The sequence below is a fragment of the Vicugna pacos genome, chromosome 2, assembly GCF_048564905.1.
Source record: "Vicugna pacos chromosome 2, VicPac4, whole genome shotgun sequence".
Taxonomy (NCBI): Eukaryota; Metazoa; Chordata; class Mammalia; order Artiodactyla; family Camelidae; genus Vicugna; species Vicugna pacos.
Window position 1 is genome coordinate 108,581,508 of NC_132988.1, and position 72,089 is coordinate 108,653,596.

The 72,089-nt window shown below is 35.7% G+C and overlaps 1 long non-coding RNA gene across 2 annotated transcripts; it reads left to right on the forward strand.

Moving 5' to 3' along the window:
- Nucleotides 1-17,211: 17,211 nt before the first annotated feature.
- LOC140700583 (uncharacterized) lies at nt 17,212-46,667 on the forward strand. 2 transcript variants are annotated; one of them, XR_012078993.1, is made up of 8 exons: nt 17,212-17,276; nt 18,280-18,381; nt 33,665-33,734; nt 35,496-35,701; nt 37,929-37,999; nt 42,219-42,269; nt 44,670-44,794; nt 46,565-46,667. It is a non-coding gene; the product is annotated as an uncharacterized lncRNA (long non-coding RNA). The 2 variants fall into 2 exon arrangements; XR_012078995.1 differs by lacking the exons at nt 37,929-37,999; nt 42,219-42,269; nt 44,670-44,794; nt 46,565-46,667 and adding an exon at nt 36,352-36,581.
- Nucleotides 46,668-72,089: the final 25,422 nt, after the last annotated feature.

Sequence of the window (72,089 nt, forward strand, 5' to 3'; positions counted from 1 at the left end):
TGCTGTCGAATAGCTTTGAATTTCGTTGCAAAAATCAAGGAAATGTGCTAACATGATTTTTGTACAAGTTTGTGATGCCAGTTTTTATTCATTCATTTACTCATTCATTCACTTATTCATTGATAAGTTCACCAGCTGGCACTGTGTTAACAATCTCCAGATTCACTCCTCATCAAAATAGGTGCTTATAGATAAGAATAGCAGTGTATATTAAGCTACTAGTATTCCTTGTAAGAAAGGTATTTTTATTATAGTAGGTGTCACTTGATGGTAGGTTAGTTATTGAAATATGTGCTTCACAGGAAAAAAAATGTCTTGGACTGATTTTCCATACATGTAGTGTTTCACAGGCTAAGCTTGTCACCTTGAAATTGCAGAGATATGGAATGTGGATCATTTTTCCCTTCCAGAAATAAAATCAGTAATTCAGCATTAATTCAGGGAAAATGAACTGAAATTTGCTTATTCTATTTCTGGGGAAATTGTAGCTTTTTTGAATCTTTACTCCTTTTGTTAAACCCGAAAGGATCTAATAGTCATTCTGAAATGAATGAATTGAACTGAACACAATTTTTACTGCCTGAGTTAACTGATCACATTGATGCCATCCCCATCCCCGAACCCCCCCACCCACCAACTCCCACTCCTTATTTGCCAAGTGGAACAAGCACATCAGAATTACATCTTCTCTGTGGTTTCCAGGAAATTGCTTGCATTTTAACTACTTTTTAATGTTAATAGTTGTGGGGGTTTTTTTTGGTTAAATTGATATTCATTATGTTTCCTTTGGAAAAATGTATTCAAATTTTTAAAAGTTCTGAATAACACCTTTAGCTGGTTTTATTTTCATTTTCAGCACTCACCTAGAGCCCATCTAACACAGTTCATACAAAAGCATTTGCTTTTTTGTGCTGATTCTAAAGAACAATAGTGTTTTTTAAAGAGAAAACTGCTTTTAACAATCTCAGCTGAGATTTTACCAACTCTTAAATAAATGAAAAATATAATGAGTGCTGAATATTTCAACAGACGTAAGATCTACTTTTCGTTCTTCTAATAAAGCTATATGAGAATAGAAAAGTCACCTACACTTACCGAGTTTTAATTTAAAATCCAGTAGTGTGGGAAGACAAAGATCTCTAGGGTCACTTCCATTTCTAACTCTGTACATTGGTGCATGCTTGACACTTTTATTTCATCTCCTTTTACCTATATTTGTGCAATGTATTTCTAACTAATCCTCTGTATTGAATCCCTTCTTTACCACCCACAAAACAGTTCTCTGCAGCCACTCATTTTTCAATGGCTTTATTAAGAGATAATTTGCATACTACAAAGTTTCCCCATTGTGATTGTACAGTTCACTGATTGTTAGCAACTTTATAGGGTTATTTAATAATCACCACAATTTAGAACATTTCTATAAACTCAAAAATCTCTCCTGTACCTGTTTACATCTAATCCTGACTCTCACTAGCAATGCCATGCATCAGCTGATCTGCTATCAGTGTTTATATAATTTACATTTTCCAGGCATTTAATAAACATTCAATTGTACAGTAGGTAGCCTTTCCTGTCTGGCTTCTCTCACTTTTCATAATGGTTTAAATTTCTGCCATATTATTGTGTGTACCAGTAGTTCATTTCTTTTTCTTGTTTAATAATGTTTAATATGTATATTATCACATCCTGTCTGTTTGTTTACAAGTTGGTGGGAATTCACATTGTTTCCAAATTCTGGCTATTATGAATAATGCTGTTGTGAACATCTGTATATATGTCATTTGAGGCACATGGGTTGTTTTTTTTTTTTATCTCTTGCGTATATTATTAGGATTGAAACAAGTTGGTCTTACGGGAAAATTAAATTTTTAAGAAATTGCCAAATGGTTTTCCAAAGAAGTCAGATTATTTTACATTTCAGTCAGCAATGTATGAAGAATTCGATTTTCCACATTTTGGCCAAACATTGGTATTGTATCTCTTTTTGATTGCAGGCATTCTAGTTGGTGTATAGTGATATCTCTTTGTGATTTTAATTTCCATCTCTCTAATGGTTAATATGGTTGAAGGCTTTTCATGTGCTTTATTAGCTTTTGATAGTAAAATCTTTAGTGAAATGTCTACTGAAAGGATTTGTCCATTTTAATTGTTTTTTTTTTTTGGTCTATTTATAATAAATCAAAAGAGTTCTTTATATATTATGGCTACAAATCTTTCTTTTTTAATTTGTATGTTTTTCTTTTTTTATTGAGTTATAGTCAGTTTGCAATGTTGTGTCAATTTCTGGTGTACAGCACAATTTTTCAGTCATACATGACTATATATATATTCATTTTCATATTCTTTTCCACCATGAGCTACTACAAGATCTTGAATATATTTCCTTGTGCTATACAGTATAATCTTGTTTATTTTATATATACCTATCAGTATCTACAAATCTTGAACTCCCAGTTTATCCCTTCCCGCCCCCCCTTCCTCCAGCAATCACAAGTTTGTATTCTATGTCTGTGAGTCGGTACAAGTCTTTTTCAGATGTTTGACGTGAATATTTTCTTAGTCTATGGATTTTCTAAATGATATTTTTGAGGCACAAAACTTTCAATTTTGATAAAATCCAATGTATTCATTTTTTCCCTTATGTTTATTGTCATTTCTTAGAATTTATTGCCCAACTTTAGATCACAAAGATTTTGTCCTACATTTGATTTAGAAGATTTATAGTTTTAACTCGTATATATAGGTATCTGATCAGTTCTGAATTAATTTTTTTATATAGTGTGAGTTAAAAGTCTAAGTTCCTCTCTTCCTCCTCCTCCTCTTCCTCTTTTTTTCTTCTTTATGCATAGGAATTTACAATTGTCTCGCCATTATTCAGACCCATAATTTTCTTCCATTAATCTATATACCTATCATTGTGCCAATTCACTAATCTTGATTGCTATGGCTTTATACCTTGCCTTGAAATCAAATACTGTGCATTCTCCAACTTTCTTCTTTTTCAAAAGTATGATGGATTTCTTGGTTTTTTGAACTTCCATATGAAGTTTAGAATCTACTTAATTTCTACAAGAGAGTATTGTAATTTTGAAAGAGACTTCATGGAATTTATAGATCTATCTGGGGAGAATTATCATTTAATGATATTGAGTCTTCAGTTTGTGAAAATGAAATGTCTTACCATTATTTTAGATCATCTTTAATTTCTCTCAGCTATGTTTTGTAGGTTTCAGTTTTAGAGTATTTCCATTTCTTTTTTCCTTCTTTTATATCTAAGTGTTTTATTATTATTGACGCTATTGAAATAAGAATTGTTTTCACAATTTTCTTTTCAGGTTTTTCATTGCTAGTAAATAGGAGGAAAATTGATTTTTTTACATTAATCTCCTGTCCTAGAATTTTTTACTTACTTATATGTCTAGTAACCATCCTCATCCCCACGAATTTTTTTTTAGGATTTTCATCATACAATTTTAAAATCATAAAGACATTTTATTCCTCTGTTTCCAAGTTGAATGCCCTGCCCCTCCATTACTGCCTTATACTAGTTAGAACCTACTGAACAATGTTGAGTAGAATTGGCAAAATTAGGCATTCTTACCTATTCCAACCCTTAGGGAAAACATATTGTCTTTCAACATTAACTTTGATGTTGCTCATAAACTTTTCAGAGATGATCTTACCAGGCTGAGTAAATATCCTTCTATTCCAATTTTGGGGGTAGTTTTTATCATGAATTGGTGTTGTGATATTTAAAATTCTTTGTCTACCTCTATTGAAATAATAATGTGTCTTTTTGTCCTTTATTTTACTATAGTATAGTATTAATTGATTTTTTGTTGTTAGACCAACTTTGCATTCCTGAGATGAGTCCCACTTGGCCATGGTATATAATCCTTTTATTCATTGCTGACTCAGTATGCTAATATCATTGCAGATTTTTTTGTCCATAAATTCATCTTGGATATTGGTATGTAATATTCTTGTGAAATTTTAGTCTTGTTTTGGTATCAGGGTAACACTGGACTCATAGTTTGGGGTGGATAGCGTGTCCCGCTCTTCTAAATTATGTAAAGCTTTGTGAAGGACTGGTATTATTTATTCTTTAAATATTTGATTGTCAGATGCAATGTCTCTGCACATGGCCCAGCCAGCTGAAGGGTCAGGCACAGCTGTTTCGCACCAAGAACTCTGATCTAAAGGACCAGGTGCGAGTCCTTTGCACACAGCATCCTGTGAGCAAGTGAAACTAGACCAAGAAAAAGAAAAAAAAAGATATTTCAAGAAACACTCGTTCTGAGCTGGGCCAAGATGGCAGAGTAGAAGGACGACTAGCTTACCCTCTCCCACAAATACAGCAAAAACCACAGCTGTATATGGAGTAAATCACACAGAATACCTACTGAACTTTGGCAGAATATCTCTTACATCAGAAAAACAAGGAAATCCTCACAAAACCAGATAAACAACAAGTTTTTTCTGTATAGCACAGGCAACTGTATTCAACATCTTGTAGTAACCTATAATGAAAAAGAATATGAAAATGAATATAGATGTATACGTATGACTGAAACATTATGCTTTACACCAGAAATTGACACAACATTATAAATTGATTATACTTCAATAAATATATCTATGAGAGAATTTTCCAGCGCAACCATCTGGGCCGGGGCTTCTCTTATAAGATAGATTTTTAATTAGTTATTCAGTTTGCTGTGGAGTCCCACTAACAAATTTCAGTTTCAGTTACTGTACCTTTCCACTCTTAAATTTCAATTTAGTTCTTAATTTTAATTTAGAAATTTTAGCATATCTAGTTTTGATTTATTGTCGTTATGCTTTCCTTTAGCTCTTTGAACATAGTTATAGTAGCTTTGAAGTCTATCTGCTAAATGTAACACCTGAGACCCTTCAGAAATAGTCTGCACTGACTGTTTTTTCATAAGTTGAATCACACTTGTTCCTTCACATATCTCAAAAATGTTTTGTTGAAAACAGAACATTTTAGATAAACTAGTTGTAGCAACTCTGGACTCTGATTTCTGCCCCATGATGATGGTTTGTGGTTTTTGTTTATTTCATTTATTTATTTATTATTTTTCATTTAATGATTGTTAGGGCTTAATCTATGAACTCTGTCTTGCTTTCAGTGTGCTGCTACTGATGTTTTTGCTCAGTTCCTTTTTTTATTATTCTTTTTTTTTAATTATTTTTAAGAGGTTACTCAATGTTTATATACCTTAGTCATCAACTAATAATTAAGGTTATGCTCATCCCTCCCAAGATCATAAGGTTTTTATGCTCTGCATATGAGCTGTATCTGCATGTGTAAGAAAGTGCATTCAAATTTAGATTGTTCTCATATCTACTCCAGATTTTACTTTCCACTGAGCCATTTTTAGTTTTCTGTGTGCATGTGAGCATCCTCAGATTTGGTCAGGAGTGTGTGGTTGGCTTAGGTCCTCTATGTCTTAGCCTCAATCAAGCCTCAAAGATATTCCTGTAGGTAATAACTATTGCATCAGGCTAATAGAGCCATTGGTCCTTCTTGCCACTGAGAGTGGGCATCGCCATTCCTACAAAGTGAGGGAGCCCCCTTTGATGACAGCAGAAGCTGCTGTTCTTTATGCCTTTCCCTACTCTGGCAGAACTTTCATGTGTACTAACTTATGGGGATGTGACTGTGTTAAGAAACAGCCTTCAGTCAGAATGTCACAGATTTCCACTCTTCTAATGTACACTCTTTTAAGTTCAGCAGGACTTTTTGTAGCAAAAATGCTTCTCATATCATTTTATGCCTTTGGTTTTATTAATTTACAAATCACTGAAAAGATATTTGGGGCTTTACATGATTTTGTGTGTGTGTGAGTTGGTTTGGTTTATTTTTTGCATTTTTCCCCCAGGTTTATGGGAAAAGGATCTTCCTACTTTCTCACCTGACCACAATCTGCAGCCACTTATTTTTGTGCTATATGTCTGATCAGGTTTCTCTGCATAAAACATATTTGTAGCTTCCATTTTTTCTTAAAATAAAAACTTTCACAATACTAATGCTTAATACCTCATCTAATGCATCTCTGTAGCAGTATTACACCCCGTGCTTCCTCTTTCTCCCTGTGGTCTAGCACACTGGTCTTATTTGATCCCCTGTGTCCTCTCCCACCACAATACCTGCACAGTTGTTTTCTGCCAGAAATGCCTTCTCCCTCTCTCCCCTATTCCATGATTAACTCTTCTTTTTCTTCCTATCTTTCCTCAATCATAACTTTCTGATCTTTCCAACTAGATTAATTGTCCTGTTAAATATTCCGGAGCAATAGATAATTCTACATCTTAACATTTACCACATTTTTCCTTTATTTATTACAGGCTAAGAAATAATCTCTTTTGCTTTTCATCATATTCTCCATGCCTGACAGGGTGCCTGGCACTCATTAGACTAAACAGCTGAGGGATCATTTTCTTAAACATTTGTTAAATATGGGGTCTGATTATCACGAGCTGGTAAATAAAGTTTGACATATAATTTCTTTACATCTGCTATGAACCAGGCACCTTTGCAGGTCTTGGAAGATACAAAGATAAATTAAATGCATTAATGTCATTTTTACACATATTAATGCAAATAGGCATTTTCCACATTAACATTATTACAGTCAAAACACTATCCCTGAACTGGGCCAGATAATACTTCTTCCACAATTTAACTTGACATAGTTGAGATAGTTTATGCAAAAACTTATCACCGGGCACAATAAATTAATGTTTAAAGTTAAATGTTAATATTTTGCAGTTTTGTTGTATTTAATGTATAAATTTATTTTTCTTTCCTGCTTGTAAAAGAGATATAAGCACAAGAAAATTATGCTGGTTTTATTCTGTAAATATTTAAATACTAACATTATGATAAAAATAATTCAATGGCAGGAATCCACAGGTATAATTTCCCTGTAAAATTGTATTTTACATCACTCACATTTGAGCAATATTGAAACAGGGTGTTTTTACAAATATTTTGCTGTCAGAAGAAAAAGGAGTAGAAATGGAGGAAGAGGTAAAAGGGAAATGGAAATAAAAAGGGGCCAAGAGAAATAATTGTTATATAAACAGATGCTGAGTGTAAATTCCCAATTATCTGCTCCCCTTTCTCTGTTAGAGCCTCAGTCCTCCCTGTTCATCACCCTTTGGTTTTCAGCGCTTTCCGAGGGAACAGTATAGTCCTTTGCCCCACTGGCAGCCCTGGCCAAATGACCTGCTTGGCTGGTGGACTGTAATTGAAATTGTGTACCCATAGCATGTTTTTGCCGGTTCTCTTGCTTTTCTCTTTTGCTACCAGAGCAGTATGTCCCGAGAAGGGGCCCTTCATTTAGCCTGAATCTTGAAATGAGAGCGCATGAGGTTCAGAGTCCCTTGAAACCCATCACCACTAGTGGGAGTGAGAAATAACCAGTGTTGTTGAAAGCCACACAGAGTTTGAGGTGAGGGCAGCCTTATCTAGAAACTGAGGACTGAAATCAGCATTATACATTATTGAGAGTTTTGTGAGGAAGAAACACAGATATTACTGTGTCCCTGCTTTTTAAATGTCATTTTATTTCAGTGAAAATAAAGCATGTTAACCTGGTGCATATTTCCATCTCTTTGTGCTCCCTGGATGCTGTATATATGTCACACAAAACTATAAAACAAGAATAGTGAAGCGAGTTAAATCAACAGCCACCCCAAAGAATCAATTATCTTTTTCCCCAGAAGCCACTGAAGGAAGTTAGTTTCCCAAAGTCACTTTGATGAAAGAGTGGGACTCCACAGGCATCACCCCAGGCTTGTACTTGAGCTTCCTGCATTGCAGTTTCCAAAATGTGAAGGGCAACAGTGTCTGAACTTCAAAGATTGAAAGAAGAGACTGATTCTGGGAGCTCACTGCAAACTAGATACCCAAAGGCCATTGAATTGGGGTTTTAGGATTCCTTTCTTCAAACTACTTACTGCAAATCTAAGAGCAAGACATAACCTTACTTAACCTCACATCTTGCCTGAGAGTCTTTTATTTCCTTAATTAAAATTGTTTTGCATATATACTTTTTTATCGAAGTATAGTCAGTTTACAACGTTGTGTCAGTTTCTGGTGTGCAGCATAATGCTTCAGTCATACATGAACATACATGCATTGGTTTTCATATTCTTCTTCACCATAGGTTACTACAAGATATTGAATGTAATTCCCTGTGCTATACAGTATGAACTTGTTATCTGCTTTATATATATTAGTATCTGCAAATCTGAGAGTCTTACTTTACTAGTTTCACACATTGTAGTTTAATTTTCGGGGAAGCTGCTTCTCAGTTTTTAATAATGAAAGGGCACGGTCTGAGACGTTGTCATGATCCATGACGTCTACTTCCATGAATTCTTTTTCCCAAATGAGGGATGTCAAAGGAGAAGGTATCCAGGCCTTCATGTATTTCCACTCATGAAGGACATTTATCAGGAAAATGGTGATAGAATGAGAAGAGAGAACCAAAGCCATGAAAGCCAGGTTGAGTTTCATTCCTGACCACTGCAGAAAGTAGAATTTTCACAAAATATTTGGGAAGAGGCCAAATACGGGTGAATACATGTGCACTTGGCGTATGTGTGAATATGCAGGGCTTTCCTGGACTGAGAATTACCTGCCAGTTAAGTGTTTTCATTGTACATAATTTCTACTCTCATCTGAGACCTCCTTTCAGGGGTGATTGTCCTTCTCCCAATCCTCTTGAACTTCAAATAGAAGTTTTCTGAGGACAGAAGTTGCCTTTGTCACTTAGCCATTTACTCAACACTGTGTTTTGGGTTTGTTTTTCCTGATTTTTTCTTTCTTGTAAATCTGTTCTGAATTTTAAAAAAGGGAGTTCATCATCTAATTAAAAGACGTTCAGTAAATACAAAATTATAATAAAATGTAGAAAGTGCTTTGACAGCAGTGGGATGCAGAAGAGGTGTGCTGTTCAGCCTGTGCACAGGGTAAGAATTCAAAATGTGAGCTAATCTTTTAAGACAACTGAAATATGTAGGTGATGAAGGGGGAAGAAATTTCCTTCTTCCCAGTAATAAAGCTACGAGAGAGCAAAGGACTAGATGAGAAACTGTAAGTTACTCCACTGAACCAAAAGCTAGCACTTTGATTTTGCTCTCTTATTTTTGGCATATGATTCAAATCCTTCACTCATTAAGCTACTTAACAATTTTCATTAAGGTGTGTTTCAGTAAAGGTACTTCATTTCTTTCATTCATTTAATATAAAAATGATTCCTTGAGTTAGGTGAATTGGTGGTGTGAACGAAAAATACTGCAAACCACATCAGTAAACAAAGAATGCAGAAGTCATCAGCCACTGCCGCCAACCACCAGTGAGGACAAGCCTGCAGCCCACCCTCTGCAGCCACTCACCATGGTGCACTCTGAGGGGACTCAGAATAAGAAAGGACAGGATACTGGCCCTAGATAGCTAGGGGCTTGTCAAAGGAATGAATTCAATGAGCCCAAATATCTGCTTCCTCCCAGACATAGAAAATCACAAATTCTTTAACTTGAGATGCATGATTTTCTTTAGTTAACAAGTAATCTTTTAATGTTCCAACTACCTGGTCTTTGTTGTAAAGCTCCTATATATGCTGGCTCCTCCCCTACCCCTTCAGAGCAGTCCTTCAGAGCCATCTGAGAGGCTGTCATCTCGGGCTCGAAGGGGTTCAAGACCTCAGAAACGTCCGCCAAATAAAACATAACTCTCAACTTTTAGGCTGTGCATTTATTTCAGTCAACAGTAGTTAAATTCGCAAACAGGTGCACACCTTTTCTGTTTTACTGTCATTGGACAGTTATTTTGTTTGGTTATTAAGTAGTCCTGAGAGTGGCTGAGATTCAATGTATATGTTTTCTGAAATTACACCACACTGACAATTCCTTCATTAAGTCTTCTGATAAATTATCTCCATCCCCTGCACCAAGACTTTAGCTTAGCTTAGCTTCCTACCTCATGACTTATTTTCAATCTTCTTCTCCCTGCTTACTTTTCTAGCTCCAGTCTCTCCATCAAGTTATTTAAAGCCAATTTTATCAAGTCACTTCCTTGCTCAAAGACTCTCCTGTGACTGACTATTTCTGGCTGGCCTCCCCCTTGGCTTTCAAGATCTCTTTAATCAAACTTTTTACTTATCTATTTCCTTTGTTCTCCGTTGTTTTTTTTTTTAAGACATACTCTTCCTGCTAGTCTCTGTCCTCTTGGCTTCTTTCATAAACTTTACCTTGACTTTTTCTTTTACATCTCTTTGCAGACAATTTTCATTCGTCTTTCAAAACTTTATTTAATTCATTCATCTTCTTAAAATCTTTATTGTCAAGATGGAGAGCAGGAAGCCTTGTTGTCTGAATTCTTATTGGACTTTCAATCAATTCCGTGAAACTCTCTGGTAAAAAATATCCTGTTTTCTATAGATCAATTCTGTCTTGTAAATGTAGGTATTGTCTTCTCAACTGGATGTGCTGTCCTCGGAGATGAGAACTGTGGCCCATGCTGTTCTACATTCCACACTATGCCTTACATTCTGCTGAAAGCGTAGTGAAAACTCAGCAAAGATTGGTTGTAACAAGAGCACTTTTCTTTTTTTTCCATCCCTAGCTCAACTTCAAAATGTCTGTTTTATGTAAGTTATGAAATGAATCACCTTTTAAAGCTGCATTTACTCTATTTGTTTTATATCTTATACAAACACAAAATAAACACATTTCATATTTAAGATTTACATTGTCTTGATCTTAAGAATTTGAATTTTAGTTTGGTCCTTTTAATAGCCACACATATTCCCATATTTTACTTTTTTATGTTTTTATGGCATTAGCAGTGGTCCATATAAAAAATTTAGATGTCTCTACCACATAATCGACAAGTCTATGTATTTGTGTCTTGTATTTTCTGAATATTGAGTATATCTGGCCTCACCAGTGTTACCAAGAACTAGCTGGAAAGAAAATGCTGAAATTGGAGCTGCTCCAAATTTTAACCCTTAGACTTGTTTGAACCATCATTATTATTAATTTCCTTAAATCTTGCAAAAATATAATATAATATCACAACTAGGATTTTGAAAGTCAAGATGGAAGAATATTTCCATTACTATAAGGATTCCTCGTATTGCTCTTTTAAAACCACACTCACTTTAGTTCCACACTTACATATACTTTAACTTCTGGCAACCACAAATCTGTTCTCCATTTCTAAATTTTGTGACTTCAAGGATAATATATTAATGGCATCACAGAGCAACTCTTTTGGATTGGCCTTTTTCACTCAGCATAATTATTTGTGGTTTCATCCAGTTTGTTGCATGTGGCAGTAGTTTGTTCCTTTTCATTGCTGAATAGTACTCTATGGTATGGATGTAGTTTAACTGTTCACTCACTGAAAAATATCTATGTTATTTCCAAGTTTTAGCCATTATGAAAAGAGGTACTGAATATTTGTGTAAAAATTTTCATGTGATCATGAGTTTTCATTTTTTCTGGAAAAATGCATAGGAGTTCAATTGCTAGGACATGTGGTAATCACATATTAAAATTTTTTAAGAAACCACTAAATTATTTTCCAGAGTGGCTGAGCCATTCAAATTTTTACCAGCAATGTAGGAGTGATGAAGATTCTCTACATCTTTCCTAGTATTTAGTTATTTCACTATTTTTGTATTTCAGCTACTTTAACAGATGTATAACGATATCTCATTGTGTTTTTAAGTTGCCTTCCAATGGGTGATGATGGTGAAAATATTTTCACGTGCTTATTTGCTAAGTGTATATCCTAGCCAATGAAATGTCTCTTATTTTTCAATCCTATTTCTAATTGAATGTTTTTATTTTATTTTTTAGTGTTGCATTTTGAGAATTCTTTGTATATCCGAGATACTCATCCTTTGTTGGATAGGTGCTTTGCAAGTATATTCTCCCAGACTCTAGCTCTCTTTTCATCCTCTTAACAGGGCTTTTCACAATAAGAAACTTTTAAATTTTGATTAAATATAATTTAGCAATTTTTATTGGATCATATTTTGCTATCAAATCTAAGAAATCTTTGCCTAATCCTAGATCCTAAAGATCGTCTATGTTTTCTGGTGAAGTTTTATAATTTTACATTTTATATTTAAGTCCAGGGGTGGGGAGGCTATAGCTTATTGGTAGAGTACATGGTTAGCATGTGCAGGGTCCTGGGTTCATTCTTGAGTACCTCCAGTTAAACAAACAAGAAACAAAGAAACAAACCTAATTATCTCATCCCCACCAAAAAATAAGTCCATAATTTGTTCTGGGTTAATTTTGTATAAGATATAAGAATTAGCTCAAATTCTTTATTTGTTTATTTATTTATCTTTACTCTTAAATGTCCATTTGCTACAGAGTCATTTGTTAAAAAGGTTAGAATTATTCCAGGGAATTGCTTTTGCATCTTTGTCAAATTTCAGTTGGGCATATTTGTGTAGATTTCTTTTTAGATTCTCAATTCTGTTCCAAGAAGCTATGTGTCTATTCCTTCAACAATACTATACTCTTGATTATGAGAGGTATATAATAAGTTTAAAATAAGATGGACTGAGTCCTCCCACTTTATTCTTCTTTTACAAAATTTTTTTTTAGATATCCTAGTTTCTTTGTCTAGTCATATAAAGTTTAGAATAATACTGTTTATATTTACAAAAAATTCTTGCTGGATTTTGATAAGAATTTTGTAAAATTTGTACATCAGTTTGAGGAGATTGTGGTCTTTGCTATGTCAATTTTCTAATCCATGAACATAATGGCTTTCTGTTTACTTGGGTCTTTTATTTCCTCCCTCAGTATTTTGTAGTTTTTGGCATAAAAAAGTCTTGCACATTGTTTGGTAGGTTTACATATAAGTATTTTATTTTTTGCACAATTGTATTGGTATTGTATGTTTTAATTTTGATGTCCTCAAGTTCATTGCTAGTATATAAAAATATTAATTTTTACATGTTTAATTTCTATTCTAAAGCCTTGCTAAACTCATTTGTTAACTCTAGGAGGGTTTTCTTTGTCTTATCTTGTTTGTTTGTAGGTAATTAGCAATTTTCTATGTGAAAAAGCATGTTATCTGCAAAAAGGGCAATAGTTATTTTTTTTCCTTTCTGATTTGTAATCCTTAATTTCCTTTTTCTTGCCCTTTTGCACTAGCAAGAACTTCTATCGTTGTGCTGAATAAAAGTATTGGGGGGAGACATCCTTGCTTATGCTTGATCTTACGTAGGAAACTTCAGTCTTTTACCATTAAGTACAATGTTTGCTGTAGGTTTTTGGAATATACTCTATCAAGTTGAAGAGTTTTCCTCTATTCCTATGTTCCTGAAAGTACTTTTTTTTAAATGTTGAGTGAATGTTGAATTTTGTCAAATGACTGCTCTACATAGATCAATATGGTCATGTAATCTGGTTTAGATTGATTGATTTTTAAATATTGAACCAGCTTTGACTTCCTGGAATAGACCTCACTTGATATTGGTGTTTAATGCTTTTTTATGTATTGCTGAGTTCTGTTTGTTAATAATTTGTTAAGGACTTTTGCATCTATATTCAAGAGAATATTGGTATAGCTTTTTTCTTTGTCTAATTTTGCTATCAAGGTAATACTAGCTTATTTTTGTAAAATGAACTGAGAAATATTCCTTCCTCCTCTATTTTCTATAAAGAGAATTGATGTTTGTTCTTTTTTTAAATATAGTAGAATTCTTCAGTGACATATTTGGACTGGATATTTTTCTTGAGTGGGAAGGAGGTTTCTAACTATGAATTCAATTTCTTTCAGAGTTACAGGGCTGTTCAAGTAATCTATTTTATATTATATGAATTGTGGTAGTTTGTGGGGTTTTTTTTAGATATTGGTTTATTTCAGCTAAGTTGTCAAATTTATGTGTACAGCTTTGTCCAACTGAAGAACAATGGCAACTTAAAGAGTAATAAAAGAATGATATTTTTTAATTGAGAAGGAGGTATAGGACATTTTTCTTTTAGTTGGGAATCAGATACAATGGAGACATGTGTATAAATAGCCAAGTAAGATTCAGAAAGTCAGTAAATTTCAGGTCTATATAAACATTAAAAGAAGACAGAGCTATGGACTTTAGTACCATGCATAGGTATTTAGCAGAGAATTGAAAGCATCTACATATTTAAATCCAGTTTCTAAAGATTCCATAGGTGAAGATTTGCTTGAAGTTTCTCAAAGGTTCTAGGCTGTGTGTTATGATAAAGTTTATTCATATTGTATATAACTTTTGCTGCATGCATAATCCCTATGAACTTATTTCTTGTATAGGCCTTCTTGAAAATGCACTATTCATGTAATACTATCTACTATGGTGACTGAAGACCAAAAAGGCATCTGGTTTTGTTCTGTCTACCAGGTGGTCCCACAAAACACACTGAGTGGCAGGAGCCATGGGAACCCAGCGTCTGTCCCACTGACCAGCTGCCATGATTTTGAAGATTAGATGTAAAATGGATAAACTATGTACGTAAAAGTCTACGTCTCAGAACATATTGAAATTGCATCCCCTGCTAATTAACCACTGATGGAAGTAACCACTTGGCTCCCATTGAGCAAATGGGGTAAACTGTCTGCTGGAATGAAATACAAATGTGGTCTTCTGGTTCCTTAACTTCTCCCACTGCAAAATTAACCTTCCATCCTATCTTTCATTTATAAGGTGGAAACGCATTACTTTTAAAAATTCAATGGAAACATACAAACCTCTTTGGGAATTACCTGACTCTTAAAAACTAAACCAAAATACATAGGTAATAAAATAAAGCCTTGTTGCTATAGAAAAATTGCTTGAATAAGAATTTTGTATTATTGTTTTTCAGCAAACCAATTATAGAGGCTAAAATTGGAACCTAAGTGAATAGCTATTTCATGTTGCTGTAAGTGAACTGCAGGAGTTCTCCATTTCAAAGTCACTTGACATAAAACTTACACATTCCAGACTTCTGAAACTTTCCACCTACTTATATCACTGCCACTTACACATATCGTTAATCCATCAATAACTCTCAGGGTTGCAACAGCTGAATGGAAAAATGGCTAAGGTTCCTCCATTTCATAAATCTCAAAGTGCTTGTGATTCTTAAAAATACTGTGCATATTTTTATTTGCAGTTTCAGAATGATTGAAATAATTTAGAAACAGATACTCTTCACTGGTGAGTGATTTAGTCTGGAGTTAGAATTAATATTCCACATTTTCTCATTTTTGGACAGAGAACGATTTACTAAGAGCATTTCAAGCAAGAGGAATTAATACACTTTTTATGTTGACTTTCCACCTTAATATTTAAAGGAGAGCATTTATTGGGGAAAATATGATTTCACATTTACTCTAGATAGTTTTGTATATTGAAAGTTTCACGGAGAAGAAAATATTGAAGTTTTAAAGTTATAGAGGTTTATTTTACACTAGTACATATTAAGTGGTTTTTATCACAAAGATTGAGCTATTAATTTATTCAGTAAACCTATCCCAAAATTTAAGATCCCAAAAGAGAAATAAAGCAAGTTCCTGTAGACTGACAGTATGAAAATAAAAATTTATTTGAGAATCAAAATTAATTTTAAATTGTACAAATTCATAGTTCTTGAAGGTGTACCATATAACATTATTTGATCATTTAAGAACAAATATTCTATGGCTGGAGGAAAGCATAGGGAAAGGGGGGAAAAAGATACTTTAAGTAAATTTGGAGAAAAACTACGTTTCTAAAGATAAGGGACTTTGATTTTCTTATCACTTTTTTGAGGAGATGAGCAAATAAATACAGAATTGAATAAAAAGCCTTTAGAGAGAAAAAAAAACAATGACAAAGCATGTCAATTGAAATGATTCCACTATAATTTGAAGAGGATAACGAATGGAAAGAAAGCAGAGCAACTCAGACGTCTAAGAAAGTATCTAATGTGGATTGCTATTTAAAGGGTGAAATAAGTACAAAAGAAAATAAATAAATGTGCCTCAGGCTGTGGCTTGCTAATAAAGGCATTTTCACCAGGGAAGTTTTGAGGAGTTCTTCTTCTAACTATAACTGTACTAATTACAAGCTTTTTCCCCATGTAATTGTCTCTAATTTCCTTAACTTTGCTGCAGCACTGAGATGCTTGTTCAGTGTTATTGTTTGGATTTCCAAGTATATATAAAAACCCTTTAGCTTGCTACACTTGAATATTTTAATATTTTCTTCTCCAGTGTCAATCATTGAACGATTTACCTGGCAAACATAAGATGTTAAAAAATTTCTCTCTGAAAATAAGTAAAAATTGTCAGGAACAAACTTACTAGGACCCTCTACATAGTGAGTTATTCAGAGGCTTTGTTCATAAAGGAGAAAATAATATATTCAAAAAATAAAGCACTAGAGTTATTTTTTTAATTAAGTAATTAATGTATTGGCATTGTCAAATTAGTCTGGCAATAAAATGTCTGTAGTTTTCAAACCATCTACTGTCCTGACTGACATTTGGAAATGCTTCCATTTGGCATTTCACTTATTTCTAAAAGAGTTCCTTTCACACACATACATTTTTGTAGTGGCTTTGATAATAAACCATATACAAGGCACATTTCCCATGTGATTCCTATAGACAATATCGAGCTGTGTTATGTATTTCAAACTCAACCTGAGAAATTTTTATGGGAGAGTTTTAACACATTCACACTTATCATCATCACATCAGATATAGCTGGTCTTAATTTTGTCATTTCATTTTAGTTTTTCTTATTTGCATTATGCTTCCTTTATGTCCTACCAATTTTTGTTACTTGTTCTTACTTTTTTCCCTTCAGAAATGTGAAATATGCAAATCCTATTTTCTTCTATGAAAATGCAATCCCTCAACTTTTTTCTGTTTGTATATATACTAAAATAGCTAATATATATTAAGCCCTCACTGCATGCTGGGTACTACAGTAAACAGCTCACAGCAAATTCTCTTCCCTAATCCTATGAAGTAGGTACATCTTCCACCTCTACTTTACAAATACAGAAGGAATTTATTTATTCATTAATTGATGCCCAAATTCAGAAAGACTTAGGAATGGAATTCAGATCCATTGGAATTAAGAGCTTCTGTTCTTAATATTATGATGCAATAGGTCTCTTTAAGCATCAATCTAGAGTGAATGCAAGGCTAGCAGAGAAGACTGAGAACACACAACTGGGGATGTAGAAGGAAATAGCCTGGTGGGTGAATACTGTCTTCTCTCTATTAGTTTAAAATAATATTTTATTGTGTATGTCTTTTGCATTTACATTTTAATGATTTCTCCCTTTATCATTTGTTTTACTTTACTTCATTGTTTTTCCTTCATTACAATTACAATAATTCTAAACCACTTAATTTGCAATTCAACTTTTGGTAACACTTTCAAATAATATTCTATACTACAGTATCTTTAAGTAATCACCTATAAATTATTTTTAATATTTATTTTTCCATTTTTAAATGAAATATTAAATATCCTTGGCATTTGCTTTACTGTATGATGTAAGATAAAGATTAACTTAAAATAAATCAGTATGTGATTCTTTTTTATAAAATATTTAGACTAATGAATAATACATTTGATATTATATATATATACACATATACATATAAATACCATGTATCTACTTTTTAAGTCTACGGATAGTTCTATTGATCTGTATGCAAATAATATATTTTATCATTCTAATTTTAATTATCTTAGTTTTATTATACCATTTAATAATGGTTTAAAAGTCTTCTTGTACTCCATTTCTAAAAATTTCCTGAAAATTCTAGATTATGTGCTATACCACATTCATTCTAAAACAGTAATTTGGAGAATGGCTTTAAAAATACTTTTACAAATAGAGTTTTTAGTGAAAATTTAGACATATTATTGTCAGAAGCATTAAAATAATTTGACATGTTAATAGGTATTATATCAAACCAAAAGATTAATTTAGAAAGAATATATGGCTGGGATCTTTTAATGAAAAATGTTATTTAATAACCGGAATCAATAAATATTATTTCTTCTCATTTGCACTATTGATATTATTTTCATGGTAAAATCAAACCTTCTTTATATTCATCAGTATAAAGCTGCATAGTTTTCTTTTAATGTACACATATCTTTGATTTAGCATCATGCTATTTAATATTTGCATCTGTATTTAACCTGTGATATCTAATTTTAATTTTTTTTCCTATTTGGAGAAGTTTCGTCACTGGTGTTATCAAGATTAAAAAATAAATTGAGACAAGTGCTATAAAGGAAACTGGAGAAACCTATGAGAAATTATAGCAGGAGCTCTGAAATAGGTGAGTTGGTGAACAATAAAAGACTGCCAAAGAGCGTATTTAAGACATGACTTGAAGAATGTATAGAACCTTTGCAGGCAAGAGATGGAGACTGTGAAAAAAACTCTTGCCCATCACCCCCCCCAAAAAGTCAGCATATGAAGCCAAATATGTTTCAAATTCAAAGACATGTGAATAGCCCAGCACTGTTGGAGTTCAGGAGATGAGGCCCTTTAGGACCACTCCAATTTAGAATCAGAAAGAGGAGCAGAATTATGAAAACTAGAATGTGGAGAAGTAGCTAAAGAGGAGGAATATCAGGGGATTGTCATAAAACCAATCTGACATGATGTTGAGAAGAGTATTTACAGGGACGTTTATCACCTTAGAGACGTTGGCTTAGACAATAAGAATGTATATTGGATTATACACCATGGTTGACTGATCCAGGATCTCAACAAGGTCATAAAGGCATGATTTTTCTACTTCCTCAGTCTGCTGTCCAGTGTAAATTTCATCTTAAGGCTGGCTTCCCTCTTGCTGGTGGAAAACAGAGTTATATGAGTTTGCATCCTTTAAAAGAGATCTTTCTCCTTTTCAGATCTTTCCCAGAAGTCTTTCACAAACACCTCCTTATATTTCATTAGCAACAATTAGGTCACCTGCTCATTTCTGCATTAGCAAGAGAAGTGGAAATATTTTTAGACTAATCATGATGGTGCTGAGAGTGGGATACAAATCTTGTAAGGCATGTGGCCAAGTGATGAAGTGTTATGTGCCTAGAATAGTTAAGATTCTGTTAGAAAGGAAGACAAGAATGAGAGATGCTTTCTAGACAATTGACAATGTTCACACAGAATTAATGTAAAATTGAAGACTAAAACGTGTATTTGATTCAGCAACTAGATCATCTGTGAACACAGCAAGTTTCAGTAGATAGGAAGCCAGACTGGAATGGGTGGAAGAGAGAATGGGAAGTGAGGAACTAGAGTTTGAGAATTAACAATATTATCAACACATTTGGTGAAGGATACAATAGTGAGGTAGAAGTAGAAGAAAGGTGGCATAGGAAGGGCAACTAATAATGCCAGAAAGACAGTTTGAGATGGGATCTAGACCAGACATGGAAGATTTGGCCACTGGCAGGACGCATGGACACCTTCTATTGCAATGTAGCAGTAAGCATATGGATTGAGACAGATGACTATTTTAAACCTGCGTGGAAACATGCAATTGTTTCTATGTGGTGCGAAAATGTTACCCTATGAAGTGTAAGATACATTCATTAGCAGAGAACGAAAAAGGCAAAAGAGGTCAGAGATTTGAGGAAGCAAAGAAAGGATCAAATGGTCAATGAGGAAGTAGAAAAAATGTCTTATCAAGAGAAACAGATGAGAAATCCAGCTGGTGCTGAATGCACAGTTGGGATTTTATGCTAAGGTTTTCCATTTTTTGAGTGGTTTCGGTTTTTTCTGTCTTTTCTTCTTTCAGTAAGTAGGAGTAGCATATTATCAAGAAAACATGTTGTGTGTGTGTGTGTGTGTGTAGGTGTGTGTTTTTAACAATTGTACACGTGTATATCATTGTGTGGTTTCTAAGCCCCAGAAAATCATTTTCATTTTCTTAGTAGGCTACACATACATATTTTTCTCCTCAAAATTTTCTTCTAAAAACTTTAGTTTGAAAAGTACAATTTTGAAACAGCATAGTTTAATTCTTTTGTAGGTATTTGTTTTGCTAATAAGTTAATATAACTTTTTGTTTTTCTAGTTACGCCTCTATTTGCTCATTTTATCTCACCTTTTCACTTTGATGATTTTTTCTTTAATTTGGGAAAGCTTTAATCTACCATATCTACTATATTTCAGTTTATTCTATTTTACCGATCATTAACATGACTTGCCTGATATGTGTTATAATGGAACTAGTTATGATAGATTGGAAATAAATGCAGTCATTAGACTGTATTTCAAGTTCCAACATTCTTCTTTATACGTGAGTGAAGTCCATGCCCTAAACCAGAGGTTCACAGAGTTTAGTATCTGTCACAATCACTTGGAGAATTCCTTAGAAGACAATGGCTGGACCCCATCCACGCTTTCTGATTCAGCAAGTTTCAGGTTGCGGCTGGGAGTTTATATTCTAATAGGCTCCCGGGGGCACTGATACTGCAGTTTTGGGGACCACACTTTGAGAACAAGTGCTCTAAATCATTAAATTGTCTTGCTGCTTCAAATTAGAGTAAAGTGATAAGGAGAGGAAGGCACTGTGTTGGCAGCATTAAAAAAATATACTGTGTAGGTTCCAGTGGATTTATTAATTTTTCTGCATTGGGTATGTGGTCATTTGAGGGAAGCTTTACAGAAGGGCTGAGATTTGAACTAAGCTTTGAGGCAGATGCATGGCTTCCTAACATTGCAGATTATTCAAGATAGGAATGGACCACTTTGGAAGGCAGGGAGATAACTCTCTATGGAGATGTGTAAGAAGAGATGTGATGAGCCACTAGTATAGATGTCATTGGCAGAGTATAACCAGGTATCAGATGCATTGAACCAAATATCACTTGGTGCGCTTTCAATGTAGCTATGTATTTGTTTGAAGAAACAAAAGAAACTAAGAGTTGAATAAATGTAGTGGAGTCAGATAGGTCAGAGTTCAAATCTCAGCTTCACAACTGATTGTCTCTGTAAGGTTGGGAAAATAATTTAATCACTTTCAATCTCCTTCTGTTACTTCGCTAAGGCTACCAATAACAAGGTACCACAAACTGGAAACTTGGAAGAGAGAAATGTATTGTCTCACAGTTCTGGAGGCTAGAATTCTGAGATCAAGGTGTTGGCAGGGCTCTGCTCCCTCTGAAGTAAGGGAAAATCTGTTCTAGGTTTCCTTCCTAGCTTCTGGTAGTTCCTTGGCTCATGGCAAGCAATGTGGTCTTCTCCTTGCCCATGTATTTATGTCCAAATTTCCCCAATCATAACTCTACCCAGTACAACCTCGTGTTAACTAATCACATCTGCAATGACCCTACTTTCAAATAAGTTTACATTCTGAAGTGCGGGTGGGTGTTAAGGATTTAACCTATTAATTTGGGGACACAATTTAACATATAACATTCCTTTTCCTCACCTGTGAAAGAGGATTAAAGTTATATAAATAACAGCATTATTGTGGAAAGTGAGAAAATGTGTGCAAAGTTTTATTTCAGTAGCTTTTCAGGTTTAATACTATTACTGTACTATCACTATTATTACTATAATATTGCTATACTACAATATTATTAATCTAAAATAGATCTCAAGGAGGTGGGTAGAGCTCAGTGCAAAGGGTGTGCTTAACATTCATGAGGTCCTGGGTTCAATTCCCAGTACCTCCACTAACAAATAAATAAAGAAATAAACGTAATTACCTATTCCTCCCCCAAAAAAAGTCCCCCAAAATAAAATATATCTCTTCTTGTGTAATATTCTTGAGGTTGTCACTTTTTTTCCTGCCTACCATCTGCATTAAAGTCACAAGTCATCTATAATTCCTCCTAATATGTTACAGATACAGAGGTTTCAAAAAGATATACTGGGGAAAAAAAAACTTTTGTTAATTTGTGATTTATTGTCTCCTGCTTGTGGAAAGCACTGGATACATGTGAGCCATTTCTGTTGAAGCAGCACACCGTTGCCTCGTGGTGGCTCCATTCAGAAAGAGCATCTCTGCGGAGAAGGGCTACTCTTTATACCAGACCAGCACTTGCTTCTTTTTCCTCCTTTTTAAAAAAATTTACTTATTTAATTTTTGTCCTGTTTGCTTCCCAAGGCGTCCCAGCTGATGAGGCCCTGCGCTGGGCCTGAGACCAGCGGGGACAGAATCAATGCGGAAGACACAGTCTCACGGTTGAACGGGCAGTTTGCAGGTGGTGATGACTTTCAGTCACAATCTGTGTGAGGCCCAGTGTCATGTCTCAGCCTGCTGGTCCGTTACCCACTTCCTCTCTTTCTCAGTCTATTACCAACTTAACTCCCCAAAGTTCCCTTTCATTCTCTCTTCCACTGTTGTTCTTACTTACTCAATTACAGTGGCTTTTGTCAGAGCCTGAATGGAAGTTTGGTGCAGCACAAGGTAAAATTAAGTTTCTCTCCCAATGCCACCTGCATCTGCAGGCATTAGAATTGGAAAGGGGTTTGGCCATTCTGTGGTCATTCTGTTTGACAATTTTTATCATATACGTGCAATATGTCGGTCAGTTTATTAAGGTACCCGGCCTTATATTTCCTACTCAACAAAGGAACAGGCAGAGAGATTGTATTAGGAACACTGGCTGTTTGTTTCTTGGAGTTGTTCTAAACGTCTCCTCCTTACCCACAAGTTTCATGAGAGGGGAAAAAGTGAGATGACCCCAAAGGGGGAAAAATATCTAAATCAAGATGAAGGCATGTTTTTACATACATACATTTTTATCATTGTTAGGGAAAAAATCAGTCTGAGAATTTATCTAGAAAATAATTACTACTTTAGCATCTGGAGTATAAGTACTAAAGTGCTAATCTTCTCTCCAAACACTGCAAGTTTGTGTATTATGCATAGTTCTCAGATAAGAAAGCAGAGGTTTAGTAAATTTAAGTTACCAACCCTCAGTTACATCACTGTTCAATAAAAGGGCTGAATTTTTATCTTGAACTCCAGCTGTGTTCCCTGGAACCTCTGCTCTCAGTAGAGCTTCCTGATACAACCCAACATCTGGCCACATTGCAGAACACATGGCATTTTCCATTTTCCATTTTACCTACTCACGGTGCTTTCTGGGCAGGGCAAAGATGCTATCAGTGAGGATCTACAGTGCTTTCCTCGGTATCTTCTTAACTCACTCTCTTGTCTGGACAAGGCAGGAAGGTAGGTCTATGTGAGATCACCGGATCCTGTGTCATTGTACAAACAAGTTAAGAGGCCAGCATCCATTACAGCTTCTATTTTTGTACTTCTAACAGAGCCCAGAATACACTAGTTAATTTTAACCTGTTTCCAGCTCAGCTACATTGTCTCCTACCACTCACAGTTAACTGGAACAAATTTAATTACATACACACATACACACACACATACACACATGTTTTATATATATATATATATAAATATATATATATATATATATGCCCCTGTATATAAATGTATATAAATGTAACAAAAGGTATTCATACATTTATATATTTTGTTATCTTGTTTCCATAATAAATTGATATTTCTGCCAACCAGACTTTCAGGTTCTATTCATACCGTTTTCCAAACCTGGATATTTTGGTGGACCCAATCCTTGACCATCCATTCCTTATATTTTACCTTGAAAAATGCTATCAAATAATTTTTATGATGGTATTTGATAGTGTCCTAGCCTCCTGTACTGTTTGTAGATATATCATGATTGAAATCATTGGCTAAATAATGATCTGGTGGTGAGCCGAAACAAGATGATCACAACTGTTCTTTTCCTTATGAAATTTAGCAGTTATATGCTTGTACAATTTATCCAATAGGAACTGAATTTACATAAACACTTTGACTCACATGACTCTGCTTTTTCATACTCATTCTGCTATTTGTTTTTACTAGTTGGTGGTGAAACAAGGCTAGATCAGTATCAAGGCTTTATATAGTATCAAGGTCCTTGGAATGATGAGGGACTGTTGGCAACAGTTGCATTTTGGTAGGACAGTGGGTAGAACAGTGGAGGTGGAGCATCTTAGAAAGGCTGAGACCATTAGGGACCCCAGTGACTGAGGAAACACCAACTGCATAGTTGCTTCCATCAGCCTATCAGGGGCTCCTCAAGAGAATCCGGCCCTGAAGCTCTATGAGGCGTCTTTTACCTAATGAATTTCCTTCTTTCCTATTCATTTACTATGATACTACTAAGAATCCTCTTTGAAGGAATTGAGATAATAGTCACTGGGGTCATTTTTCTGGATTGTGCAGTTTGAATGAAGGGTCCCAGATGAGGAGCTGAGGAAAGCTGTGCACAATTCATTACACTTTCACTTTCAAAAAATGTGGGAAAGAGGTCACTTGAGCACCATACACTGACCTACAGTTTAGGGCCAGGTGGAGAGTGGCACACATGAGAATTCATTTCTTCCAGTCTAAGCTACGTTTTTGAGATTCTCACTCCTAAGAAAGCTATTTGATAGGTCACTCCATTCCCCATAGGATCTTTATTCCCCTTAAAGAAATGCCCATAGAGATATATGGTCCTATAAGTTCGCCCCATGAAGAGGGTGCATCAGGCCCCATTGGTCACTGCCTGTGATGCTGGGCTTATATAATTGCAAGATAATATAACCAGATCTAAAAGGAAAAGGGAGCTTGCTAAGTAAGGATTTTACTGCTGAAAATTGTCATAAAATAACATTGACTGTAGTTTTCTGGAACTATAGATTAAGATGTGCCCAGAACGGTCTGTTTTAAAATGCTCTCTCATGCTGAGAAAAGGTCACAGTTGTGGTGGTTGTGGTTATTCCCTTCTTTGGTCTCAGTAAATCTACAGACTTTATTAGGTGAAGGGTGATAAATAATGAAACAGTAGAAACAATTGATCCAGATCTAGAGAAGCAAGGTAAAGTTTCAGTTCTAGTAACTAAATTGTCTTTATTTGCCATGTGATCCTGGACAAGGTCCTCAATTTCTTCAAGTCCTAGTTTTTCAGGCTATAAAATACTAACCCTCAATCTCATGGGTTATGGTGAAACTCAAGAGGTGAGATACCAACAAATCTTAAAGGATGCTCTAAAGACACAGTTGCAGAGTGCATCCAGATTTGCTGATTAAAGTAGGAAAATTTTCATTTATTTGTATTTTTGGGCTTAACAGACAATTTATCCATTTCTCATAACACCATCATAAACTAAGCAAAGGAACAGCACATGGCTTGCCTGAGGTCAGAAAACAAATACACAGCTGAGCCTGGACTCCTGTCTGCTTGATTCTCAAGCCCAATTTTTGTGGTCTCTACATTATATAATCTCTTAGATCTGCAATTTTTAAAACCCCTCCATTGATTTTACTTTTGCAAATTGTTTGCATCATAAAATAGACTTTAAGGGCCACCAATTGAAATATAGAATGAGGAATGAAGGCAGAATCTTGGAACCAGAAAGTTCTGTCAAAGTCGTCTTGGTGAACTCCTTACCTTATGTAAAGCTCACCAAACCACTCCAGACACGTTGTCAGGGATGGAATTAACTGCTCTGCTAACTCCTCCTCTGTTTAACCATGCATGCTACCCCCAGAGTTCCTCCTTACATCATTTGAATTCCCTCCAGCTGCAATTTCTGCCCTTCTTCTCTTGTTCTTGCCTCATCAGACAGGGAGAACAGCTGGTCACCATCCTCCATCTAATCATACTTGGGATAATGAAGGTGGTTATTGAGTCACTCTTCAACAATTCCAGTCCAGGTCTTGCTGCACAGACCTATTTACTGGGGATACTGACAAAGATGGCAAGGAAAAGAAATACATTTAAAACATAGTCACACCTAGTAAAATGCTGAATCGGAAAAATGTTTTAGGAGTGAGTATTTTTCCTCATTATTGTACCACAGCTCATGTTCTGCAATTGTTTTAAATCTGAAACTCATTCCATAATGGCTAATGATATGATTTTTCATACAATTTGGATCTTGGCTTTATCTGAGTTTGAGATAATTAACTCAGGAAATCGAAGGTGAAAAAAAAAAGTTTTGGGCAGCAGCCAGCAGGATATTTGATCCAAGGCACATGTGTCTGAAATTAAATTTGGGAGTTAGACTCTGCTGTCTTTAAATCACAACAGCAAATGAAGGGGAACCTTCTGTGTGCTAAGAAAGAGGGAACGTGTAGGCTGCTGCCTTACAGGAACTGCAGGGAACAGCGGTAATTCCAAGAAACTTCCCAGACTGACTGAACGGCCGTTTGGTACACCAGAGTGAGGGGGTGAGAATGGACGTCTCCCTATAATTACCTTGTCTGGGATCTGGATTTGGGCAGGTACAGCTGCTGGAATATGCAGGAAGTAAGGCGGTGCCTAAAGGGGTGGTTTTTAAGGTGAGCAAGCCCTTCAGTTAGACATCAGTTATAAGTATATTATTTCATTCATTATAGCTTTATTTTTTGATACTTTTAAAACTTTTCTACGTCTCCAACTCCCTTATCTGAGAAGTAATATTTTCCATTAGCAAGTCAGCTAATGGCATCCTGAAAGCATGATTTTCCAAGAATAGAAATGACACTCAGACTCCATTTGTGGCTCCAGATAAGGTGGGAGAATGATCAGAATTCTTTCACTCATTTATTCTTTTAGTCAATCATCCATCAGTAAAATGGGAATAAAGACAGCATCCACCTCAGAGGGGTGAGCATTAAATGACTTGGGAAATGAAGCATTTGCGATAGTACATGGTGCAAAATAACAGCTCAGTAAATGTTGCCTATTATTACTAAAGAGTGAGACTGTCATAGGCTATGAGGAGGGCTTCAAGGAACACACAAAACTAGTGTTTAATATGAGAAGTTCTTTAAGACAAAGTTCAGAAGCAGGAAACCTCTTAGTGATTAGGTTTTTAGAAAGAATAGGGGGTTTCAGAAAGAAGGTGATAATTATTTAGTGCTGGATAGAGTGTCCATTAGAAATACTTTGTTTTCCTAGACATAACACTTTAAAAAGAACATTGATTCATTTGATTGTATCTCTGGGAAGCAACCAAATAGAAAAAAAGGTTTTCAGACTAATTTGAGAGAATTTTATGTGCTCAATTTAGAGAGGCATTAGACTGAGATATGATTGCATTCTTGCATGACTGTCTATGGAATAGGAAATCTTTCCAGAAAATAGAATCAAGACCACACGGAGTAGGAAGTCTCAAGAAAAATTTCATCCATTAAATAAATTGTTTTTCTAACAATGGTATATGATCAAAATGTAATACTACTGTCTCAAGTAGTATACGGGTTACTAAAAGTATGGGGGACAGATATAAGTTGAGGGGTATATTTGGAGATTGGTGTATAAACCTCCTCAGGTCCATTTTGCATTCAAAATTGTATAAGTTGATTGAGAACTTTCCCAACCTTGGCATTACTAATTAACAGTGTCTCGAAGACCAAATGGACATTCACCAAAACAGTTTTTATGCAAGTGTATCTATCTGAGGGGAAGTAAAACATTTTACTCATACCACATTTTAAAAATACAAAAAAAATGATCTGTGAATATTTGTCTTTAGGAAAACAATTTTTCTTTAATTTAGCAATGGAGCTTCCAGACATTACACTATGCAGAGTCTTCCTAGCATTATAACCAGATATTAAAAGTCAGCTGTGAGGCCAAGGAAGGTCTACTTCCTGTAGAGGCATGTTGTTGACTGAGGTGGATGCCATAATCAAGGCTTGTATCTAAGGTTTCTGACTCAAGTCAGGAGTAGCTAGGACAACCTTGTGTAAAACAGCTATTTGCAAAGATACTAGATGCACTGCACAGGCTGCTCGTCTGTACCCAACATCCTTATGAAGAATTTAATTTATGACTATACAGTGTGATTTGATAAAATCTGAATTTATGATAATTATCTCTACGACCTTGAGCTTAACTATGTACATAGTCTCATCGCCTACTACTTTCTCTTCCATCATGTTCCAGACAGAATGACTTCCTGCTGTCTCTTGATCAAGCCAAGCTCATTACTTGCTGTGTTTGGACTGTTTTCTCTGTCTCATTTTACCCCAGATCTTTGCATTGCTGTTGCCTCATGATCATTCAAATCCCAACTTGATATTCTTCTCTGACCATGGATCTAAGTGTATTATGTTGATCCCTTCCATCCTTAATCAATACACTCAATCTTATTATCCCATTTTATTTTTTCACAGAATTTGTTAGATATCTTTTTTTTTAACTTCTGCAATAGAAGTACTAGAAGAGTGTCTGGCACATATATATACTCATTGCATATTGGTTTATCTCAAGTATATATTCATGTGTTTATTATCTTCCCTTTCCCCACCAAAATATTTATTTCATGGAGGCAGAGACCACTTTTTTCATGTTCACTGAGGATTTCCCAATGCTAGAACAGTGCTTGGAAGAAAGTGACACCTCTCTCTCTCTCTCTCTCTCTCTCTCTCTCTCTCTCTCTCTCTCTCTCTCTATATATATATATATATATATATATATATATATATTTTTTTTTTTTAAGGAGTGAATCTTGTTTGTGATGGCTGTTCACATGTGAAGAACTTAAAGTTATTTTAGGACGGTAGATGGTGTGATTTTCTTATGCTTAAGTGGTTTTGATTCTTATATATCTTAAGATGCAAAACCCTGAGCTTACAGAAACAGAAGTAGATGCATCATTGCTATGCTCATGATGGGGAACCAACTATGCAAGTCAGCCTTAACTACTCTGGCCCAGTTGCTGCCTTTCTTCCTTGAACTATTTCAGCACCACTACCGTGAACAAAGCTTGGTTCTCTGAAGGTAAAACTAGAAGCTATGTTTGAGGTCATTGCTAGCGGAGCAGTTAAAAATATCAAAAAGGTCCTGAAATACTAGGGGGGAGTCTCAAGAGGATGTGAGTAAGAAGAATAATGTTAGAGGCAAGTAAATGTCACTAGCAATGACTTTGGTGAGATATAATAGAATCCTGCCAAGACCTGAAGTTACAGGAAGAACTCAGAGAAGTAAGAGGAGAGAACAAACTGATTTTGGCAGAAAAGGGCTTCTGGAACATAATCCCTCTTGAAGATCCAGAAGCTGTTCACCAGTCCCTCTTTGTCTGTCTAAAAGGAGCCAGACATCTCTGACACACAGATTCTATCATCTAATTAGTTGTGGTCATTTATTTTATAAAAGTTACTCTTATGAGTATTAAATACATACAAAATCAGAGTCAAAATAGTTAAAGAAAATAAAAATTACATGTAGTATATGTATATTTAATTATTTATCTTTCATATTCTTGTCATAGTTTGCTATTATTTGGAAAACATTTCTTTCATACCAGTCTCTACTATTAGACTTTAATAAAGTTAGGGACATGTACTAATCCCCAGTTATTCTTTGATTCATTATTTAAAGTTAATGGAGCAAGTATTGATTGAGAATGTTCTGTGACAGAATCTTTGAGAGATCCTGGATAAGCATAGTCTCTGCCTCATGAAGTTTGTGTTCTAGTAAAAGGAGGCAGACATTATAATATGTAGGGTGATACTAGATTTTGGCAAGTGCCTCACAGAAAATAAAAAAAGCCCTGAAGTGGTAATGATTGGGGATAAGAGGATGATGTCATTCAAGAAAGGATTGAGGTTTGGCCTCAACAGAATTTAAGCTGAGATTTGAAGGCTGAAAAGAAACCAGAAAGAATGTTCCAATCGCAGAAACAACAATACAAAGACTACAAGGCACAAATAAGCTTGGCCTGGTCAAGAAATTACAAGGAGAACAACTGGGCTACAGACCAGTGAGCAAAGGAGAGAGCAGTAGCAGATGGTGTTGGAGAGGTGGCCAGAGAAAAACCATGCTAAATTTGTGGGCTACCATTAGGAACTTCAGACTGTATTCTAAGTCCCTCGGAAGCTTTTGAGCAGGGGAGAAATTTGATCTGATTGACATTTTTCAAAAGATTACTCTATTGAAAATAGAATAGACTATTGGAAGGCAAGATGGAAACCCCAGTCTCAGAGACCATCTTTGGAGGTGACCAGGTGAGCGGTGAGAGTGGTTTTAGCTATGGATATCCAGTGAAGACAGAGACAGTAATTGCAGAACATGTGGGGAGTTAAGATGCAGAGGATACAGAGAGAGTGTTACTACTACGTTTTGGCTCAAACAACTTGTTTGATGGTGACATCATTTATATTATATAGAACAGACTGGATTGAGTGAGAGAAATGTTAGAATGATGAGAGTAGTCAATAATACCACTCAATAAATTTCAGAGGTCACTTTAGACAGAAGATCTTCCATATGTGTATGAAACTTGGAGCAAGTTTGGGCCAAAAGTATATAATTAGGAGCCATAAACATATAGCTGATATTTTAAACCATTGACATGGAGGTGATCATCCAGAAAAGGTGTAGCAAGAGAGGAGAGAGTAAAATCTGTCACCAATCTTGGGAATATCAAATATTTAGAGGTCAGATAGGACTAAGGAATGTACAAAAAAAAAATCCTACCTGAAATTATTATTTGGATAAAGGAAAGCTATGAGAATGTGGAATCACAGAAACTGAGTGTTTCAATAAATGGAAGTATGTATTTTTGTTGAATAATGCCAAAATATGCTGAAAGACTGAGGACAGATATCCATGTACTTTAGGAGTTAGTTTGGAGGTCATTGTTGGCTTGATAAGCACATTTCAGTAGATCAGTGAACACCTAGACACGCCTGAATCAAAGTACTGAACACTGAAGACAAACAGACAATCTTAAAAGTGATCAGAAAGAAAGGATAGATTTACTTGTAAATGAAAGATGATTAATCATACGCACAGCTACATTTTCAAAAGCAGCATTAGAAGCCTGAATTTGAACAATAGTATCTACAAAGTTAGTAGAAAATGTAGAAAATCCCATTCTAGTTATGCTATCACTTCAGGATGAGGGCTAACCAGCTCACACCAATTAAGAAGGCTACTACAAAAAAAGGAAGGAAGGAAGGAAGAGAGAAAGAAAAGGAAAGAAAGATAGAAAGGGAGGGAGGGAGGGAAGAAAGAAAGAAAGAAAGAAAGAAAGAAAGAAAGAAAGAAAGAAAGAAAGAAAGAAAGAAAGAAAGAAAGAAAGAAAGAGAGAGAGAGAAAGAAAGAAAGAAAGGAAGGAAGGAAGGAAGGAAGGAAGGAAGGAAGGAAGGAAGGAAGGAAGGAAGGAAGGAAGGAAGAGAGAAAGAAAAGGAAAGAAAGATAGAAAGGGAGGGAGGGAGGGAAGAAAGAAAGAAAGAAAGAAAGAAAGAAAGAAAGAAAGAAAGAAAGAAAGAAAGAAAGAAAGAAAGAAAGAGAGAAAGAAAGAAAGGAAGGAAGGAAGGAAGGAAGGAAGGAAGGAAGGAAGGAAGAAAGAAAGAAAGAAAGAAAGAAAGAAAGAAAGGGAGGAAGGGAGGAAGGGAGGAAGGAAAGAAGGAAGGAAGGAAGGAAGGAAGGGAGGGAAGAGATAAGTTTTGGTGAAGATGTGGATAAATTGGAACATTTCTGCACTGTTGGTGGGAATGTAAAATTGTGCGGCCACTCAGGAAAACATGGTGGTTTCTCAAAAAATTAAAATTAGAAGTAACATGAGATCCATCAAATTCACTTCTGGGTATATACGCAAAAAAACTGAAAGCAAGACCTGGAATAGTATTTGTAAATCCATGTTCACAACAGCATTACCCTTATGTGTAATAATCAAAATGTGGAAGCGATCCAAGTTTCCATCAATAGATGGGTGGATAAATAAAATGCTGTATATACACACCACATTTGGTTTATCCATTCTGTTGTGGGTTTCTATTTTTTTTAAGCCACAATTAAAATTTTTAAAAATAGTTCTGACCTTTTTGAACGACAAAATTTCTCTGAGATACCCAGAAGTCTACAGGCCATACTTTGAGAACTTCCAGTATAAAGTCATCTTAATAAGACATATTGTGGACATAATGTTTACCCTGATAATTACGTAACACAGTCATGTGCAAAAGACTCTTCTATGGGTTTTCAACATACTATCTCCTTAAAACATCACAACAACCTGATAACGTACAAACCATTGTTCTTTCCACTCCCAATTTTACTGTCATAAACTCCTCATCTTCAAGGAGTAGCATTCATCCTGTGTGATGTAAAGTAGCTTGACTGACCACCTCAAAGTGAAAATGCGAGAACCTCACCTAAGCTTCTTGAGCTAACCAATCTCACAACCTTTCTTAATGGTTAACACATTATTTTTAGCAGTGCTTGAAATTTTAAGTTGCTTTCTTTCCCTTAGTTCTGCTGTAGTGCTGGTTCAGACTGATTTTGGCAGACCAGAGCCTTGCTGGCAGTGCTCCTCTTATGGCTCTGGGAACTCATTGCTTTGCTGCAACAGCACTGAGTCTTCACTTTTTCCCTGCTCACGTGTATTACTGCTCCAACAGTCACACTGGGAGAGGCTGAAGCAAACACTCACACATCACCTTTCCGTTAGGATGCCCGAAGAGTCACTTACTGCCCTTTTTTTGTTTTTTCTTAAACTGTAATGTTTACAATTTAGGGTAACATTAAATACCATGCCCTCTGTTGTAAGATGAATGTGAATGCTGCCATGTCTATTCTAGCTGGAAAACTAGCAAAATATATAAGCTAGGCATTTTATAAATACTTGAGGATGGAATCTTTGGGTAGTTTCAGTGCAATACCCTAGAAATGTGAAGATTCGATAGCATTAAGGAAACGAGGCTAAATACGTCAAAAAAATCTTTAGTCCATTGTGCTTAAGGTATTGGCTTCAACCTACTATATCAGAAACCCCTACATAAACTGCATCAATTTTTTCTCCCTTCAAATAGAAATTTCTAGACTGTAATTTGCCAGACATACAGATTAAATAGATTTGAGGTAGAGTTCATAAACTTGTATTTTTAAAAGTCTCTTCGTGTCATTCTTGGGTAAAAATTACTTTAAGTTCAACTGACCCAGAGGACAGCACCTCCTTTGTAGGTCATACTGATATATCATAATGATAAAGCGTGGCGTGCTATGCACCAGGCAATATTCTAAGAGTTTAAAAATGCCCTCTTGCCTGGTGGCAGACTCATCTGAATCCAGACAGGATACCTCCAGAGTCTGCTTTTAACCACTGTACCATATTTCCTCTAGCCTCATATGAAATGCCTAAATTGTCAGATACTTGCAATAGAATAAGCCAGAGCATTGAAATTTGTCGTCCTGCATTATCTTTTAGTATTTTGAGTCAAACTGTCTGCAAGATTCTCTGAGTTGAATTTCAAGCATTGAAATATACATTAATTAACCGATCACCTAGAATTGTGCCGGATCTTTCTAAATGATTTCCAAAATACTAGTTTCAGGGAAGCTTGACAGCAGAGAAGGGAAATCCCAAGAGCCATGCGGGAGAGTCAGTCTCACAAATATCAGTAGGAAGTGTTGCAACCTATCTGGTGACTTTGGAACCCAGGGGTGGGTTATTAATATTGGCTATGGTGAACCTTCCCAAATTTCCAGGGCTCCAATGGAGAGATGCATGAACCACTTCACTCCAGGGCTGAATTCAGGATAACAGAAACAGTGTTTTGTTTGTTTGTTTGTTTGTTTGTTTTCCAGGAAAGAACACTTTTTGCTGAAGTGAAAGCTTGCTGAAATGGTGAAAGGCTCTTGGGACTGTCAACTAAAGGTAAAATAATAAATTCAAAACATTTGTCAAATAAAATAACAGCAACTGCTTCCCTTGAGGTGCTGACATGTAAAATAAGGGATACCTATAAATATGATCCATCTCCACCCTTCTCCTTCCAGAGGCCTCCTGCCACTCTAACAGATTAATAGTAAAATTATAGTTGGCTGAAGAAACCTGATTATCTTAGGAGCCCTCACTCCCATTTTCTAACCCGTATCATATTCAAATATAGTAGCAAGTAATTGAGTTATGGGACGGAGGGCAGGCACAGATCACTGAAAAGCCTCTCCATGAGCATTCAGAAATTGATAGTCTTCAAACAGAATTCCATGATTATTCTATTAAACAATCAAAAGCATCCTTGTAGCCACAATTAAACATACAGCATTGCGGCTGTAACTGAAAATAGTAAGGGCAATGCCATTTGTACCAAAACTGCAATCTAATGCTAATGTATGCTGGAGCACAAATTCTGGAACCAGACCACCTTCATTTATATCCGGTCTCTACCACCTGTTAAACCTGTGGTCTTGAGGACATCACTTGACCTCCCTGTGTTTCACTTTCCTCCTCTGCAGAATGGACCTGATATATTGCTTACCTCATAGGGTTAAGGTGATGATTAAAGAATTGACACATATAAAACTCTTAAACAGTACTTGACATATAGCAAGAATTATACGTGCTAGTTACCGCTGTACTATTACTCATCAGAAAGATTCCCATCTAAGACCTAGGTTAAAAAATGGTACAGGCTGCATGTTCCCCAAGGCTTTAGAAGCAGAAGCAATCGCTGTAGGTCTCGGTAATAACGTTCTCCATGCTAAACTCTAGTATCTCCATCTTCAAAATGGAAATAGAAGCATCTGCCCTTCCAGCATTTTAGAGTTGCTGTGATAATTAAATAAAATAATATTTAGGAAGAGTTTCTGAAGAGCAATAGCGATGCAACTTAGCAGTGTGTATTATTATTATTTTGTAGGAAGCCTAAAGGAGAGGGCAGATTTTGAATGAGGAGCTAGGGAAAGAATTTCCTACCACTTCTGGGAAAAAAGTGCCCAAATAAAACCGAGTCATCTTTGCACTGTGTCAGTGAGCAAGCCAAAATTCACCTTTTTTTTAGTAATTCACTCTTTTTCGTAAATGATAAAAATCAGAGTGAGAGAGAGAGAACTCACACACCCAAATATGAATTAAAAATTCTTTTCACTTACTCTACTCCCACCATCCAGGATATGAAAGTGTCACCTTCTGGATTACTGAGCTGCCTGTCAAACCCCTTAGGACTGTGGGAGCTAGTCCTCCCTTTTATTAATAGCCTCTCAGTGTTACAGTGCAACAGGTTGTCCTTGTAATAATGAAGTCCTAGTCCCTGTATTCTTCCTTTCCCCAAATGTCTCAAACGCCAAAGGAAAACAGCATTTTAAAATAATTACCTCTAATTATATAAAGGAGAGAGATTGTGTACGTGTATGTATCTCACATGATACACAGTTTTCATCAATATCATGATCACTATCATCATAAAATTTTTCCTTTTCAGGAAAACTTAACTCCCATTGTGTTTTTGGTATAAGATTTTATTTGCCATAAAATATCTGCAGTTGGGTCTTGGGTTCCCTTATTTTCTGTTTTTTGCTATTTGGGTTTTTTTTTTAATGTCATCAAGTTTCTGGTTGAAGCATTAGATCGTTTTATTAAATAAAAACTGTTACAGATTTTAGGTTATTTAATTGAAAGCCCTTTCTGGTTTTGTAGATGACCCAATGAAACTGAGGAAGAGAAAGGAGTTGGTATGAAACTTCAGATGCAGACGGTTTTGAATTCAAATTTTTTACCTCTCCTGGTCCTGATTGACTGAGCTATCCACATAGGTGTGACTGAATACATTGTGTTTAATAACTTCAATGGCTATTTTAAAGAATGTTACCTTACTATTTTGAGAAGAAGGTTCAGAATGACATGTAGGTATCATTGTTTTCTGTTACTCTGTTCTGTACTCAATTTCTAAGCTGATTCATTAGAAAAGAAAGAAAGAAAGAAAGAAAGAAAGAAAGAAAGAAAGAAAGAAAGAAAGAAAGAAAGAAAGAAAGAAAGAAAGAAAGAAAGAAAAAGAAAGAAAGAAAGAAAGAAAGAAAGAAAGAAAGAAAGAAAGAAAGAAAGAAAGAAAGAAAGAAAGAAAGAAAGAAAGAAAGAAAGAAAGAAAGAAAGAAAGAAAGAAAGAAAGAAAGAAAGAAAGAAAGAAAGAAAGAAAGAAAGAAAGCTGTCGCACATTTTTAAGGCTTTTAACAATCTATTAGACAGGGATTCAAAGTTTCCCGGAGCAGAAACTATTCCACAGGTGTAGGCTGGATGCTTTAGTAGATAAAATTCACCACATTAACAGACTGTTTCGACAGTTTTGGATAGCAAACAGGCTTCCAAATCAGAAAAAAACTAAGTTTAATTCTGCATTAGTCTCTGTTCTCACTGAGCATGGTTTTCCTAATCTCTTAATCAGGGTGATAAAAGATTCTAACATCATAGAGTCATTTAGAGGTTAAATAAGGAAATATATGTCTTCTAAAATCTAAAATTGTGTAAAAGCAAAACTTTTTCTTCCTGGGTACAAAAGGAATCAGGAAAACTAACCACACCACTTCCAGAGACTGTGAAATTGTGTGTGGCGTTTCTCACATGGTGTGGCACTGTATGCCTACGCGTAATGGTGAAGAGCCTCATCTCTGGAGTTTTAGAAGACAGATACAGCACTTTGAGGGTTCCAGTTTTATGCCAGAATTTTAGAACCTCCAGCCGGTTCTGGAGCTCACTTACTCTCTAGGGTTTCTGCTTTTGCTTTACTTTTGTCTCTGATACTGGTTTTTCTAAAATGCCTGCTCAGTAATGCAGTAACTAAAATTTAAAATATATTTTATTTATAAACACTTCATTGGTTTTATTGGGATGGTCATTCGGGGTGTATAGACTGTCACGCGACTAGAAATGAAAGTCTGCCATTTAAGTCAGAATTCAATAACAGAATACCTGGTTGTGTAGAGATCTGTAAAAATTGACATCTATATAATTTTAAAGAAGGTCACTATTCCACCATCCAATGGCTGATAATTGGCTTTACTGAATGTCACACATGTTCAAGGAAATACACTTTCCCTTACTGTGTTACTCTTGTGCTCTGAATCATGAGCTCTGCTCTTTCTGAGTTTCCTTTACTCCTTTCTTCCAAAGTAACACCTTCAGGTCTTAAGCCTAAAATGTATTTATCTTCTAACTCTTCTCAAAAATCTGTTTATTTATTTTATCATAGACTATGCACAACTGGTTGAATAAAAACTGGGGGTGTGAAGAGGGGAGGGAGGGTTCAGTATGAGTTTGTTACATTTGGTTAAATCCTCATTATTGTTTTTCCTCTTTATATAGGCTACTTTGCTAAAAACAGGAATGACAATAAATTTTATGTTTTTGAGCATCTTTATGCATATTTTATCAGAATTTCATTATCTCTGCTTTAAATAATGGTACAAAAATGAATGCTATATTTTTTAAGTTTGTTTTATATTATAACTTAGGGTCAAAGTAAAATCTCAGAAAATTACATTTGCAAATGTTTGTAACTGATACTCAAAATAACATTAAATATTCAATTTGGAACATCTTTTAATAAGCCCATCACCTTTTAGCCAATAAAGTGAGGAATATTTTTATGGACTACCAAAAAAACTGCACCTTTTCATGTCATCCCTCACTTCCTGTCATGTCACTCACACAGAGAACCACAGCAGACACGCGCTAATCAAAAAACTCTGAAACACATTCACTCTTCTGTTTTACAATGAAATTAATGGACGCTGAATGACAATTTTCCATGTCCTTTATCTTTATCATGCCAAGAGTTAGCACATGTCATTGTCACTGTCGCTTTTTTGAATCCTTTTTTTTTTTTTTTTACTGGGCGGATATGTTGGCTGATGAGGGCAAGAAAAATGATTTCCGGTAAATGAAATGCCTGTTGGAGGGGGCGTAGATATGATGGACAGGCGGGTTCTGAGGGTCTCCCTGGCAAAGCTGTTAACTGACTTCCAAAATCATCTCTTCATTTTACAATTATTCAGCAAATCTCTTCTCACAGTAAAGAGATCCCCGTTGCCGCTTAAAAAGGCCACGGCATTGATTTCATTCCATTTCACGCAACAGGAGCAGCTTGCTGATTCGATGAAAAAGCAGTCAGCCCTGCAGCCGGTTGCTTTTCACCCGCCATTTATAAGGTGAATGAAAATTTCATAGTCATGCTCTCTGTGAATTTTTACTTTTAAGGTTTGTTGGGTAGCAACGTTTTTTTCTTTGCCCTCAAGGAAATCAATTTGGAGTACTTGTTTACTATACATCACATACACATGCTTTGTTTGAAATTTAAACAAGACCTCACTAGACTTTTCTTTTCTTTTTTTTTCTCCCCTCTTTGGTGGTTTGCCTACAATAAATGGCTTTCAGCTCCCCAGGGGATGTTTTTTCTAGTCTGCTACCGCTAGGGCTTTCTGTCTTCCGGAAGCGGTCAGGAAAATCCAAACTGGAAATTTTTATTTTGGACAAGCAGGACCTATTTCTGAACCAGGAGGATTTTTTTTTTCTTTCTCTGAATGTATGTGCAGGACTTCAACTCCATTTTGAATAGAAATCCAAGACCAAGCTTCTGAGAAAATTGGTGACACATCTTCCTGGTGGGAGAATTGATCGTTTGCCTTTAACTAGAAGTTTACTTCCAGATCTTTTTCAGATGGTATCTTGTCATACGGAAGCAGTCATGACAGTGTGTTAAAGAATACCGCCCCTAAACCAATAACTACTTGACACGGCTCATTCCTCTGCTGACCTGCTGTGGCTGCTAATAGCCTACCAGCAGCTATTGGTGTGAAAGATTAAACCATGAAGACAGGAAAAAAATCTAACACTCATGATCCCTTCATTTCAAAACTGTCAGGAACGGCATTAAACCAACTTTCCTAAGACTAACCAGCTGCTGTGTAAATAGAATTAACCTTGTTCACTTAAGGATTATATAATGTTATGTTATGTTGCATTTTGTAATATACAGGAATAATTGCTCTAAGATTAGTTCTGATTTGGACTTCCTTATTGTAAAACATATTTCCTCTTTATATTATATGCATCATACTAAATCAACTTAATAGAAAAAAATAGTTCAATGTCTGTCAAATACAAAAATAGGCTTGTTGTCTATGTTTTGTTTTCATACACATGTCTTTTTATAACCTCCAACAGAAGTAAAGGCAATTTGGTGTACAACAAAGTATTGCTAGTCATTCAAATCATAAAGTCTATGCTAAAAAATTAAGGAGTTGTATGAAACTAAAAACTTATACTGTTTTTCATAAATACTTTGACACTCTCCCAAATTATAGACTATGTTAGATCAGTTAAACATATTGGGTTACTGGAGTTCAATATTTTGAGGTATAACTTTGTGTGCCGTACCCTAAATTTGACTATGACTTTCTCTGTAGGGGACAATGCTTCTCTTTGCTTAGAATCTATTCATTATGTTTTTTGTTTGTTTGTTTGTTTTTGTTTTCTGCAAACCTGATTGGACACAAAGGGAAAATTAAGTGGTCACAATGAGTACAGATATTTTAAATTTATTATTCTACAATGGAGAAAAATGTATTGAATTTTAACAGTAATTAAACATTTTCATATATTTTAAAGCATTTTAAAATATTTCATTTATCTTAAAGCATTTTTCTGATCACATTTGTTGAAAACTTGAGGGAAAATTATCCTAAATGTTTAGAGTTACTATTAATTAAAATTTTCCAATCAGATATGTCATTCATTCTCAACTTCTTCCCCATAACTTATGGCCTCAAAGGAGAAATGCTGCCACTCTTACCGAATGAATGCTGCTGACAATGGTGTTTTCCTTTTCTACGCCGCTCCAAGAAAATTTCGAATGCAGATTCCTCCCCCAAAATCACTTTAACTTGGAGAGCACTCAGTGTGTCTGAAATGCCTATTTTGGTCCCTGCCAGGAGGATTCCATCAACTTTTATCTGTGTCACTTACTCTTCTGTTGACTTAGCATTTCCTGAAATACACTCTTCACTGACCTAGTCCTCCAGGAAGCACCACTTTAGCATGGCAAATTACCATTTTCACTGCTGCCTCAGCGTTTCCGGCAAAGACTTTTTTTTCCCCCTTAGTCCCTTCTGTCAGAGAGCTATGGTTTTGAGGTGGACTTAGAAGTTCAGGACTATTACAGAACATAATGACAGGATGCCCTCAAGTGGTAACACTGACTCTACCCAGAAAGCTCTAAGTGGTTTACAACATGAAGACAGAATTCATCCTATGGCCTCCTTAACAGAGGTGGAGAGCATTCCTGACAGCTCAATAAATGGGGAAGACTGTGAAAGCTGAATGGACGAGATCGAAAAGGTATTAAATGTACTTGAAAGGAGATAACGTGTATTTAACCAGAAGGATTTCTCTGCATGTCTCAAATTACCACTCCTTAAAATATTTCACGGAACTCTTCCTGTCAACCACTGAGTATTAACAGTATCCAACTGGCCGTGGATATTGTTTAGATATATTTACTAGGATCATTGACCTCAAAAATGGCATGTTTCACCAAGATCTAGGCTTTACTAATTAACTACTCTGAACTTTATTTTTCTCATCTATAAAATCTCAGTAGAATAGATGTGTCACATTAAAACAAATATATGAATATCATGTAGAATGGTGTCTGATACAAAAAAGGGACTTATGGAAGAATAATTTGAATCCCATTTCATTGCACACATTTCTCATCATCAGTGATATCACAGCCGGAAATTTGGCGCACAATTCAGATGAAAAAATGGTGTCTCTAAAGGGCCAGAAAGACTGAAATGATGGATCAACACTAATGTGATGAGACGTAATAAATCCCTGAGAACCACAAGCTGAACATTTTCCCAACTCAACTTGTTGTTTTTCTAGGTTCCAAATCTGTGCCTTTTATTCCAATAACTTTTGTATTTTATTCTGGTAAATTGACTATTCTGATTATTTATTTTCTTTATTTTGAGGGGAGTAATTAGCTTTATTTATTTATTTTATCTTTTTTTTTCTTTAGTGGAGGTACTGGGGATTGAACCTAGGACCTTGTGCATGCTAGGCATGCACTCTATCACTGAGCTACACCTTCCCCCAGTAGATCTATACTCTGTGTTAGTCTGCTAGAGCTGCCACAATAAAATGCCACAGACTTGGTGGCTTCAACAACAGAAATGTATTGTTTGCAATTCTGGAGGCTAGAAGTCCAAGATTAAGGTATCAGCAGAGCCATATTCCCTCTGAAGTTTCTAGGTAAGGAATTGATCCAGACCTCTCTTTTGGTTTTTGGTAGTTCTTTGACTTGTGGCAGTTTAATTCCAGTCTCCCTGTGTGTGTACCTGTGCCCATTTTTTTCACTTTTTATAAGATTAACAGTTGTATTGGATTAGGACTCACCTAAATGACCTTATTCTAACTTGGTTACCTTCACAGAGACTATTTCTAAATATGGTCACATTCTGAGATGCTGAGATTAGGACTCCAACATAGCTTTTTGGGGGAACACATTTTAACTCATAAAGTGATAAAAGGTTATTATGATGTGCTTAACTTAATCTCAAAAATTCAGAAATAAATATATATATACACATACATATGAGAGAAGGATAATAACAAAACAGAGAAAATGTAAACAATTACTGAATTTAAGGTATAGGGTAGTTTCCTATATCAATTTAAAATTGTACCAAAAGTTAGAAATGACAAATTATTAAACCTTTTATAACCCACTGGAAGTCCCACTAGACTTCCCTAAGAAGGCAAGAGGAGGGTTATGAAGTTTCAGGTTCTGTATGCTTCCTGGATGCAGCGTCCCTGCCTTTCCTGTAGTAGGAACCAATTTTCTCTTTTCAGAAATCTCAGCATCCTTGCAGCTTCAAGGACAAACAATTATTCTGAACAACAAACACTTAATAAGAACTAAATGAACACTTTGGGACTTAAGAACTGTCTATTGTCTTGCATCAATCTGTGAGCCTGGGTCCAGTCAGAGCTTGTCGCCTGGTACTAGAAACTGTTTGAGTCTCTTCCATCTTCCAAGTCCTTCTATGAATGAAATTCCATCTTCATATACTCATCCCTAAAAAGAAAGGAACCTGACCTTGAAGACCCATCTTAATAAATAAAGAAATTTGTTTTCACATTTCCCCAATATTCGTTATCTCTTTTAGCTAGCTAACGTCATAGTCAGCCTACTTCTAAGATTACTTATTCTGGTTTGAACGTACCTGATGCTCAGTATTTTACTGAGTTATACAGAAACAGAATTGGTCAATTTATGCTTGAAATACTATACCTTTATTTTACCACTTGAACTGAATGAATTCTTTGTGTCATTATATTTCTCTGGTATTTCTTTTATCTCAGCTTCTGAAGGTGGCCTCAGAACTTGGAAATTACCTCAGTAGTTGCACCCAGGTAAATTTCTCCCACATCTGTCTCCTAACCCCACTTTTCCTTTCATAAATCAATTCAGAGTAAAGTAGCACATAATAAACATAAGATGTCGCCCATGTTAATTTTTATTAAATGAGGCTATTCCTGCATACATAAAACATAGAGGGAAATTAATAAATGTGAAGAGCAAAGTAACATATGTTAAAAGGACACAGGGCATGGCACATAGTAGGTGGTCCAGAATGTATATTTAATGACTGTGGTGGAATTAACTGGATCTATGGTCAGGAAACCAATAGGCTTCCTCTTAAATAACCAAGTCATATTTGTTGATAGTGGTTGCTGGCAATATGGTGTTGGGAGGGATTCTATGCCTCTTAAGGGCTCAACTAAATGACTCAGTTAGTAACTCTGCCAGGAAGTAGGAGACCTGGTTGCACAGGTAGTGCATTGTTGCCTTTCCTATTCCAGCTTCTATTCAATACACAAAAATAATAGTAGGATGTCTTTGATTTAAGTGTGGACTAGATGACCACCAAGGTACCAGTCCTACTGTTGCATGTTTCTCTGTTTATCCGTGACACATGTTAAAGTGAAGAGTACAAGGGTTACCATTTATTGACACTTACTCTATGCCAGGCACTGTGTTAGACATATCAGTAGCTTTTATTTATATTTTTATAACATTCTTATAAATTATATTATTAAACCAATGACATATAGGAGATAATCAGGCACAGAAATGTTTAAAAAATTCTCTTCAGTCTTTAAAGCAATTAATGAATAAATTTGACCTTATATCAAAAGAGACCATCTTGCTTTTAACTCAAGGGGTGAGATGATTAATTCTGTGTCAACTCAGCTGGAATGTTATTCAGAATGTAAATGTGATTCTTGGATAAGATTTATATTTAAATAAGTATATTTTTAGTAAAGTGGGTTGCCCTCTAGAATGTGGATGGGCCTCATCCAATAAGTTAAAGATCTGACTGTTAAAGAACAAAAGGCTGACCTCCCCTGAACAAGAAGGAATTCTGTCAACAGACCATTTTTGGACTTTTCATCATCAGCTCTTCCTGGTTCACCAGTAGATTGTCTCTGGATTCAATCTGCAACTCTTTCTTGGATCTCCAGATCAACTCTCTCTCTCTCTCCTAGCCTCCACAGTTATGTGAGCCAATTGCTTAATATAAATGTATATATCTGTATCTATCTATACCCCTATCTATCTATCTGTTGATCTATCTATCTATCTATCTATCTACCTATCTATCTATCTACATACATATCCTATTGGTTCTTTTTTCTCTGCAGTACCCTGCATTAGTGAATACAGGTGAGTATTTTCTGGTTATTGTATGCTTAATGACTCTTTAACTCTACACTCATTTCAAACACTATGTGCAACCACGCATCATTAAATTTGAGATCCTATGAGGCAAAACAAAAACAAACAAGAATTACACTTGTTCTGGCCACCTATTGCTGTGCAACAACTCGTTAGAGTCTTGAAACAGCAGTCATCACTATGTTATGTTTCATGCTGTCTTGGATTCTGCGGGCTAGGAAATGGAGATGGACTGAGATCGGGAGTTCTGGTTTGGGTTTTCTCATGCAGTTACAGTCAGATTATGGCTGGAGCTGGAACATCAGGTGACTGGAACAACAGGGGCTTTCTGGGCCCGTGCAAGTGTGTGTGGGGTTGGCATGTGTGCATACATGCACGTGTGTGTGTCTGTGTGGTCTCAAAGCTCCTATATGTAATCTCTCCATGGGGCTGCTTTAACCTTCCTCTCAGTTTGACAACTGTGATAGTGTTCACATGGCATCTAAGGATTTCAAGTGTGATTATTCCAATGATCAAGGCTGAAGCTACACCACATTTTATGGTCTAGCTTCACATGTCACTAATATTATTTCCTTTTGAACTCTATTGGTTGAAACAGCCACAAATGTACATCCAGTTTTAAGGAGAGGGAACATAGATCCCTATTTCAGTGAAAGGAATGTCAAAAGAATTTGAAGACATATTTTAAAACATCCATGTTATTAATTGTATCCCTTCCTTCACCCCTTTCTTAAGAAGTGTAGCCAAGTTGTGTCTCTAAAGCCAGCAGGGAAACCGCAGCTCCTTAGCCAATCAGTGCTGGTTCCTGGATTGCTAGTATATACTAGTTACATTATGTGCTAATCAGGAAGCTATTGTGCTCTTAGCCCCTTGGAGGTGGTGCCGTGTAGAGAACAGGAAACAGTATAACACTGATTCTCTAAGCTCAAAAGCTTAGTATTTAATTGTGCAGTATATGGTCTTCCTTTTCCTTCCTCATCTATTTTTTTAAAGTTCTAAAAGTTGTGGGTGGCTTAGTGGTCATTTGGTTACCATATTCATGATTCTGCACTAAATTCATTCTCTCCAAGCAGAATTCCAAAATTTTTCCATGTCTACAGTTTTATTAATTTTTCTTCACTGTGAAAGAATGAGGTGGTATTAACGTCAAGACATCAAGCAATTACTTGGCTTCCCATGCAGTAGCACATACCAGAAGGTAACTTTAGCAACTGTAAACTTTCACCCCAAAGATGAATGACAAAACAGATTCAGAGGATTTTTACAGTAATTTCAGCCCAAGTAAACTACATTAGTCATAATATGAAAAAAATCAGTTATGCAAAAGCTAAAAAGTTATCAATGCCTTTGTTCTCTGAGAATAATGGAAGTATTCTACTAGTCAGTTCTTGGAAATCAATGTATCAGTACATTTTCTTTCTTCTGTTTTCCATAAATTAGAGGTCAGCAAATGCTTAAGTCATCAATGTTACTCCTGTATTAAATAGTCACTGTAAGATATAAGGCTTTAAGTAATATGCTGAGAGGAAAGAGGCATTAAGCAATGAAACTTCAAGGAGAAAAGAAAGGAAGGATAGAAAGAAGGAAAGAAAGAAGGAAAGAAAGAAGGAAAGAAAGAAAGAAAGAGAAAGAAAGAAAGAAAGAAAGAAAGAGTGAGAGAGAGAAAGAGAAAGAAGGAAGGAAGGAAGAGAGGGAAGGAAGGAAGGAAGAGAAAGAGAGGAGGGGAGGGAGGAAGGAAGGAAGGGAAAAAAATGAATGAATAAGCAATATGCAAATGGAATTAAATCAAGAGAAGGCAGAATAGGAAAAGGAAAGAATCAGAAATGAAAGAGAGGACTGGGGAAATGAGAGAAAGAAGGCAAGGGAGAAGGAAAAAAGGAAATGAGTGGATTAAGGTGCATGAGATTAAGTGTTATCAAAACCCCTATTCTTTCTTTTGAAGTCTTGCGTTCTGTAAGAGTTATAAGAAAGATATGGCAATATTGCAGATATAGGTACTAGGTTATAACGTGATGCTATTTTCTGAGTTTTATTTAGAATTATGCAGGGGATTTTTTAGACATGATGATTGAATATATTTAAAATAAACAGACATAAAACTTGTTAAATATTATCTAGGATACCACTAGATCAGTAGGAACTGCCAATCACATCCACATAAGTGTATAGGAACTTTAGAAGATAAGGATCCTCCAAAAGAAAGACCTATAGCTGAACAAGGTGCTTCTATGAAATGCAGTTGAATTCTTTGATGGGACAATTCATTTATTGGGAAATCTGAACATATTTCACTGAGGGTCCCTTTCCCCAGAATGAAAGTAAATTATATTTGTGAAGATTCCTGTAATATAAAGATGGGATAAAGGGGAATCCCAAGAAGACATTTATTTCAAATGCTCAGTTGAAATATTTCTTTATACAGCCCTGACAGTTAAAGAGCTTAGAAGCCATTACTCCTGTCTTTACAGCAAGAAAAACTGAACAAACCTGGGGAGATAGGAGAATGCAGAGGGTCAGGCATTCTTAGAACAAACAAAAAATGGAGGAACACTTCAGACCTGCTCCCAGCAGATCCATTCTGTAGGAAATGTTAAAAGAAGTTCTTCAGCCAAAGGGAAAATTATATGGGTCAGAACTTGTAGCTGCAAAAAGGAAGGAGGGTCATAAGTGAAGGAATCAAGAAAGGTAAATTTAAAAATTATTTTTTTCTTAATTGATCTATAAGGTAACTGTTAACATAATAATGACAATGTACTGGGTAATTGCATGATATGGATAAATAAAGTGAAAGACAGCAATGTCATAAGTTACAGGAGAAAAGAATTGGAAATACTCTGTTATAAGGTGCCTGCATTAATGTGAAGTTATACAATGTTGTTTAAAGGTAAAACTATTTACAAAGAAATATGATTGATATGCCAAAAGGCAAGATAAAATAAAACTATATAAAATTTTCTATTAATTCCAGGTAAGACAGAAAAAGAAGGAGAACATTCCCTTGTATATTAGTCTGGACTCTGTTATTATATCACTTGTTTTTATAAATAAAGTTTATTTTGAACACAGTTGAACTCATTCATTCACATACTATCTCTACTACCTTCTTGTTAACAACACATAGTTAAGTAGTTTCAATAAAAACCATATGGTTCCCAAAGTCTAACATTTGTTATCAGAACTTATACAAAAAGTTCTATCTTGGATAGAACTCTATTATCCATAGTCAAGTTTCTGTAATTGCCCCAATATTATTCCTTATAGCTACTTATTCCAGGATTCAATGCAGAATCCTTCACTAATTCAGTTGCCCTATTTCCTTTGTCTCTTTCAATATTTTTCTTAATCTTGACATTTCCTAAGAGCATAAACCAGGCGTTTTATAGAATTCCGTTCTATTTATGTCTAGATTTATTTGTGCATGTTTAGAGGAATATCAGAAGTGATATGCCCTTTTTTGTGCATCACATCATAGGACGTTGATTTTTCTCAATATTGGAGATTTCAACTTTTCCACCATGAAGTTTCCTTTGTGTCAACTAGGTAATTTGTGGGGAGATATCATGTTATAATGTAATACCTTGCAAGTCATTAAAAATGTACTCATTAGTTTGAGCATCTAGTAATTAATTTTCTTATTAAATCATTCCTTCTATATTTTTCATTTAATATTCTACTGTAAGGAAGAGCTTTGCTCTCTCTCTGTCTATTGATTAACTGATTGATCTATTGATACAACTGTAGACTCGAGGGTTTTTATTTTATTCAGTGAGCTGTAATACGTTATTGCCATTATTTACATCAGTCCTCAAAATTTCCCAGTCTCGGAGAGGTGGAGCTCTCTCAAGTTGGCTCCTCTGTGCTTTTGATAAGTTCCCATCATTCTTAAGTAACTTTATTAATTTCTTATCTATTGATGATCCAGATATTCTGCCCCAATCCTGGATTTAGCTTTTTCTCCAAGAATCCATAGTTATTGTTATTGGAAAGCAGGATTTGGAAACAATTTGCACATTTCTAATGAATTGACAATAATGGTTCTAGCCCTGCTCAACATACAGAGCTGGGACATGTGTGCACACACACATGCACATGTAAGTATATATTTATATGCACATATACAAACATATTTACCTATTTCTACTTCCTTCTCTCTGTATGTATGTGTTTGTGTCTGTCCACAGAAACACAGGTATATTTGCCTATTTCTCTCTCTCACTGTCTCCCCATATGTTTGTATGTGTATTTACATATATATGTGTGTGCACTTATACACATATATGTATACATGTATATGTTTGTTTATGAAATATGAGTACATTCTGAGGTATTCAGTTCCACTCCAGCACTGCAGGGTATATTTAATTTTACACTTTTTTATATCAAGAACTTTTTTAACCAATAGCAAGAAACTTGTCTCCCGTTATCTTTAATATATTTACTCATTTCTCAAGTTAAAAATACATAAAAAGTAGTTCCTGAGTTCTGAACCAATATCATTATTTAAAAAAAAAAACTCTGCTAACTAAAGCCCCAAATTTTGTATACCTCTTTTTAATGGGGGGGGTGTGAAATTTATGTATAATGATATGAATAGATCTCAAGTGTACTGTTAGATGGATGTGACACCATCTACACCACTATCAAGAGAGAACCTTTCCAGCCCCCACGAAAATTCCACTGTGCTTCTTGTCAGCCAACACATCTCCTGAATCCCCACTTTTCTGACCTTTTTCCCTCATTCATTATGTTTGCCTCTTTTAGAACTTCCTATAAATGGATCCATACAGTATCTAGTCCTCTGGCTGCATTTGTTAATCATAATGTTCAAGATTCATTCCTGCTGTATACGCGTCAGTAGTTCACTAAGTGTATTTCTCTGTATTGCTCTATCATATGTGTATACTACAAGATATTTGTTCTTTTGGAATAAGAACCAACTATATGCTTTTCATTAGAAGTCCTCTATCTGTGCAAACTCAAAAAGAAGACCCTCTCAGAGCAGTCACTGCCTCTACTGGTCTTGGTTTTCCTTGTGGTATCCATGAGTCTATGAGGAAAGGGCAGGGAAACCTACTCTGCATTTCATTGTTATTTGGCAGTACCTGTTACTCGGCTTGCTCTCTATTCTAGTCCAAAACCCAGTATTCATTCAGAAAGAAAATTGTTACCACATACACACACAAATGGATGTCTTCAGAAAATACAATTTACTGTTCAGAAAAATCACAGGAACTCAGCTCGGTACAGGCTTAAATCTTTGAACTTTCTTTTCTCTATCAACATTGTTACGCCAAATTTTATCACACTGGCATGAAGGGATAAGCTATGTCCTTTGCAAGAAGTTTTAATACGGTGTTAAATAAAGGTAAATAAGTTAAAAAATATTTATTTTTTTGATGCACACTGTGTCTGGAACTTTAGCGTGCTAATAAGAATTACGAATCTTCATGGAGGAATGTGACAGTGTTCTATAGCACTTTCCAAGCTGGTTTGGGGATAAAACTACTTTTCCCCTAATTGGAGAAAGGCAGGTATTTCCACAGGCAACCGTTCTACAGGAATCTTCTTGCACAAAGTCTTCCCTCATCCAGGTATGTGATGGTACTTAATTTCCTCATTCCTTTGAGAGTAAGATGGCATTTAATTATCTTCATTCCTTCTCATTCCTTTCTGATTAGGTCCGGATACATCCTCTGTTGGACCCTATTTTTTTTTTTTTTTTTTTTACTTTTCTGATAGCCTCATGCTTAATGAACTCAACCACTGTTAACATTTTAAGCTTTGTTTATGGAAAATTATTTGCTCATCTATGTCATAGCCATAGATAATTGTCTCTTTATTTAGCTGAATCTTTCTGTACTGAGCTTTTATTATTCTCTACCCTTTGCCCAGGTTCTCATCCATATCTTCACAGCTTCCTTGCTCTTTTCTCTCTCAAACCTATTGACTGTCCCCTTCAGCTCAGTACTTAGCAATCCAAATGCTCATTGAAGTCATTTTACTTTTAGAGATTTAAAAAAATTAGGTTGGACATCATCTCAGGAAATGTTGAAAATCTCATTTTCTTCCCCAACATTCCTCTGAATATCTAGTGACTCTGAATGTCCTGTGTTTGCCAAGCTCCAAATTTCATTTCTGCCTCATTTCCTAAAATTCTTCTCTAAAAGACACGAATATGTGATAGAAGCTTTTCCTTGATTTGACCAGTCCACTGTCCAAATGTTCAGTCTGATTTCTACCATTTTCCAATTTAATACTTTTCCTTCACTTCTTTTTGTTTTTAAATTCACCCATGTATCTCCCATATTTTCTGAAACTTGATAATATTTTAAATATGTATATAAAATGCAACAAAATGAAATGTAATATATAAATGCTAAGTTGTCCTCTAAAATTCAAGCACCCTGGATCTAGACCCCGTGGTTTCCTATACACTGTTATTATGATGATATAATAATTGCTTCTTCTAGAATTAAAATATCCAGATTTTCTTTTCATTTGATTAATGAAATGCAAATCTACTTAATCTGGTATTATTATAAAAATATATCTTATTGATAAATAATATCATAGATTATTAAAATAGAATGATCAAATCAGTAAAAGAATGATTTCTAATCAGTTATATTAACCAGAAGAAAAGTAACAGCCAATTGGTAAATTTTTTTTTTTTCCTTTTTCAGAACCTATTTGCTTCATGCATTTTCTTTGCGGTCTTAAATTGAAGCATGAAAGAGTTATTTGATAAAGTATCATGGTTAAATTATGATTCAGGAAAGCTCTGGCACAGTGGATTTTTATGACTATCTTAATTGTGGAGCTAATGCAAGCTATAGATTTATGCTGATTAAATCCAGATGGCTTTCTCTCTTGATCCTTAGAAGTTTAAATTGTCAGTTACTGATTTTCCCTTTCCTACTGTGTATTCTTAGTAACAATCTCTCTCTTCCTTATTTTGAAAAGATATGCCACTCTTTGTTTTACATTTGGTTGAAATTTTCTGCATAGTAATGTTTGAGTTAATGATATTTTAAACTTACAGAAAAACAACAGAAAGCATGCTTTAAAATATCCAAAGTCTCCTTTAATACCAAAAATTCTTATACTTACAAACAGTAAGACTGTTCCTTTTATGATTCAAGCTAATTATTTGTTTGAAGAATCAGAAAAATAAAATTGCTGAACAATCCAACTTTATCTGTGTTTGTGTTGACTACATTGAACTAAGTTCTTTGGAAATAAAATCTCATTGCTTTAGCCAAATTTAATTTTGAAAGTTACATGTGATAAAAATGGATCCCTGATCCCTACTTATACAACCAAACAAATAAAAAGAAAAAAAAATAGAAAATTTCCGGGCTGAAATGGGTGTTCTAAGTGTAGTTAAGTGATTGCTGAGTAATCTATGGTGTTACAGCTAACTCTTAAAAATACATAATAATTAGAACAGATTAACCATGGCTATTTCTCCAAGACTGGTAACTAGTGTCAATGCTCACTAATACATGAAAGCAATTAATTGTGGGGTTCTTTTGGCAGTTTAGATTGTATACAAAATGGAAAACATCAAATAAATACAGATGAATAAAGAATTAAGTGAAAACAAAACGCTAATGTCTTTCTTCAGCTCAAGCAAATGAGGATGCATGATTTTGACGATGTTCCATATGAAGAGCTGTCTCCAAACAGGGTTTGATTTTCTCTCATCTGATGCTACTTTAGTGAATCAGTCTCACCTCCCAAAATACTTTTCTTGAATAAGACTAGCTTGGTTCCGTACTCATAATGACTTTTGCATTAGAGGCCGCTGAAAGAAGTTTGAATTTTCTTTTAAGAAGAATGAATGGTGATTAGAGAGATTTCAACTGGTCCGTAACATAAAAATAGAGATTCTTATCTGTCCTCCCTACTTTGAAAAAAGAAATTAAATTCAGATACTATGTTCTACAATGAGAAAACACAAATGCTGATTATAAAACTCAAATACCTTATAACAATATATTTTCATTATGGTTTAATCTAGAAAATAGAGAAAAATATGAAAAATGTGAAAATAGAGAAAAATATGAAAAAAATTGAATAACAAATACATATTTTATTTGTTATTTGGAGAAGTGAATTCATTTCTTTCCTGTATTTTTATAATAACAGCTCTAAGATCACGCTATACATTGTTGTGTGCACTGTACTTTTCATTTAATATTGTACTCGGTTATATTCAGATATCATGACTAATGCTTGAAAATATAGTTTTTGATACCTACTAACACTATTTCATAAAAAAGAACGTATTAATTCCATGATTTTGGAGCATTTAATGAGTTTCTAGTTTCATATATTTAATAATAGTTTCAGACACAATTAATTTAAAAAATTAGATACATATTTCTATAAATGGTTTCTTACTAATTGTATAATCATGGTTAAGATTCTAGGTATGGAGTCAACGTCTATATTCAAACTTCAGTTCCATGACATGGGAGCCATATAGCCTTAGAAAAAGTATTAAGGGATCTATATCTGGAGGTTTTTTTACTTGTAAATGAGCATAATGATAATAATAATTATACTTCTTTCATATGGTCATTAATGGATTTAAATGAGATAATACCTGTAAAGTGTTTGGCACACTGCTTGACACAGTGATGCTGAAATCATCATCACCATCACTATTCGTCTTTAGATACCATCGTTTATAACAGAACTCTCTTGACAATGCAAGTTGATAAAATGAAGGCTCTGAAAGGTCTCAAAATCAAGTACTTATTATCTACTCAACACATTTCACCAGAGAATCCTTTTACTAATAGCTATTCTTTTTAATTAGTATTTTGTAAAATAGACATGTAGTAATTTTACCATAAATAAAAAATTCTATAGCATTTTTTTCCTGGACCTTTGTGTCTGCCATCTGGTCCAGTGCCGATATTAATATTTGCCACTCCAATTGTGCTGTTATAAAAATCCACAACAGTAATCTTTTAACTGAGACACTCCAGCCAGTTTCTAACCACCAAAATCTGTCTTAATAACTATTGACAGATTCATATTCTAAATGTCCAGTTCTAAGCACATCAAAGACCCAGGGCAGTCTCCTTCAAAGAAACTTTCACTCAGCACTCCCAATTTTTCACATGCACCCAAGCATTTCCATGACCCAGTAAGTCATTTCCTAACTCTGTTTTCACTGGTGAAAATATTTTCTATGACCCTAGAAACCTGGGATAAAGGTCCTATAATTTCTTGCCTATCTTTTTTGCCCCAATTTTTCCTTATATCCAAAATATCGCTTACATTCTCTTCACAAGTTTGCATCCTGTCTTTCCATTTAGAACTTGCCGTGTTCTTCATTAAAAACATTCCTATCTTCTGTGGGAGGAATACAGTTTCCTTACTTTAGCTTCTATGGCTCCTATTCTCTGATTTGTATTCTCATACTGGGTGTGCTTCTTATGGATCTGTATTAGTTCTGATCATCGTTAGAGTATTTTATGTACACGTCTCATCTCCATTGCAAAACTGTAAGCTTTAAGCAATGTTGCTGATCCATATGATCTTTGTAGCCATCACAGCACCAGAAGAATGTTTTCCAGATGTCAGTTGCTCAAGGATCTGTTAAATATGTAATGATCTAGCCCTATATGAAGGTTACCACTACTTCTGCTGAAAATCCTACAGGTCACTCTCCTATCTCATGTATATAGATAATAAAATTGGCAAAGTGTTCTTATCTGGAATTCATAAATGCCCCCCCAAAGAACAATATGCTATTAGCTTGCTTTAGGCAGCAAAGATCTTTTTGAAATAAATTTAAAGTGATTGAGGAGCTAAGGAGGTTTTCTTAAGTATGAAATTTTTATGAAAGGACCACTATCTAAGCACGAGCAGAGGTCAGAGCCTCCTTTATCTGCCAAGAAAACCAGAAATCTATCTAAGACTTTAGTGCAATTATTGGACTTAAAGAGCGTGAATGTGTCATTTCTAATGTGATTAAGAGACTATACCAGGAATATTGGATATCATAATTGTCAATTAACTTGAGGTTCCAATTATTATTCATTATCTCTGTTTTCATAATTGTGTCCTGGAGGCTTGGCTTTTCCATGAATTACTGAAGGTGATTCTATTTTTAGGAATTTCTGATTTCCTGGGTTTAACTAAGTGGTACCTCATTGTGCTAACAAATGTATATAAAGAAAATATTTCGAGGAAATAATTGTCACTGGACAAACAAGATGAAATTGGATCACACACCTTCACACCTGAGTAAAGAAATCTGGGAAGGAAATGCTGGCGCTTAAACCCCGATACCTCCCTCTGGAGTCCTGTGGGCGGCACAGTGAATCACAGCCCTCCTTTGATTTCTTTTGGCCTGTTTGCTCTTATCTCTTTAGAGGCTCAGAACTCAGGAAAGCCAAAACTCCCTCCCTCATTTCTAAAACAGAGAAAGGGAAGAATGCCTGGAATTTGTCAAGAAGATCCTGAAATTAATATTATTGTACATCTCATTTTCCATCAACTTAAACCTAAAGTCCAGTTTCCTTTCTAAACAAAACCTTTCTTTGGAAAAGGAAAGCCTCTTCATTATTATCACTGGTGAATATGACAATACATTTTCTCAGGTGAAAAGTATATTATTCTTTTTCTTTATACTCGAAATCTGATCTTTGTACTTGGGATTTCTTATTTTGTACTCAACTGCAAAATTCAAAGGTCCATATTCTTCAAAGTCAGTATGAACAGGTCAAGTTACAGCAGAGGGTATAGGAGAGAGGAGACTTGGCTCTGGCTCGCTCTGGCTCTGGGAGGCCGAAGGTATTTATGCATTTGCCAAACCCTCTCTATCGGAAGTCCCTTCTCCTCCTCCCTTCTGCTATTCCCCTCTCTGCTTATTACAATTGACTTTTAATGATGACTTTGTAATGTTCCTTTCCTCAATATTCTAAAAACGTAAAGACAGTGTTTTTCTTACTGTCGTCCCTTGCTGAGATGCTACGAATGGGATTGTCTGCTGAGATTGCTTTCCTCACTCCCGCACTCCTACTGCCTTCACTGAGCAACTGATAGAAAAAATATGTGTGTGTGTGTGTGTGTGTGTATATAATTAGAATACTCATAACTAAACTCTCTTAGGATGAGCCACTCGCAAATAGGGCCCTGCTTATTTAGGCTGCATTCCTATCCTTCCTGTGGGACCGGTGTTTCATGCTGGAGGCTCAGTGTGCATGGAATGCCCCTGAAGTACTTGAATTTGCAAGAGAGGCCCGGAAATCTTGCAAGAACTGTCTTTCCTTTTAATTTCCTGGTGCTTCCTGTTTTCTATTAGTTTTCAAGCATGAATCCCTTAAGTGAGGAAAAGCAATCGCATTTGTTTAGGAAACATTCTCCCTGCCCAACTTTCTTCAAGCAAGGTAAGCGCAATCTTGCCCTGGTTACTCTTAAAAGCTCTGCTTACTGTCCAGATGATGTTTTATAAGATACCATAATAATGAGTGCTTGCTCTTTCTCTGTTTCTCTGGAAAAGGCAATTTTTTTTAACTCTTAAATTAATTAAACAAGGAGGCCACATTAGACTGAGGTGGATCTAATGCAGGGGGGTCTACGTGAGCAAGCTAAAATCTAAGCCTTTAAATATTTCAAGACTACTGAGACAGGACTTAGGCCTTAAGCTATAGCCAATCAATAATTTTCCTACTTTGCTTCTGCTTTTTCCCTGTTAAAGTCTTTCCCCAGCTCCTGTAGGTGAAGCCCTCTTACCTACTTCCGGTTTGGAGCTACCCTGCTCCAATATATTTCTTAGAAGGTTTTCCACAAAAAAAGAAGCAAGGACTGAATAACACTCGGTTGATTAAACCCAGTTCTTTTCTCATTCTTCTACTTTTATTTCTGTGGGTCTTTTGGTTTGTGTTTTTGCTTTTTGCGCTGTGATTTTTCTTCCAGAGTGACCTTCGTCTCCTGTTCCCTTTTTTTCTCTTATAATGTGCTCACTGAATACATACTTATCAAGCACCTTCTATGTTATTTGGTTTTCTTCTTATTCCTCCTATAAATGATAACTAACCGTTTATATGAGGCAAATATTGTGATAGGCTTAGAGTTCAGCGATAAACTAAGCAGATGTAAACCCTGTCATCAGTGAACTTGCAATCTGATGATGGGGACTGTTATTAAACAAACAGACAGAAACACATATACACAAAGGATAAGTGCTACACAATAAAAGGGTGGTTACTATGCGATAAACGAACAGAATATGCCTGATGGTAGAGTGTTTAATCCGGGAAGATCTCCATAAGAAGATAAAACTTGGATAGAGCCCTGAAGGATGAGAAAGGAGCAAAAGAGATAGATATAATCAGGGCCACTTAGATGGGCCTTTCACCAAGCACAGGGACTGTTAAAAATGAGAATGATATTCTCCTTGCTTTAGGGCATGCAAAACTCTCACTTCGATGCAGAACACTCAAAGATCTATATTTCCAAACTTGACTTTCCCTGAGTTCTGCTACACACCAGAGAGCTCTAAATGGAAGGCTTTTAGGTCTATTGAATCAAATCCATCATCTACTCCCCAAAGCTATTCCCTCAAAACTCACACGTGAACACAGGGATGGATTGGTCTGGTGTGTCTCCTTGAAACCCTCTATTAAAATATTTTCTAAGATATGTAAAAAAAAGCAAAAATTGACAACAGATCTATGTATTAAAAATTAGTAAGAACATATGTCCAGTACAGATAAACCTTCTAGCGGTTCTGTGAGTGTTAACAGACTGAGCAACATAATTCTACAAGTGGCATATGTTTCAATCTAATGCAGAATGAGATGTACTCTCAAAGAGATCACAAAAAGCTTTTGCCTTTTTTTCTTCCGTTTTGTCTAATTGAGGAATATAGAGGGTGTGCTTGATTAGAAAATTGGGTACTGTTGGAAACTGAAGGTGTTCCCTTAACCTCGGTCTTTGGGAAGTTGAAAAAAGTGCGTTTGACTTGAGTGCAGTTAGAAACCTCAGGTCTAACTGTGAGGGGAAGTAAATAGCCTCCCTCATGCAAGGAGCTGTTGGACAATCAAGTATTTGTTGGGTATCAGTAATTTAATGAAAGTCTGTGCACAGTGCTCTAGCCACACTGGCTGTTTCTCAAACAGGCCAACTCTGCTGTACCTCAGTGCCTTTGCACTGGCCATGCATGTCTGTTTGGAATGGTCTATGCCCACCTGTTTGCAGAGAACCTCCCTTTCTTCATTCAATTCTCTATCCAGTCACATTTCCCCTCTACTTTATTCCTGTAACTCTTTAGCCCCTTACACATGCTTTATTTTCCCAGTACTGATACTATTTTATATATATATTTATATGTTGTTTTTTTACTGTCTGTCTATCACATAAACAGGAACTGTTTCTGGCCTGTGTTTCACATGTCCCCATCATCTAGAAGAGTGTCTGCAAGTTAGCAAGTGCTCAGTATATATTTTCATGATAATTTAATGGGTATCTGAAGGCTAAAAATAGTCTAGCCATTGACTGAATGATGAAGAGCACCACAGACACAGTCATCCTCTCTGTGAATAGATGAAGATTAGAAATAAGTATCAGAAGCAAACACAGCAATTCTGTTTATTTTTAAGGAAATCTATGAAAAGATTGCGTTTTCCCAAAATTCAGAAAAACAAGGTTCCCTGGAAATAATCACTTAAAAAAAAAAAAACTTTCAAAAGCATTACCCAAGTATCATAAAATATTTGCAAGAAGGTATGTTTTGGATACATTGAAAGTAAGCTATCATAGGGAGATATGATGAAGTAATTTCTGAGATGCAAAATAATCAGATGAATATGTGAAAAAATAATATAAGGACATAAAATGCAACAGCAAAATTGAAATATATTTGCAGGCAGTGAAATAAGAACAGGAATTGTTTGTTGAGAACTAAACCAAAGCTGTAAAGACTGTTCAGAATGCAGAAGCAAAAGAAAAATAAAGAAAATGATTGCAGAAGAGAAATCTTCAGAACAGAGAAATGATTGTTTGAGAAGATAACTAGAAATAATGACAGTTGTCATTTATATAGTGCCAGATAGTGTTCTAGGTACTTAAATTATTATTAACCATTTAATACATACAATAACCCTGTAAGTAGAAGGTATCATTATAATTTCCATTTTACAAGGATAATGCTGAGGCAGGGAGAGACTGTGGGAATTGTCCAGCGTGGCAGAGCTGAAATGGGAAATCGGGCCATCTCTGTCAAAGTATCCAAGATATATGTACTAATTCCACTAGTGAGAATTTTAATAAAGGTAGTTTACTTTTTATTTATCATATGATCATTTTACGGCCACTTAAAATTGTATTCTCTGTATTGTTATTATTCTTTGTCTTCTTCAATTGGTAAGTGGATTTAAAAAAACATATTTATGACTCATAATACTGTTTCTGCCTAAGTTTCCTTGTATTTATCATATTATTTTATATGTCTTTGCCCATCCTTTAATTTTAAACTTTTCTGAATCATGTTGCTTCCAGTTTTTTGCTTTTATATAGTATATATATATTTTTTTGATTCAATATTTGCTATAAAAGATATGTTTGATATAGCCCTACCATCTTGTTTGAAGATACATTTTCTTCATTTCTTTTGGGGCTTTCTGGCAGCAGAATTGAAGAAATACATCTTCAGTTATTTTACAAGAATCACTCAGCTATTCTCTTGACAGTTTTTATTTCTGATTTCCTTAGATCTGAATAATTTAAAAGCCAAGAGTTACTCTCGGCCAATAATTCAGTTGTCAATCAGTAATATGGGAAAGGTATTTAACAAGGAGGGAATGGACATATTATTTGGTTTGTTAAGTGCATCAGAAAGAAATATAGAATAATTAAGGAATTAGCTATACCATAATAGGAAAAGAAAATCATGCCCTTTGAATGCAATGAGCATAGAATCCTCTTTCTTAATGCTCCTTATTAATCTCAGGATAAACATATATCCCCACAGAGGTGATCTTTTTGTCTTCTCATTCTAGAAAGTCTGCTACCAGAACAGCAAGATAGTCATTCAAATGTTAAAAAGGCTTTTTGCACCCATGCAGGTAGCTCTCACATATTAATCTGTTCTTTTAGACATTTATCTGCTAATTGGAATGCTACTGGAACTCAGAGAGTTTTATTATTAATTCTGAAGGGAATTCTAAGATTGCTCAGTAATTAATCATGAAAAGAAACAGACAGAGCTAGATGGCTTATTTCTTTATTGTATGGAAAATGCCTATGAAATTATAACATTAGCAGTGTCTCTAAAAATAAAATAAATGAATTTCTCTAGTTATACTAGTTTTTTAAATTTTAAAAATCATTTTAAAGATCAGTGTATTTAAGTGATTATTCTGTCTTTGCATAAATTTTACAATATCCAGTGTCAGAAAAAAAAAAGGGTCTTATCCAAGTTTCGAAATGTAGTTTCTCCTGTGTCTATAATATTGGGGCTTATTTGAAAATTGTGAGAAGCTGCCTGAATGATCAGAGTGATTCACTTACTTTCCAAATAAATTTTTAAAAGAGAATGTAATTCACTACATGCTGAGAGAATGCTGTTGCCTCTGTTGAACTGTCCACAGTTGCTTTAAATCCTACGAGATCATAAGGCACTGTGGACGGGGCTGCTGTCTGTCCTTTTCACAGCTGCATCCCAAACACCTAGGATGGTGAAGAGCACATAACACAAGCTAAATTTTGATGGTTCTTCTATCTGCAGTGGTTGATTGTCCAACAGTAACCTATGTGTGTATGTGTTGTGTGTGTGTGTGTGTGTGGTTCTTTTGTTTTTTACATTTTATCAAAGGATTTTACCACAATAACCATTCAATTGTGTGTTTATCCAACAGGGTAATACTACTTGAAGAAACACAGAAACAGAAAATAAATTTAACATTCTTGATGGTCTTAAAGAATTTACAAAAATGTAAAAGGCATTTAATACAGAATGTTCAAGATGTCAGTAGAGTTCCTATTTACTCAATCTGTAACCAATCCTGGGAGTTGAATAGGAAAATTATCCTGATTTCATAGAAGAACCAATGCTCAAGTGATATAATACTTGACCTGAGTCATTATGCTAGTGAGGAGGAAGCAGGTTTTCCTGACTCCAAACCCAGCAGAACTTGACATACACAAAAATGTAATTCTTCCTTAATTAACTCAAAGCAGTGACTGTTTTTGATTTTTTGGAAATAAATTGAGAGACGTATCTTCCTGGAGATGTATATAATAAACATGAATAATTCCAGTTTTCCTGATGCAAAACAACAGTATTTACACAACAACAATACAAAATCATTGTTTTTATCATAGATTTTTAGATGCAAAAAGAAATATCACGGTGTAAAATAAACTCATCAGTTTTAAGACACACTACTTTTTCAAAAATGCTGAGAGTATTAAAAAGTGTATGGGGGTATAGTTTTTAATTTTAAAAAGTCTACCTTTCTGCTAGCACCTCTGCTACCTTGGCTGATCAAAGTCTTCCAGGCCCTTTAAGTCCCAACTTAAATTTAAAACCATGCCTTTTGGAAATTGTACATAACCATAGCAATCTCATCAGTCTTCTAAAGGAAACTGTATCTTGACTTCTTTTGTTATGGTAATTCTCTTGTTACTTAATCTTGCGTTACTTTTTCACGCTCAATCTCATGTCATGTTCAATCTAAACCTAAATTTCCTCATTTGCAAAACAAATTAAGAAAAATAATAGTCACTGGATGGGGTTGTTGTGCAGATACTCTTGTAAAGTATTCTCGCTCTGCTGGGTACCAGTAAGTTATCAACAAATACAGGTAATATACGGTAGCGTGAGCAATGACTAACTTCTGTAACACTGCTGCGATGGAGTTACTATCCTGATTTTGACAAACAATAAAACTTAGGCCCAGATGGTTAAGAAATGTGCTGACAGCCACACAGGCATGGAAGGACAAGGGCCAGAATTCAAGGGCATTGATATTCACGTTGAGAAGCAAACGAGGCAAGTGTGAGAACAAAGCAGGACAAAGCTGCATGGATTGTGAGACACACATACGGGAGAAAGGCAATCATAGGACAAGCTGGGGAGGGGGTTGGGGAAAGAAGGAAGCCTCAGACCTTTGTCACCAAAGATTTTGCCCAATCCCCAACCTATTTCCTTCACTACAAAGTATCTGGAAGAAATGATGATCAGCATTAATATGAAGAAATGATGATTAGCATTAAAAGCTAATTGAGCATTTACTGTGTACCACACCCTGTCCTAAGCACTTTCCCTGAGCTTACCCATTGATTCTTCAGTCTCCTTTGAACATAAGGAAACTGAGGCTCAACTAGTGGGTGACAAGGTCAGATTTCAACCTTGGATAATCTTACCGTAGAAACCTACACTCAAGTAAAAATTTGTTCCTGTTTGTCCCAGAGCATCAATGATTAGCAAATAAATGGAGTGGTAAGTAGATTAAATGGGATAATTTGAGAAGTTCAACAACAGAGGGTGATTAAGACCCTGGTTTAAAAAAAAATCAATTTCTTAAACTTTTTAAATAGAAACAGTACACTCTTCACATTGCCCCTGTCAGCTTATAGGATGTCTTCCTGGAAACTTACTGTTCAAGTTTCTTGTTTGGGACCACAACACTGTGTGGTCTTTGACATAGACAACAGCTTGGGAAAAGAGGAAAGAATGAAGGAGGGAACAATGTATTTCAGGACATTTGACTTCTCCTATACCTTGATAAATAATTTATTTCCTTTCGTATGCATTCAATGTCTGATTCCCACACTCAGTCGTAAGCTTTCACATGAGAGAATCTGTTTTGTTTTGTTTTGTTTTATCCCGAGTGCCTAGAATAGTGTGTAGTTCACAGCAGGTCTTTATTGAGTAGTTGCTGAATGAATGAACTAGCATCAGACTTTGAGGGATCTGGGCTTTAATCACCATTCATTCATTGTGTGCTCTTGGATTATTTATTTGACACTTCAGAGCCTTGCGAAATGAGAATGGGAAACTCCCACTCAGAGTAGTGGAGTGGTTGAAGGGATGGAGGGTCCAGTACCTAATTCCATCCCTGGCAGGACTCTGGACTTCTCAGTGGCTGCTTCCCCTGCAAATGCCTGCCTCTGACCCTTAGTATAAACTATGAGAGCAGAGCAGGACCATGAAATTCACAATCAACTCTGTGGAAATGGTTGGCCATTTACAGCGTGTTTCCTCTAGAGAGTTTACACTCCTAATGGTTTGGCTAAATTCTTAGATCACCTTAGTTAAGCATTACCTCAACCGCTAATTTTCATGCCTAATATATTTTTTTTCAAATTATCCGAGGAACTAAATACTGGCCAGGGAAAGCTTTCTGCTCTCATCCAGAGGGAATTAAGCTAGTCACAATCAAATCTTCTCCCATCAATAACCAATTTAAGCCATTATCCCAATTAAATATCATTCTGAAAGCAATCTTAATCAATCTAGACTTGATAGGCTTCCTGAAAGAATTGCCTAATTAAACTCTCGATAGAACAAAGTGAATCTGCCTAGTCAACCCAATGGTGACAGAAAACCAAGACACAGAGGAGAATATTTGGAAGTTAATCTTCTCAGAGCATCCAACAGAATTCAGAGGCGAGGAAACGGTCTCCCTCATAGGGTACTGTGAGAGCACAGAGATAATTCACATGAAGCAGTTTTGAGATGCACTCTGAAGGGAGAGCTGCAATTATTTTGGGAGCATGGCCTCCATGCCGTGACTCTTATTTTCGCACTCTCTTTTAGAGTTCTGCCCTTCTGTACACCCAGAATCTTGTGATCTCCTCCAATCTTGGGTGTGTGGTTCAATTTGTTAGCTCCACAAAGGTGCATTTTGAAGAGATAAGGGGAGGCTGAAGTCCAGCCCAGGTACTTCCTCCCCCTACTGGTTATCTACGGGATGCGGCACGTTCAGATAGTGAAGCCCTTTCCTAACTGCACAGAACGTATTCTAACGTTGTTTTTTCCCTCCTGTGTTACTTTCCTAGGGCTCCCATACCAAATTACCACAAACATAGTGGCCTAAAGTAACATAGCTGTGTTTTCTAACAGTTCTAGCGGCTAGAAGTCTGAAGTCAAGGTGTCTGCTAGGAGCACACCCTGCGGGGGGTCTCGGGTAGAGATCGCTCCTCACCCCTCCCACCTTCAGGCAGCTGTCGGCAGCTCTTGGCTGTGGCTGCATCTCTCTCTGCTCCATCTCGTATCACATTCTCTTCTGTGTTATCTCCTTTTGTCTCTCTCTTGTAAGGATATTTGTGGCGGCATTTAGGGTCCAGTGGCATAGTTGAAGGTAATCTCCACATCTCAAAATCCTTAGTTATATCTGCAAAAAGCCCTTTGCCCGAATAAGGTAAGACACACACATTGCAAGGATTAGGACTTGATATCTTAAGATGGTCACAGCCTACCACTGTCTGTAGTAGCCTGCCATCTGTCTCCCAAACTGCTTCCAGCTAATAGCCTGCTCTTCAGAGGACAGCATGATTGACTGAGCGTCGTTTTCCTTCAGAGGGATGAGAGTTCAAGCACACCCAGATCTCAGGGTCATTTAGAATGAAGAATTTAACCTCCAGCCCTCCTGTTGTAAAACTTGGGCAGCATGTACTCAATGGAACATTTTGGGATGATGGAAATGGGGAAGATGCCTCCAAATTCAGGCCTCCAGTCTCTTTGTGCCAATTTTTTATATCACATTTCTGTGAGCAGCTGGGGAAGAGACAATGCTGAGACTCACACTGAGTTGCTCACTCCTTCCTCTGGGCCCTTCCGTCCTCTGTGCTGAAATGTAAGTTTTGCAGCCCGTTTCTGGGAACACCCCTTCATTCCTATCCTGTGGCCCTGATGACATAGGTTTTGGGGTCTTTCTATTTCCTACTGATACGTATGAAAAACTCATTCTGGATAGACCCATGTGACAGGGAAACCATTAGAACTAATGAAGCAGCTTTTTATTATGAAACCTCTAAGCTCTTTGCGAAAGAATGTAGACAAGGATGAGTATGTGCCTCCGCTGGTAAAAATTATTCTTTCCAGTTAATGAACGTAACTTTAATAGGAAAATTAGTAGAGCACTGTGTTTGGGGAGAATATCTGCTTTATTGATTCCTTTTTAAAAGCACATTTCTCTGACATTAAAAATGAGATATGCTTATTGAATATAATCTGGAAAACATACAAAAACTGTAAGGAAGACAAAAAAGCCTAAAGATGATCTCTAGATGTATCAGCTTCTGTCCAACCCCAAATCTCAGTAACCTGGACCAAACCACTGTTATCCTTACCAGGATTATTACAACTATATTCTAGCTGGGCCCCAGCTTCCAGTTATCCTGCTATCTGCAGCCAGTAAAATATTTCCACACCCTGGAAAATATTTCCCTTCAATGACTTCCCACTGTCTCATGTAAAGCCAATTCCTTCACAAGTCATTCCCTGACCCAGGAGTTTTATATCTTCCAACTACACCTTTCCCATCACGGCCCCACAATCTTTGGCTGAAGCTGTGTGAACACTTTTCATTCCTGGCCAGAGGGATATTACTCTCACCATGGTACCTCTGAACATTGCTGCTTCCATCTCCTGAAGCACTTCACCTACCTTCCACCTTCACTCGTTTCTCACTGTCCTCTCTTCCTACCCATCCTTCTGGCCATAACTTTCATGTCACATTTTCTTGAAAGGCTCCATTGATTCTACAATTCTAGATGAAATGACCCTTCTCTGGGCTTCCGCATCACCCTACACTTTGTCAGCACTGTCTTTACACTTGATTGCATCTGCTGCCAACCTGGGGGTATCATCTTCCCACCAGACTACACATTCTCAGACAACAGAGATCATATCCATCCTACCACAGTATGCCCAGCTTTATCATGGTGTCTAACACATTGGCAGCACACAATCTATATACTGAATGTAAATTCAATTTTGGAAAAAATAAGATTAAGAGCAAGGATCCTAGATCCATATTGCTTGAGTTCAGATATCAGCTTTTTCCACTACTAACTTTTAACCATAAGCAAGTTACTAAATCTCTCTGGATCTCAATTGTCTCATACATAAAATGATAGCAAAAATAGTATGTGGTTGATGCCAATTAAGTTTACCTCCAAAGAGTCATGTCCTTGTATGTTTCCTTCCCATTGAGTGCATGCAGAATCTGCGATTTGCTTCCAATTGATAGAAAATGTCAAAATGGTGGTATGTCACTCCATTGATTAGGCTACACTGTATGGCAAACAAGGTGGAATGTCATTCTTATGACTCCATTATATGATACAAGACTCTGTCTTAGCAGACTACAGCAACAGAGATTCCCTGCTGACATGGCGGACACAAACAGCCACGTTGTGAAGGCCCTATGAGGAGGGCCATGTGACAGAAAAGTTCAGGCGGCTTCTAAAAACTTGAGGGTGTTTTCCAACTGATAGTCAGAAGCCAGAGGCTTTACTCATAAAGCCACAGGAAATGAATTCTGCTCACAATGCGAACAAGCTCAGAAGCAGATTCTTCCCTAGTTGAGCCTCCAGATGAGAATGCAGCCCTGCCAAAGTGCAACCACAAATTTAACGTATGCTAAGCAGAGGATACGGCTAAGCCACACCTGGGGTCCTGACCAGCAGAAGCTGAGTCATAACAAATTAAGCTGCTAAGTTTGTGATAATTTTTCACACAGCAATAGAAAACTAATGCATAGTCCCTCTCCTATATTGTTATCTGGAGGGTTAAATAAATTAATATTCACAAGCTGCTGAGAATCGTGCCTGCCACCTAGTATTATATTAGTATTTGTTAAATAAAAGAAAAATGAAATTCTTCTATCACTCAGATAAATCTAATGTTTAATTATATGTTTTGTTTCTCTTTTTCCACTATTTTCACTATAATTTATAGACTTGCACTATTCATACAGTATGCCATATAAAAAAGTATATTTTACTGAAAACTTCCTAATGTTGAATTTTGTAGATATGTCAAATTTGAGTAACCTTTTCTTATTTTTGGATATCTAGGGTCTTTCTAATTTTTCACAATTATTAACAATTTTTTTATCATGAATGTTTGAAATCATAGCATCAATTATTTTATTAAATTTTTGAAAATACAATTTAAAAATTTTATTTTCTACCTTTTATGTTTTTGTTTCCTCCTATAGAGCTGATTAACATAGAATAATTTTATAGTCTCTTCTTATAAATACTATTAATGAAGTTATAGGAATTCATTGCTTTACGTTCTTCTGCAATTAAGTCTTTACAGCATACTCCAAGTTACATAACACAAAAAAGAAGGCATTCTACTCATTTTATCCCAACTTAAGAATGAAATTCCAGACTGAGGTCAACTGATCTAGTCCTTAGAAACAGACTAAATCGCTTAGTCCCTTCCTAAGCCATTGATCTAGAGGTAAATATTGCATTGTGTATGTTTTGGATTTTATTTCTACTAACTAATGACAGTGTGTCTGTCAGTGTTTTAAAGATGTCTGCATTGCTTGATGTATTATAAGAATTCTGTCCATCTTGATGTAACATAGATTACCTCATCAACTCTTAGAGAGTAAAGATGATGTCTATTCTTATTCTTATTATTATTTTGAATCTGTTCACAGCCTCATGACATAAGATAGTGCTTAAGAGAATCACAGAAACAGGTATAATTTCTTCTATGGAGCAAAATAAACTCTGACATATGTAGGAAGAAACGGACTATATTTTGACATACACAAGTGTTACTATCATTCAGTAGCTCTAAGCCTCATAAATAAATTGAAATTATACCAACTACATTAATATTCAGTTATGAAGACATATTCAGTGAAGTCTACATGCAATTTTAACAGCTTTATCAAGGTATAATTAATATACACAGAGCCACACATATTGAATGTGTACAATTTGATGAACTTAGATACATGCAAACACCCATGGTGCCATTACCACAATCAAGGGAATGTACATTATGCTCATCCAACAACTCCCAAAGTTTCTTTCCATCCCTTTGTTTTTGTGTGTGTGTATGTGTGGTATGTGTTTGATAAGAACAATTAACAGATAGATGTACTCTTTCAGCAAACTTTGAAGTGCACAATAACAATAGGCACTATGTTACATAGCACATATGTAAAACTCACTCATCTAGTATAATTGAAACATTATATTTATTAAATAATAACTTCCTATTTCCTTAACGCTTCAGCAATTTTAACTTAATACAGAATCAGTGTCTCCTGCCCATCATTAATGAAAGTGAACCAATTAAAAATATTTAATCTTTAAATTCTTCACATATGTAGTTGTCTAATCAATTTACAGTGAGTTTATGTTTATACAATGTCTTCTGCATACAAGCACAACATCTGAATGTCTGAATGAGATGTAGAAAACTTACCCAGTCAGTCATCATTGTCTAATTGTTTAGATGGAATTTCTTATTTAATTGATATCATCTATAAGTGGAACTTATGACTGAAGATATTAAACAGACACACACACAGAGGCACACACTTACACACTATTCCAGCTTGAAGGGAAAACAAGGTAGATAGGAGATTGAATTTCATCAAATAATTGGATGTTTTAAAGCTAGCTAGCTAAATTCACTTACATAGCTAACTTCAACCATGGGTGGCCACGCTCACAGAATGGTTTTCAAAGAAGGTATCTGTGTTCTTCTAGCCAGATGTTATAAGAAGAAGAAAGAAAAGGTTTTGATGAGGGTTATGAGTGGGGTGGAAATTAGTTCAAATATCTCAATTATAAAATTTAATACCTTTTGAGACTCATATCTACTCACTGAATTTTCATTGAGTAAATACCACATATGGAAATGTGTGGAATTTGGAGAGTTAAAAAAATGAAGGTGGTGCTTTTTATGATGTTTTTTGGCACAAGTAGAAAACTGCATACATTTGTATTATGATGGCTCAAATGCCTCCTTAAAAACATCCTGTGTTTCTTCCCATATTCCACTTTAAAATGGGACCCACTTCAATATGGGTCTTCCCTATAGGAAATGACATAGACTGCCTTTTGATAAGGTCAGTTGATCACTCTACTAGTTAAGCAGCTTTAGTAGGACCATACGATGGTATTTAATTTCTTCCATAGCTATTGACAAAGTGTCATAATGCAAAGAACATGGACCTCAAAATGCTGTCGATTGCATTATTGGTTCCTGACTATTCATTTGCTCCCTGCACTTGCCATGTTTCCTAGTAGACAGAATGTACTCTCTTGCCTGATTGCCTTTGGGTTTGGACACATGATTTTCCTTGAACAATTAAATATGACCTAATATACCATACACCACATGGAAGTCAAATTTCTCAAAATACTTGTTCATGTTTCTGTCTCTTTCTTGGCCTCTATTGTAAGAACATTATATCACAGAGGGGAGCTATAATTTTAGCCTTGTTTCTGAAATGAGGAGACATATGGAGCCAAACCCAGCATAGCCCAGAAACCTGGAACAGCCCAGATCAGCCTAATCTAACTGCAGACTGCTGTTTTGTATACATAAGTAAGAAGCATACATTTAAAACAATCAAAATATCAGAATTGTTTACTACTAAAGTAAAAGCTGATAGATAGATAGAAATATAGATAGACAGATAAGTGGATAGATAGACATGCAAGTATCGATGGATCTACCTATTTATCTACCATCTATGTAGCTATAACTATCTACTGAACAACCAGTAAGATATCTATAGCTGTATCCAGATCTAAATCTAACTAGATCTAAGCTATAATACTGACTGCTTATTTATAAGTTTAGGTGCTTGGGGGAATATAATAATTGTTTCATAATTGTCATTATCATAGCCTTTATTTTAGTTAAGGTTAAGTTAGCAACTCTAAAAATAAACACCCTCATTTTGGTTGCTCAACATATTAAACATTTATTTCTTGTTGACATGAGTCCCCAAAGTGTTCAAAAGTGAGCAGGCTTTTCTCCCTATAAAAGTTCAGCGATCCAGCCTCCTTTTATTTTGCGTCCCCACCATTCTCTGAGAACTTGGGAACTTTTGGGACCATCACACTGAAGTGGAAAGCCATGTGGAGAAACCTCACCTATTTCTTAAGTCTTAAGTCACCTCTGCTCACATTCCTTGGGCTAGATTGTCACCTTGCCCGATCTACGTGCAAAGAGAGCTGGGAAATCTAAGTCCCACCTGGGAAGCCCCTTCCCAGTGACAACCCTATATGATGGAAAGGGAAGCAGAAATTTTAACCGGACACTTAGTCTCCACTGCCACAATCATCAGCAAAACCAGATTTACTGAAAGGTTATATTCCAGACACAGTTTTAATCTGAGAATGCAGAATTATACAGAGAGAAGGAGGGAGAAAAAAGAGGGAGATTAAAAATAAAGGGAATGAGAGGATAAAACGGAGGAAGAGGGGCCGGGCGAGAAAGAGAAGAAGGGGGAGGGAAGGGATTTTAAAGAACTGGCTCCCACTATTGCGGGGGCTGGCAAGTCAGAAATACTTAGGGCAGGCAGGCAGGCTGAAAATTCAGGTAGGAGTTGATGGTGAAAGCTTCATCCAAATTCCACAGGACAGCAGGCTAAAACTTAGGTAGTGTTTCTATGTTGCTGTCTTGAGGATTCCTCCAGAGAACCTCAGACTTTGCTCCTAAGGTCTTCAACTGATTGAGGTCTACCCACATAATGGAGGTTAATCTACTTTCCCCAAAGTCTATGGATTTAAATGGTAATCGCACCAAATAAAAAATGCCTTTGCATCAACAACAAGACTGATATTTGACCAAAAAACTGAGCACCATACTCAAGATAACACATAAAATTAGCCACCACACTTGCTCTCCACTTGATTTTGAATTCTCTGTCTTGGTTTTATCATCTGTTAGAATGGGAATAACTCATTTGATTCTGATGATAATAAAATATATACAAATTATTTGGAATAGTCATGCCATGGATTATATGGCCCTAAATGTTGGCTTTTATTAGTTCTCACACTTCCTGGTCCTACTCTAAGGTATTTTCTGGTCTTCCTTTTTCACAGATAAAATTGTCAAGTCATTTAATATTTGTGCATCTCAGTTTCTTCAACTGAAAATGCGTATAAGGAAAGTGACTTGCAGAGTTGTTGTGATGATTACAAATCACCCATGTAAATGTCTCACCGCAGTATATGACACAAAGTAAGCGCTTAATAAATAAATAGATTTCTTGATGCTGATGTTTTAGCAAGATAATCCAAAGTATTTTTTTTCTCTCCTTTTCAGAAATCTGTATCATCCTACGGAAGGGAGTTATAGAAAACACTTTCTGACAGGAAGCATTAAATTTAAAGCCCAGGAGAAAGATTCAGTGGAAAACAGACAGAAGCAGAAACTGTCTCAAGAATAAAATAAAAACAAAAGCATACAAATCCCAGGTCTTAGTCATTTGTTTTTAATAGGACTGGACAATTTAATGTGGAGCATCTTTATCGTGGACCATTCATCATGTCATGAATAAAGAGGTAAAGAGAGGCAGGAAGCAGGAGAAGAGAGTTATTCATATGTATTATTTACCATTCACCCTCCCTACTCTCTCCCCACCTTCAAAACACTCTGCTTCCTCTCTGTCTCTGAGTCATCTCTTAGTATTTATCCAAATCCCCAGCCAAGCATTCCAGAGGGAGCATTGTTTTGGCTGGATCTCCATGGTCACAGGTGGTAAAGCCACCTGCAAGCACATAAACCTTCCCTAGACAGAAACCAGCTCTTGGCTGGTCTGAGATTTGAGGTGAAGAAATCAAGAAAGATGGTGGCACAAAGAGAACACATGGCAGTCTTGCCAGTCCTGTGACTCCTCCGGCTTCTTCAAGCTGGAGGCTGGTGACTTTGCCATAACCTGCTTGGGAGAATTCATATCCTGAGAATTTTTGCTCAGCCAACCATGATGTGAATAGTACCCTGTGGACTGAAGAGGAGTCAGAAGGGAGTGTTTGCTTTGGCCAAACTTTTCTATTGTGAATGTCCCATGTTTGTTATGTTTGGACCTGACCCATCTCTGGGTTTCACATACAATTAATATCAAAGTGTGTTTTCTTTGTACAATCCCGGCTTGTCTCATTCTTACCTCTACAAAACTTATACAAAGCTAGAGTGCATCTCCAAGAGGAAACAGAAGGAATTTTTGATAAGCACAACTATCTCTGTCCTTCAAAATGACTAAGTTGGCTCTGTTCTCTTCTGAATTAGCAAACTAAAGCAAGCCTTTCAGAATCTATTACCTTTGAAATTCCACCAGCTTCTTTGCTTGCTTTGTGAATTAGAGAAACAAAAATTTGGATTTCCTGGGACAATCATTTAACTTTGGAAGACAATATTATTCTCAAAAGCAGAGGTTCGTGGCTCCTCAAGGGCCAATGACAGCACTTCAGAAAAGGGGGAAATTGGAGGGGGGTTGTGGCTCAGCGGTAGAGCACATGCCTAGCAGAAAAGGGGAAAATTGGGTTATTGAACTCTGAAATATTTTGAATATATATGCATAAGCATATTCTTCCTATTGGAAGAATTGCAGGGTCTGTAACTTTTATCATTTACTCACAGGAGCAGGTACCCTCCAAGAATGAAAAAGTCAATGCCTTTAAATTTAAATTACATTACAACCTCGAGAGAGAGTGCCAGATCTAAATGTTTTATGAGGGAGAATCTTCCCTCAAACTAGAAAATAGCTAAACCTACTTTTATCTGGTACTGTTATAAAATTGAAGAATTTGTCGAGTTTTTCATTAGATGTAAAAGCTTTCATATTTTCTCAAGTGAACTACAGGCTATTTTAATCCCTAATCAAATGATTATAATGTTTGCTATAAAATGTAGCCTGTGCAAAAAGACCATCTTTGATGTCTCGCATCTATACTTCTTTAATGTAAGGAATTCATCTTTTTTATGTTCTTTGGAGCTTCTTTATAATCTTGATCCCCATTTCATCTAAAATATTCTATAGAAAGGAAGAAAACAATGAATGCATACGATGCTATAATTCAGCTGTTAATTTTCTTTTCTACTCTTATTGCTCTATGCTTTTCCTTCACAGAAGACATGAACAGGGCCATGTTAAAAAAACAAGGTAAGTAAACTAAGTAGCAGACTGTCTAAATAGCTCCAGATGAGGTCACATTATATCCATCATGGAATTAGCTTCTATCTTCGCCAGTGCTGTGTTCCTGGGATTTCTTACCAATTAGACATCAGTAAATAATAGCAACCAAGAGAATGAAATATTAAATTGAAATATGGGCATCATATTTCTCTCCCAGGAAATGTGACAGGAGAGACAAAGACAGAGACAAAGACAGGAGAGAGAAAGAGAGAGACAGTGAGAGGCAGAGAGAGGATACATGTATCCATAGTTTAAGAGTTTTCCATAACAAAGGCAATTGTATTTTTCTTAGTAACTTGAATGCATAGCATTGAGTTGTAGAGTTTC